The 72,089-nt window shown below is 31.3% G+C and overlaps 6 protein-coding genes, 2 long non-coding RNA genes and 1 pseudogene across 13 annotated transcripts in view; 3 read left to right on the top strand and 6 right to left on the bottom strand.

Annotated features, from left to right (window-relative positions):
• LOC108460872 (probable polygalacturonase) overlaps positions 1–617 on the top strand; it is a 4,194-nt gene extending 3,577 nt beyond the window's left edge. Inside the window, exon 5 of the mRNA XM_017760564.2 lies at positions 1–617. This exon is cut by the window's left edge and continues 407 nt beyond it. Within this exon, the coding sequence (XP_017616053.1) occupies positions 1–222 (222 nt within the window). The 3' untranslated portion in view covers positions 223–617.
• Positions 618–735: 118 nt separating this feature from the next.
• LOC108460874 (photosystem I reaction center subunit N, chloroplastic-like) lies at positions 736–1,595 on the bottom strand. Its single transcript, XM_053026935.1, has 4 exons — positions 1,296–1,595; positions 1,066–1,191; positions 870–971; positions 736–788 (listed from the first exon to the last, which is right to left on the bottom strand). The coding sequence occupies exons 1-3, from the start codon at positions 1,593–1,595 to the stop codon at positions 882–884; spliced, it is 516 nt and encodes a 171-aa protein (XP_052882895.1). The 3' UTR covers positions 736–788; positions 870–881.
• LOC108460408 (probable gamma-secretase subunit PEN-2) lies at positions 1,066–5,556 on the bottom strand. Its single transcript, XM_017759894.2, has 3 exons — positions 5,170–5,556; positions 1,296–2,843; positions 1,066–1,211 (listed from the first exon to the last, which is right to left on the bottom strand). Exons 1-2 carry the CDS (start codon positions 5,447–5,449, stop codon positions 2,683–2,685), a joined length of 441 nt encoding a protein of 146 aa, XP_017615383.1. The 5' UTR covers positions 5,450–5,556; the 3' UTR covers positions 1,066–1,211; positions 1,296–2,682.
• A 3,683-nt stretch (positions 5,557–9,239) lies between these two features.
• On the bottom strand, positions 9,240–18,156 carry LOC108460407 (GDP-mannose transporter GONST1). 4 transcript variants are annotated; one of them, XM_017759893.2, is made up of 10 exons: positions 17,651–18,156; positions 16,184–16,328; positions 15,227–15,458; positions 14,943–15,082; positions 13,476–13,605; positions 12,852–12,950; positions 11,784–11,938; positions 10,317–10,433; positions 9,880–9,977; positions 9,240–9,766 (listed from the first exon to the last, which is right to left on the bottom strand). In XM_017759893.2, exons 2-10 carry the CDS (start codon positions 16,267–16,269, stop codon positions 9,708–9,710), a joined length of 1,116 nt encoding a protein of 371 aa, XP_017615382.1. In that variant the 5' UTR covers positions 16,270–16,328; positions 17,651–18,156; the 3' UTR covers positions 9,240–9,707. The 4 variants fall into 4 exon arrangements, with proteins under 4 accessions (XP_017615382.1, XP_017615381.1, XP_052882894.1 ...); XM_017759892.2 differs by having other exon boundaries at positions 16,184–16,342; positions 17,651–18,154; XM_053026934.1 differs by lacking the exon at positions 17,651–18,156 and adding an exon at positions 17,221–17,620.
• Positions 18,157–20,690: 2,534 nt separating this feature from the next.
• LOC108457612 (ABC transporter I family member 10) lies at positions 20,691–26,172 on the bottom strand. 3 transcript variants are annotated; one of them, XM_053027185.1, is made up of 8 exons: positions 25,973–26,067; positions 25,189–25,836; positions 24,349–24,621; positions 24,036–24,207; positions 23,614–23,700; positions 21,756–21,881; positions 21,540–21,662; positions 20,691–21,059 (listed from the first exon to the last, which is right to left on the bottom strand). In XM_053027185.1, exons 3-8 carry the CDS (start codon positions 24,417–24,419, stop codon positions 20,850–20,852), a joined length of 789 nt encoding a protein of 262 aa, XP_052883145.1. In that variant the 5' UTR covers positions 24,420–24,621; positions 25,189–25,836; positions 25,973–26,067; the 3' UTR covers positions 20,691–20,849. The 3 variants fall into 3 exon arrangements, with proteins under 3 accessions (XP_052883145.1, XP_017612141.1, XP_017612140.1); XM_017756652.2 differs by lacking the exon at positions 24,349–24,621; XM_017756651.2 differs by lacking the exons at positions 24,349–24,621; positions 25,189–25,836 and having other exon boundaries at positions 25,973–26,172.
• Positions 26,173–43,426: 17,254 nt separating this feature from the next.
• LOC128291846 (uncharacterized) lies at positions 43,427–43,985 on the top strand. Its single transcript, XR_008281781.1, has 2 exons — positions 43,427–43,624; positions 43,889–43,985. It is a non-coding gene; the product is annotated as an uncharacterized LOC128291846 (long non-coding RNA).
• Positions 43,986–44,260: 275 nt separating this feature from the next.
• LOC108459795 (uncharacterized) lies at positions 44,261–46,335 on the bottom strand. Its single transcript, XR_001867410.2, has 3 exons — positions 46,067–46,335; positions 45,333–45,704; positions 44,261–44,591 (listed from the first exon to the last, which is right to left on the bottom strand). It is a non-coding gene; the product is annotated as an uncharacterized LOC108459795 (long non-coding RNA).
• Positions 46,336–49,330: 2,995 nt separating this feature from the next.
• Positions 49,331–68,612, bottom strand: LOC108457670 (ABC transporter I family member 10-like). The gene is made up of 5 exons (XM_053026724.1): positions 68,517–68,612; positions 68,194–68,385; positions 67,781–67,871; positions 49,481–49,626; positions 49,331–49,387 (listed from the first exon to the last, which is right to left on the bottom strand). The coding sequence occupies exons 1-5, from the start codon at positions 68,610–68,612 to the stop codon at positions 49,331–49,333; spliced, it is 582 nt and encodes a 193-aa protein (XP_052882684.1).
• Positions 53,696–56,225, top strand: LOC108457669 (ABC transporter I family member 10-like; annotated as a pseudogene).
• Positions 68,613–72,089: the final 3,477 nt, after the last annotated feature.

Genomic DNA, 72,089 nt, shown 5'->3' with positions numbered 1-72,089 from the left:
TTCATTAGTAACATTGTTAGTTTGAATTCAACAAAGGCACCAGTACTGGCTGGTATTCGCGGGGCATCATTTGAAGGGTTATGCTTTAAGAATGTTACTTTACTTGGGCTTTCCCCGGACGCGGCATGGCACTGTGAGTTTGTTTCAGGTTGTACAAATGCTGTGTTTCCATTGCCATGTCCTCACTTGCAGAGCAATGGCTCCTCAACATGTTGCTCATAGGCTCAAGTTCGAGGTGAGTTCGTTCCTGACTGCATACGGAAATTTCACTTCCACCCACAGCGATGGATGCTCTGAGCAAACTGGATTCTAAAGGTGAATCATTTCACAAGTATCATTAGTCTGAGCTTCATTTGCTCTTGAAAGTGGGGTTGTGGATGGAGGGGAGACTGCAATTTTCTCAGATTAGAAATGAAGATTCCATGCATACTGCAATTTTGTCAAAACACATAATATTCATTTGAGCAGTTGTGATTGCTAGGGTTGCCAGATTTGTCTGGCTATAACTGTATTGCAATATGGTTTAGGGTTGATTTAAATTTATCACTTGTGTAACAAATGTATCTCATATATGGTGGTATATAATATTTATGGATGTCTGTTAATTTATATTAAAAGCAATGACTATGATATTTGCTTAGTTAATATACATACACATATATAGGGACCAAATGGGGATACACATACATATACTACATATGAAAATAAGCATCATGGTGAACCAATACTGCAAAATTAAGCAAGTTCCATCTGGAAAGTGTTTGACTAGTTTATTCAGCACCATACTTCTGTTTAACAACAAACACCACAACATTTTCAGGGTGTTTCACTAAATAGCACAACAATACAGAGAAAATTGAGAAAATTACATTGGGATGTCTTCACCATTTCCAGAAAACATTGGAACCGCACTTGTATTTGTCCTTCCCTTCACACTCCAAGGCCAAGTCATCAGAGATGAATGGTACTTTCTGCATCAACAAAACGAACAATATATATATGCTCAAATATCATCGTTATCAACCCTAAACCTGTAAAAAAAACAAAGAAAAAGCGAGTTGGAACCTTTTGTTTTGCAAGATCCTGGCATCCTGTAAAGTTCTCAGGGAACTTGCAGGTGCCAAATTGAACAGTGTATGCTCTTGCAAAGTTTGCTCCACTTGTGGCCAACCTCTTCTTGTCATTCAACTCCTGCATTTTCTCACCTCAATCTATGTTAACACAACAATAATGAATCCCCTACCATGTTTGACTGATTTTTTTTTTTCAGTTTACAGTTTTCATAGCAAACATACCTTGTTAGCTTTGCTCTTTTCAAGGTAATCATCAATGACCCCAGCATTTGCAGAAGAAGCAGCCGCTGTGGTGAAAAGGGTAGCTGCCAAATACAGCATAGCAGCTCTTCTTCCTTCATTGCCACTTGATTCTTTGGAACCCGAGACTTTACCCTGTTGTTGAGCTCTGATCACTGGCAACTTGTGACCACCAGGCAAAATTGGGGAAGCAACTGAAGGCACTGAGGGGATCTTGGCATTTAGCCCACTGCCTGAGATAGCATAGTTGCATGCCAAAACGCTGGAGTTCATGGCTGCCATTGCGACAAATGGGAGTAATTGTTTACCACAGAAAATGAAGTTTAATTGGCGTTTTAATTTTAATCTTCTACAAAGTCATTCAGTATAATAGATTTGTGATTGGGGATATTTGATAAGTTAGTGATGTGGAAAGAAGAGATCATGAATTGGATAAATGATTGTGGGTGGAGTGTGGATAAGGTGAGATTGCCTCACTCCTATTGGCAAACCTTAGTCTTCATGTTGTGTTTTTCGGTGTAACTAAAGTTTGTGTGGCAAGCTTTAATTTTGGGTCCACTTTGGAATCTAAAATTTGTGGTTTATATATCTCTACCTCGCAGGGTAGTCAGGGCAGATAAGGGTTGAAAACTTGAAATTGGGACTTTTGCCTTTTGCCTTTTGCCTTTTGCATATAGTGTTTTGCTGTACTTAAATTGTTTATCACGTAAAAAGTTATTAGCTTATACAGACCCTTTATTTCAAATTGTCTCTCTTGCAAATGTTGCATGAAAATCTTCTACACAAGGATCCAAGTTTCCATGGGAGAACTTGTACGTGAATTAAGATAGGTGACACTAGAGTGTGGAACAGCCATTTTGTCCATTATTTGACAATTTGTATATAAGAGTTCCTCCATCATGAATATGAAAGTTTGATGATGGAATTGGTGCAAAGTGACACATGGTAATCTAAAACCATGACTCAAATCAGATTAAACCCCATATTTTAACGTACACTACTAATAATACAACCCCAAATCTAATTTATCAAATAAGACTAAACCAAGAGTAAGTGTCACGCCAAGCGCTTTAAGAAAGTAATTAGGATGCATTAATCCCAAATCAACAAGAAAAAGAGAAGTCTTTCGGCATATAAGCACAAAGGAAAAGAAAAAAAGGATTTTATGTTTAATTGCATTCCTTCTACATATTAAGCTCATAAGCCTCAAAACAATTTGACAATTTTGATTACAAAAGCATAATTGGTTCAACAATCAGAATATACACATGTTGACTTCAAATGAGATTCTTTTTTCTTCATTCAAAATATAGTTTGGGGATTGATAATGCAAAAGCTAGCAGCCATAAAATTTTGAAAGGGAAGAAAACTAGCTCCAACCTGTCAAACCTAACCGGTCTGCAACGTTATACATTACCAGTTGATCCCAGGTAGAACCAAAGAGATGTTCTCCTCCTATGGCAAATGTCAATGCCCATGAAGACAAAATAACTGAAAACACTGAAAACCCAATTGCTGATGACACAACATCTGCAAAAACAAATATTTATTAGAACAAATAAATAATAAATCCCAAACTTCACAAGAAAAAAAGTATAGAGCCTGGAAGAAGAACATGGGAAATTTAAAGGATTGATTTTGTTCAAACAACAGAATCATGAATATTGATATTTTTCTCAACATCATCCCCATTCCCTGAAAAGAAGAGGTGCGTCATGCCATCTTACTAAAAGAGCCCCCCTTTCTTTAATGTCTCAAGAGTATAACTTAAAACAATATAGGCAATTTGTTTGGACTTGCATATATAACACATGTATATGCATATGATTGGTTCTCGGCAACAAGATGTATACAGTCAATTTTTGTATATAATGAAAATAGACCACAAAAATGCATACATGCCATGAGAAAAAGTATATGAACTTTTGATGAAGAACAAAAACATTCAAGAGCACAGGGCGAACTCTTAGGTGCTAAAAGCCTTCTATCGCCTAATGCACAGAAAATAAAACACTCAGTGCGTGAAGGAGCATATTATAGATATATATCCATCTTCTATAGAGGTTAGATATTGTCCTTTTACTAAGATAAAAAAGAGATCAAAGAGACACTTGAGTTAGTTGAGCTTTCCCTGTGTTTGACCAAAACAGAAACTGCACCCAAGTACAGAAGTCATGCGCCTGATCAAAAGCAACTCTTCTTGATAGGTCCATGATGCTTATTCTATTTAGTGCTGCACCTAGCATCAAGGTATATGCCTTTAACAATTTACTCTGGCCGACTAAAGCATTTCCCAACTTACATTCAAGGAAAACCCTTATGTACACAAAAAAAAACTAGTTATTCTTGTACTGATCAAAATAAAACAAAACAAAAAATTTTAAGCAATTCATATGCATCAATACCTCATGATTCTTAGCTAAACATTTATGATTCACTGTTTATAAATGTATACTCCATAAAGATGGTCTTTCCAGTTTCTTTTACCAACAAAACCACCAAAGTGACCACAAGACTGCATACTAAGTCAACCCAACAATCCAACAATACATATCAGAATTTTAGAAAAAGGACAAAAAAGATTTTGTTAAAGAACCTTTAACCTTCCCAAAGACTAAATTGTTTGGTAAGACAACTTTAAATTGTAGAATCTGTGTTTTAACTGCACTACAAAGGGCTCAGGCACATGGCTAGACAATGTCAAGGTGCAGTACTAAACAGCAAATGCACCTTCTAAACCTCAAGGTGGGGTGCCTCTGATAACGTCAAGACTGGTGGTACCACAATTCTTAGTAGCATTCCAAATAAGCCTATCTCTTTTTATCACATATTAACCGGATGATGTAACTCATTCCCATAACGTGCCACAAATTGGAACATACCAAGTTCCTTGAAACTATGGTCAATGCAGTATAAAACTAGTTTACTTCTCCACAGCATAAGCCAAGAGAAAGGATAGAGAAATCAGTTGTCAGGAAACACTAAACAGTTTACCTTTCCATCTCAGTAATGTCAATATGGAGCAGAATAAGTTAAATGGTATGGCTTTTAACTTTGCCTATTAATCATTTTAATTGGGAAACCAAATTCTGAGCAACATTCCAGGCTGTAATGTTGGACTTCAAATAAGGCTATTGGGTTCCAATGAAACAATGTACAAGCTCCTATTTACTTGGTTCCAAATAGATTCTATAAAGAGCCAATAGCTACTAACTTGCAATTATGTAGGCCAAACCAACTTAGTTTAAATGCAAATGATTATTACAATATCAACGCGATCAAATTCAACTCCAAAGAGGTTGTCTTAGACAATGATAACTTCTTTTTTTGCCTTTCACTAACCAAACTGTGAACTTTAAATAAATAGACTAAAGTTTTATTAGTCTAAATATTCATTGCAATACTTCTAGCGTTTGCATGTTGATTTCTCAAAATTTCCTTAATAATAATAATAATAATAATAATAATAATAATAACAAATAACTAAATATAACTTACATTCAATCATATAATTGTTCAATAGACAAGTAAAATCACGTAATTTAGTTATTCAAAATACTAAATTTTCAATTTTAATTATTTAAAAATTTAAATATTCCTTACAATTTTTCATCCATATGATTTCTTAAGTCAAAAGCTAAAAAAAAAGAAGGTAAAAGGCAACAACAGCCATTTAATCCTATGATTTCCATAGATTGATCTACTATATAGAAACTTAAATTGAAAATCTTAATCAATTCGCTAAAGACAAAAACATCAAAGCAGCAACAAGAATTTGGAAAAGAAATCGAAAAATTCTAGATTAAATAAACAAATAAAGGAAATATTAAATAATGTGAGAAGAAAGTGTAATTACAGGGGCGAAGGCGAGGGAAGGAGCGAGAGTGACGGAGAACAGGCCAGAAGTAGAAGCAATTGACAGCCCAAAGAAAAGGCAGAAGCGCGTAGCCGAACTTGTAGAACCTCCGAGCGTAAGATAACGATTCTTCCTCCGACAGGCCCAACGGACCGTCGATTGTGGGCCACACCGGCGTCGATGACAGTATAGAATTGCTATTGTTTGTGTAATTGCTGTTAGGGTTAGGGTGAGGGTTCAGGGCTGCGTTCGCTGATGCCTGCGACTGTGAGGCTTCCATTTCGGATCTACTACTCCGAAACGATGTCGTTGGAGCTGAAATCTTGTGCTTTGCTCTTGGGAGAAGACCCTTCCGGTTTTCTCTTTGGTAGTTAAATAACTAAAACAAAAGGTAAATTACAATAGTGACCCATACATTTCTTTTCTGATCATTCTAACTAGGTAAAATTATAAAATGATCATCCATCTATTAGTAAATTTCTTTTTTAGTCATTCAACTGTAAAAAATTACTAAATGATCATCCAATCATTCAATTTTATTTTTATCACCAATTTGCTAATGGAGGCAGCTTTTAAAATTATCATAATAGCAACTTTAACACTTAATATTTATACATTATATTTTTATTATAAAATCTAACCTTCAACATTTAAAATTTGTGTAATTTGATCTTTTTGCAATTTTATTTTTTTGTGATCCTTTCACTTAAAACCCCAAAAAACAAAATTATTAACTAAATTTGATTAACACTAAAAAATCCAAAATAATAATTTAAAATTCATCTTTTCTCATTCTTTTTGAAATTAACCCTCAATGTCATAAAGAAAAGCAAAATTGCAAAAAAAAAGGGTCAAATTACAAGTGTAAATGTTGAGGGTTAATTTTTTTAGAATCAAGATTAAATTGACATAAATTATAAATGTTAAGAGTTAATGTTACTATTATGCCAATTTTAAAAGATGTCAGCCTGCTGGTGACCAAAAAACACAATATTGAATAGTTGGGTTACCATTTGTAACTTTTCATTGTTGGGTGATGAAAAGATATATTTACTATTAATTGAGTGGCCATTTTATAACTTTTCATAGTAGTGACAAAAAATACTAATATTCGATGGCTATTAAAATAGTTTACTCAAAAAAGTCTACCTAACCAAACTTATTAATAAATATTAAATTTTAAAATATAAATATTACAAGTTTAATTATTAACATTGTTAAAATTTTTCTATTATATTAAGGCACATCCTACTATTAATAAAAATCAAAATGTAAATATTACTATATGTTTAAAATAGATTTAAAGTTTTTATATTTTTGTTCAATTCGATTAGGGGCGAAACTAGAACAATTTTTAAGAGGCGAATGAAATTTTAATTTTTATAATTTATATTTTTATAATTTTTAAAGGATTAAATCGAATTTTATAATTTTAGAAGGCAAAGTGTAGTTTTACCTCAATTTAAAATTTTAAAAAATTTAACGGCCTGAATAGTAATTTTTCATTTTAGGGGAGTAGGAGCTCCTACCAACCACCTTAGATTACCCTCTAATTTCGATATTAAATAAATTGATCTATTTCAAAAGGAATGAAGCAATTTAATTCTTATTAAATTGAAAGTAAGCAATTAAGCATAATTGTTTTCATCAATTTTGCATAATTTCAGTTGGTATAATAATTAATTTAACTCTCAAATTTATTTATTTAGTCAATTTAATCCTAATTTTAAAAATGTAATAAATTTAACCTTTAATATTTATAAATTTGTCAATTTGATTCTAATTATTAAAAATTATCTGCAAATTAAAAATATAAATAGAATTTTTGTATTTTTAATTTTAATTCCTTTGAATTTTTTTCTCTCATCTCGTCTTCATTTCTTCCTCAACCAAAGAAAGTAAACCCATTTCTCCCTCAACTGCAGAAAGCAAATTTAGAAATAATGTATCCCTCAAGTCCAAAACAAAAACCAAAATGATATTTTAAAAGATCAAAACCTTCTTTGTTTTCAAAATCCCAACTCAAAACAGCCGATTTTTTATTTTTGTGAGTGGATGTGGCTCCTTGCTTGTTTGTGAATCATTATGGTTATATTTGTATTGTGATGTTTTCAGAGTTAGGAATTATGTGCTTGTATGTTCATGTAAATCATGAATCCCTTGTGGGTTTTCTGGATTCTTGGCATGAACAGTGAAGTTCAAAGAATTATCTTTTGGGGGTTTTATGTTTGGAATGACTTTTGATTCATCTTTTATGTTTGGAATGACTTTTGATTCATCTCTAAGTTCCATCCATTGCAATAATAAATTACATTTGACTAATGAACAAGCCTATGAAGGTTCAACTTTGTGAAGCATGGTCTGATGCAAAAATGGTGATGGATGGCCGCATGAGTGAGGGTCATTGATTGGGTATTATTTTATTTTTAAGAATTAGGATGAAATTCAGAAGTGAAATTTTTAGAATTAGGAACAAATAAGCATAGTTGATAAATAATTTGGGCTAAATTTATTATTATGCTAAATAAAATATACAAAAATAAATTTAAATTGTCCTTAGATGTGAGTTGTGCTTAGCTTTGAAATAAATAGGGATTAAATTATTTCTATTTTTATAGAAATTAATTTGCTTAATTTTGAATTTGAGAGGTATTGGTGAGATTTTTACCTTAAGAATTTTTTTTATTTCTGGAAATATTTTTATAACATAACCTTTTGTTATATGACTATTAAGTAATTTTTTTATTTCAAAAGTCATATAAGTGGAGTTAACATTTATGATATAAAACACAAAAAACCCTATTTTTTTTTCAAGTCATTTATTTCTTATTTTTTATTTTTGTCTAGCGGCGGTATTAGCCTTCGGGCTAGCTATCGCCCCGGCCTTTTGCTCCTACCCATCAACCCTTTTTTTCTTTCTCCTTTTCATTCACTTTGTGGATATCTTTGTTATCTTTACAAGTGGTGATGGACAGATGATGGTGTCTATCATCATTGAAACATCACCAACCTTCGACAATTTCTTTTAGAAAGTGGGTAGCTCTTTGTTGACTTCTTAATCTGTTTTTGTTTTGAGAATATTTTAGAATGATAAATGATTTCATGAATCAGTTTGGACTCGTATTGTTGTAAGTTTTATATGTTTTTTTTGTTTGTTTTTCATTGTTTAATAAGTTTCACTTTTAGAAGTTTTTGTCTACTCTTATCGTACGCTTTTTAGTCTTACTTAAATATGTAGTCTTGCTTTTGCGAGTGATTTTAGCGTTGGTTTTGTCGTCGTCCTCTCTAATTTGATAGATGCTCAGTTCTTTTGCCAATTATGCCCCTGGTTTGGACCATCTGATTTTGATTTTCTTATTATATCAAGTGCTTGCAATCACTCTTGATATGTTGTGCTAGAGTTGTAACAGAGCTAATTGTCAACATGCCATAATGTTCTATTGATGTTAAACCTAAAATTTTAAATGATTAAATCCCTAATGATAAACAAGACTAAATTTTAAATATACACAAACTACAATTACTTAAAACATATTTTAACTTTTAATATATGAACCATAACAAAATATTTTTCTTTTGTCGAAAATAGATTGTCCACCGCAATGATTAATCCGTTCATTGTGAGTGTTTTCTAGAAATAAATAAATAATTGACCGTAAAATATTCTCCATTCCTATGAGTAACGATTGATCCCCTAATCTTATTATTAAAGAACAAAGTGAATAACCATTACACCACACCTTATAATTCAACAATAACAAAATGTTATTCTTACCTCACAACAAAAAAAAGTAAAAAAAAATTATTAGATTTAATTTCTGGGGGCAAATACTCTCCGGTAAAGTGATTAGGATATTAAAATGTTGACAACCCTCCCTCAACTCCAAGAACACCTTATTTATTTACTGTAAGTTCAAAATCAGATAATAAATAAAAAAAATTTCATATATTTTTAGCTCAACATCACATAATTTCATTTTTAGTTTGAGGGTTGACTAGTTTATTTGTCTATACTATTACTATAATTAAAATGAATCACTCTGTATATGCAAAATAATTGAGATATCATGTGAGTGAACCTTTTTTTTTTTTTTTTCTCATTTAAATTGAAGTTTGACTAAAGGATGCATTGATTACATTCAAGAATTAATAAAAATACAAAGGATAAAGAAAAACAATAAGGTCCCCGATACAGGTACAACATAGAAAACTTTGGTTTAGCATCAAAACCAGATGCTAAAAACTCAAAGTTAACCCCCCCCCCCCCCCCAAAATAAAAAAACTACACTTACATTGGGAACCAATTTTCCAACACTCCCACAATGCTCAAAAGTTGACAGGGTGCATGTTACACAATATGCAAACCTTCACTCAAGAGGATGCATCCACTGTATAAATATACTGGCTACTATAACTCTTCTTTTTTTGGTTTCCAAGGTATCCACGGAAGAAAGCCCAATGACTAATCATTCGCATTCTGTAGGCCCATTAAGAGGTAAACGCTGGCCACTAGTTTTAAAATTGACTATAACTGTCTTTTAAGATTGAGTTTTCTCCCGCATTTTGGCCCTTGCGAAAAAAACTCCGGCCAAAAGACCTGCAAAATGCAATGGCAATGGCATCTTATGAAAGGAACTTGGAAAGGAAGAGATCAGGGAAATGTTAAAGAGGGTCTGATGATGATAACATTTTTGGATTCCTGAGCCTTACCAAAGAAAATGCTGGCAGAGTTCTCCAAACTAGTAGGGACGTGGAAAAGAACAATCCCGGCAACAGAGAGAGGGATTTTATTCAATGATCCCACAAGGCTGCAGATAACAAATATAGATACATTTTAACCACTAATGAAACAAATCTAATGTAATTTCAGTGGATCTGGCATTCATTCCATAAACCAATCCACATTTTAAAGAACACAGGCTTAGTATTCAGCTGGCAGTAGTAGGTCAAATTGTAAACTACGGAAAACATGAGTAGTATTGGTCGTAACCTAACTTCTAAAGAAATTGCACTTTGCTAAACTAGAAATTATGCACTGTAACACTGTCAAAAACTAGAAATGTTTCTTAGGTACTTCAGTCTATTCGTACAAAGCTAAATGCTTATGTAACTATGTGCAGTGGCTTTTAAGCCCTTTTTCATCTCACCTGTATGTAGTAGCACCTGTTTGATGAAGAAACCACATTGAAGTGAAACTGATCGCCAGACCCAAAAATCCACTTAATGTCATTACCAACCAAAAGTCAGGCCTTCTTAGAAGCGGTCTGTCAAGTAAATTAAAGATAGTGAGCTTCCAAAGAACTCTAAAATAAGAAAAGTTACAAGAATTCATAGTTAAGTGAAAGTAAAAACTGGTTGTTGAGGGTTATTTCACTAGATGGCATGGGTTTTCATTCCAGTTCAACCAATAAAATCTAAGTCTGAAAATTAAGCTGCACTTGTTTGTTAAGCTCAAAAATTAAAACTGAGCTATTTAAATCCTAGCAAGGAAAGATTGGTCCTTGGAAAACAATCTTGCATGGTGAATGTGACTAAGAAGGTTTGAAATAAGAAAAGACTGCATCAATACCAACATCATCTACAAGTAAATAAGTTGTAGGAAGAGTTGGGTGAATTTGCTTGTTTTAGGAATATCAAAATTAGAGACAGGATTTGAAGAACTTGGATTTATGAATGACAATGAGATCCACAAAATTATATTTTCATGAATCGAACAATTTTGGCTGATGCAATCTTTGGTTTTAAAAAGAACAAAGTTAGAATAAAGAGGGCTGAGAATAAGTAAAGAAAATGAACAAAAATAAAGCAAATAACATGAGATAGCACCTTGATGGTCCAAAAAACTAATAGAAAAGCTTTGAAACGTCCAAGCAAAAAACTAACAGTAAACTTTTAGAATAGAAGAAGTTTAAAGTTCTAATGAAAAATTGAAGTGAATGACTATGGCCAGTGAACGCAAACCATAGAAGGAAAAGAAAAGGTACAGTATTATACGAAATGCAGGCCACAATTGAACAATTGATGAAATAATACTGTTTAGGAAAGAAGCCAATTCAAGTTTAGGATCTACACTTGACACAACCCATTAGCAACAAGCAATTGCCCTTTAATCGACAGACACCCCATGGTGCCGTTAACTAGTCATCTCTCAACTCTTCAAGCAGTATCTAAAGCAAGAATCAAAGGCAGCATCTGTAATTTATGTAGGACATGTTAAGACTTAAATTTGTTATATTTCTCAAATCAACAGCGACAAAGCAAATGTATCCTGTTACACACAGCAAGAAGTGGGGGACTCATGGACTTACTAAATTGTTAACACCCTGCCTGCCCCCAGCCCTCTCGGGTGGATCTCCCTTTAACTATTGATTGTATGATATTGAATTAAACAACTATCACTCGATTAAAAATTAGAAATGGAAGCATTTATGCTAAAAGCTATTTATATTTTGAACCAATCACAAAGATTGAAAAGTAACAGAATCCAACAAAGATCATGTGAATTAAAACATTAGACCATGAAAGAGTGGACATCTTTATTTGTTTGTTTACAATGCTAATATAGTGTTTTGAAGTTCTGACATGAATAAAGATAGGGGGATAAAAGCACTCACGTTGTGTAGAGATAATCAACCTCGTTGAAAACAAAAATAAGAAGAATCCCCAACGGCAGGGAAAGTGTGTTATTCAGCAAGACCATTGAAAATTCATTTAGGTTTCCAGATTTAGTGACCTGCTTTGCAGTATCCATGACCCTACGCAAAGTCAACTGCACCAGTAAAAAATAAATGAACAATCAATCATTGTGATTTTAGATTTAAAAGAAAATGAATGAACTAGAGATGAATAAACAATTTGCAATCCATAATTGTATAAGTGGGAGGAAAAATATCATGAATCCAATACTAAATATAGCAAGTACCATCAAACTGAACTCACAGCTATATCATAGTCCACTTTTGAGAGTTCAGGACTGAAAGTAGAAATTCAAGACACAACTGATTACATGTTTAGGATGCACAGGCAATTGACACTTCAGCAAAAACCCTAATGAATAAAAAAAGGGCATTAGATCCCCATAAATATGACATGTGGATGTCTTAAATATCTCAAGTCTCAACTATTAAATTAGCGTTACTGTATCTGCACATTCAGCCAAAAGAAGCTTCACCAAGAAATGTTCATTTACTCACTCTAACACAAACTACAGATCTTACCTACACTCTTAAGGTTTTTGGCACTTATCATATTGAAGATCACTAATGCACATGACATTTTGCACTATATAGGCAAAGACAATACCAGTACTGGTCTGTTAACATGATAGTTGCTTTATTACCAAATGATGTCTCTTTTTAATCTCATAGTACATTATTCTGAAATAGATAGCAAAGAAATTCAAGATCTATATAAAAAAATTCAAAAGCTGTAAATTGAGACAAAAAGGTTGATCCATTATTAACATATTGCATGTCTGCATGTAGATATTTAATCCTGTTGCTGCAAGTTGATACTTTAGCTTACCTTTCTTTGTACAACAAGTAGGCTTTTATTTTTCCAGACAGCAAATGAAGATTGAAACATTAGCAATAGATTTATGAACAGAAATTGGCTAAAGAATTTATTAAATTAAGTACAAAACATCCTTTTTCGTAATTCACACAATATCATTATATACTCACAGAATATGATGCAGTTAAGAAGCAGTTTACAATCTGCCATGAATATCCAATGGCATGAAATGACAGGTCTGTTATCCCTCCAGAAACTGCTGAAACAATCTGCACAATCCAGAAGCAAAATCTTGTTATGCTGATTACTCTTCAAAACTGAGTATGTAATACGACATTTCCTTTAGATACGACCAACTTCAAAGTAACCTGATTTCTTATGGAAACAACTTGATAAGTGCTCTAGAATTACACAAAGGTAAAATCAAGTTAAGCTGATTACTGTCCAGATTGATTATGTTTATTAAAATATATCTCTGTTAGATATGACCATCATAATAAAGAACCAGGTTTGCTATAGATGCTTCAATTCATGAGAAAATCTTTTGAAGTTTCCATAAAAGGAAAAAGGCAAAAAGCACCATGACATAGTATGCCTAGAAAGTAGTGGTAAGAGTTACTTAAAATTATTTCTTTATTTAACAAAAGTGTTTACAGAAAATGAAAGCAGTTAAAGGGAAATGATATAAACTATGATATCCAATATCAAGCTAATATAAGAAGAGCAACATGTTGATTAAATTATTCTCATTACTGTATTCTCTTTTCTCAAATTAACTAATCTAATAAACATACCATTAAGAACAAAGCAGCCCACACTCTGCTATCATGATGCTTCTTGAACAAGTACATTTCACCGACTGCCGTAATTACATTAGTAACATTCTTCAAGACTGTGACCATGGCTACATTAATATATTTCAAACTGCAGAAAGCAACAAAAATTGCAGTCAAGCTACAATAAATATGAATCCACTACTTTGAGCTTTCACCACCTTTATTCATGACAGCATGTCTTTCAAGGAAATAACCTTTAAGAAAAATGCAACCAACAGTGGCTAAGCACTAACAACTGAATGTTCCAACTACCTCCACCTAAGATAATCTCTGGAAAAGTAACAAGTACAAGCAAAAGCTATAGACCATGTTCAGGAGCTGTTTAAGAAACTATATAATCAACATATATCCGAATACTAGGTATATGAAGTGTATGTTTAGTAAAATAAGGAATAACAATCAAGAAGTGATCAAATTGATGGTCAAGTGATACCAATCACAGAGCACTTTAAGTACCTAGGGCCATAATTCAAAAAAGTCATGATGATTGATGGAGATGCGGAGATGCGGAGATGCATTGCTAACCATATAATGAAGGTTCGGTGACCTAATTGGAAAAGTGCAACAAGAGTTTTGCATGATTGCGATATCCTTTGAGTTTGAAGGGGGATTCTTTAGGACAACAGGCCTACTTTGTTATAAGGTATGAAATGTTTGGGCTACGAAGAAGCAACATATCAAAAGATGACTGTAGTTGAAATGCACATGCTAAGATGAATGTGTGGTAAGAGCAGGAATGACAGAATCAGAAATGGCAAAAGACTATCTCAAGAAACATGGTTCGTTTTCATATGTAAAGGTTTTATTGCAGACCATCAGCAAGTATCACAGAGTGAGACTCTTTGATATTATAGATTCAGTACATCCTCTGGACCATAAGGCTAGCAATAATGAAATTCATCAACTACTTAAAATCCCTTTCTCCCTCCCTTTTCTCTCTTTGTCTTTCCCCAACCCACAGCCTTCACCATCAAACTATCTGCAAAGTCCAGTTTATTTTAGTTGGAATTTATAAGGGAAATTAATGTAGGTAGAAGTCTTTTCATCTTTCTTTTTGGTTAATTAACAAGAGGTAAAAGTTCTTTCAAAATTCAAACAGAAACCTCAATACAAAAGTGGCAATACCTAAACAAGGTACTATTCAACTATTAAGATGGATGATTATCCTGGTAGTCCCGTCTTTTGAGATAAAAAAATATACAATAGATATAAAGCCTGAAAACTGCTCCGAAGACAAAAGCATGAAACAGCCTTGATGAGGTTATGCAAAAGGGGACTAATTTCTTCAAATGGTAACAGGTTACTGATTCACATGCATAGAATTACAAGGAAGAAATTTTAAACAATCTTTCAGCTGATGGATATATAAAAGAAAAATCAAACAAGGATTCACCTAGATGATGACACAAGAAATTAACTTCATACCTGAACATGCTTGTAAGAAGCATTCCGACAAATATGACATTTACAGGTAACCAGACTTTAATCAACCTCCATGTTAGCGGCTCTCTCGATATTAGGCCCATAGAACTCAGTATAGACACAATAACAACGGATATAAAGTTCTGCAGGCAGACAGAGTCAAGAGCTTGTAATGAGATTGGAAACACTTTTTAACTGGTTTATTGAATCACACATAAAAGTCAGCTGCTACGATAGAAAAACAAAAATCCTATCATAACAATTGAACATCAATGTCAGTATAATACCTGGTACAGCATCAAGGATATCCCAGCATTGAAATCATAGCCAGAGAGAACAAACTTGTTTACCAGTATCATACTGCAGGAGGATAAGCAATATGCAAGGCCAGATAATAATGCCTGATTTTGTATTTTAACGGCCTTGTTACTACGTCCTGTTTTATTCCTGTCCTTTTCCAACTTACCATCCTCCAAATCCAAATCATCATTTTCAAGAAACTTTACTCCAGATAATGACCTATATTAACAGAACACGTTGGTCAATAACCACTGTTAACTATCACACTTCATTTTATTTGCCAACAAGATATGCAAGCTAAAAACATGTTGAACCTACTGAAGCTCACATGCCACTTAAAAGAAGAGAAAAGGGACGGAGAAGGGGACTGGAACACTTGGGGAACAATAAGACCTATATCACTTTTAGAATTTCAGTAACTCTACCCCCACTTCACTCTTTTCTTTTTTTTTTTTTTTTTTGAAGGATACTCCCACTTTATTTTCAAGACACATAACAGTCAAGTTTCATTCCTTCAAAACTTAACATCATCAGGAAGCAGAATCCAGTTTGAAACTTAAGTGGCAATTAGAGTGAAGGTTATCATTCCAGGCACCTTCCTTCCACTCTCCATCCTCTCTTCTCCATACCTAAACACTACCATGCAAAATGAATGGGGAAAAGTTCAAGTAACAAAGCTGTAAAGTTCATTTTAAAAAAAAAAATCTTTGTTGTTTTTATGCATTAGAAGCATTTTTAGAGAAGCTGTATACAGGGTGTAATCAAATAAATGGCTGAGAAGGAGCAAGAATTTCTAATAAAACCATATATCATTCCAAATTCAGAAACTTAAATTAGGAGAACCGTAAAGTAGAAATTTATAATATGAGAAGCTTTCCCAGAAATGCAAAAGCAAAATAAATCACACAAGTGCATGAAAATTCAGTTAAATAACTAAATAATACCTGTTAACATCTCTTCTTACTGGACTAGAGACTTGATGGCCCTGATCTAGCACCCCATTTGGCTCATGAAACTTAAGGGAAACCATACTGCCGTTTTCTGTGTGATTCCTTTCAAAATGACCATCAGGAGAATCTAGAGATGCACCTATTGACAAAGTTCTTCCAAATAAAAGAAATATCCAAGACTCAGTCTTGAGATCCAAAAAGAAAACTGTCCATTACATGATCAAGGATAGACAGTAACAGTAGCAGAAACAATGCTTAAGTAGTCATATATCTATCTTTCATATTATACGAGCTCCAGCACCAATAGTTTGTTGCTGCTGGAAATAATGCCAACAACTTGAAGGCATAACGAATCAGAGAAAAATAAAGGACCTAGAAACCCAGAGAAGGAGCCATGAGTGTTTAAAGGATAAAAAGTACTCCAGCTTCCTATTATAAAAGATTCTGATGGAAAGCAAAGTAGCATATAAACAACAGTATTTGTTTAAGTAACAAGCACTACTAAACCTTCAGTTCAGTTTCCTAGTTGCTTTTGAAGTTGAAAATCATCTTCTAAGTTACATTCAGTTTCACTTTTGACTAAAATAACTCTAATTTATTGATAATACTTGCAACACTTTCTTTGCAACATTATGAGTTTCAACCCCAGCAGATTGGAGAAATTTGCATAACATGGATGCACACATAATGGTGATCCATTTGCTAAGCATGCAATGGAACTAAAAATTCCTTAAAACGCTTAAAAGTATACCAATAAGAACTTCCCTGCTGCCAAATGCATAACATAGTAAAATGGCCATTACTTTATAAACCTTATGTCTATCATCAAACAAGACCCTAAATAACATGCCCTAAACCCAATTAAGCTTAATCTTTGTTCTCCTTTTACACAATTACGAAAATTACCCACCGTAACAAAAGAATATATGCATAATCATACAAGCAACAGAATTTAAAAATAAAAAATAAAATTGTAGAACAAACTAAACTTATAACTACAAGCAACAAGATGTTTCGAATGAAATAATTACCACACCAAGTTTCCCGATACTTGACCTTCTGTGATTCAGTTCTGAGTTGATATTGCTCATAAACAAAAACCTATTCTTTATACTAAAGACACCTAGATCAGCCGGTTTAAATTAGTTATCAAGCAAAAAGGGTAACTTACCAAGTTAAGACTTATATATATTAATTAATACCAGCATTAAAAGTAACATACACTTGAAGTACTGATCGGCACCTTATTTTTATTTTAAAAAATACAGAAAAAATTATTATCCATATCTAAAACTTATACTTCAACAACAGCTGGATAAGACCCAAAGCTAGATAATTTACCCACTTGATCTTCACAAGCAAAGAATCAAACTTTATATGAAACAGAAAAAGAAAAAAAAAACCTAATTTCCAGATTAAAAAGGAAAACCCAAAAGGGGGAAAGAGAAAAATAGTAAATACCTTGAACCCATCAAACTCAGAAATTGATAGCTCCGGAATTTGAATGCATAAACAGCATTCAAATTCTATACTGTAACGATCAAAGAAAGAAACCCAACAGTGAGAATCCAAAGAAGAATAGATTTAAGAAACTTGGAGAGAAATAAAGAAAAGACCCTTTTGAGATTTGAGCGAGAAAAGCAAAGAACAAAAAGAATAATATAAAAAAAGGGAAGTTGAGAGGGCTAAGAGTTCAATGAGTTTATTTGATAACGTATACAAAAAAAAAAAAAGAAAATACAAACAACAGGCTCTACAATAAAAACCTCCCAGATTTCCTTTTTTATTTGACTTATTGGGATTTTTTTTATTTATGCTTTTGAAATTTCTTTGTTTTCGCGTTGGCTGCTGGGTTGTTGAATTTTTCTTGACACTGGTTCTTTTTCCGCATTGACTGGCCTTTATTGCCTCCTTTTTGCTTAGCTCAAAGTAAAGCCTCTTGCCTGATTAATTGCCTTTTTCGGATTAATTAAATGCTTATTTCATTGTTTGCAAAAAAAAGTATATTTTAGACATATTCAGACCAGCATTTTTCAAATTTAAAAATAAAAAAAATTAATATCCACCCAACAGACTATTTACGTGAGTTATTGATTAAATCTTTAATTTTATTAGTATTATATAATTGTTAGTATAAAAGAAAGTAAATTTGAATACACTAAAATATATTATTTTACTATTTAAGAGTTTGTGAGGGTTATATAATTTTAAACATTATATAAAAGAAAAAATATTATTACTATTATTATTAGCACAATAATTAAGAAAACGTAAATTTAAATAAGTTAATAGTAATCACAGTGCTGAATTCCTTACTACTGAATTTAATAAAGATTTAGTTAAACTTGATTATGTACGGAACTTGGACTTCACATTGAATGGTTTTGGGAATTGGGTAAGTGAGGCAAATAAAGTTGAAACGAGTGGGAAATGGCCTAAACTTTGGATATTCATTTTACTTGGTGAAATAATGAACACCCCCAACCATCCAATATTGACTCACCCACAAACAACAAATATCTAATTTCCTTTACAAAAATATCGCAATTTAAATAAAATTAAAATATATCTACGAATATTATAAGCTTTTTTTTAAGGGAATCAAATTATCCTCCACGTCATTACGATATTCTTCCTTATTCCCTTCTCCCAACTAGCTTTACCTTGCTTCTCCCCTAATTTTGGCACGCCAAATATGCTTAAAAGTTTTAGGAATTTTTTTTATTTTATAACTAAGTTAAAGATTTTATCACATATTTTTTATTTGTAACATTTCACTTGAAATAATTATTCAAATTATAGTCAATTGAGTTTTAGCTTAATTGATATAGACGTTATTAGAACATAGATTCGAATGTATTAAAGTGCATCATCCTTCTATTTGTAAGTTAGGAAGAATTATAGGTAATTATTTTAATGATTATAAATCATATGTTAATGATATATGTATACATTTCCTTCACAGTTCACACATTCCATGCTTAAAATGTTAGTGTTTAAAAAATAGACATTTAGTTTCTACAATATAATTTATATGTTATTTTAATATTTTTTATATAAATATAAACGAAATAATAACAAAGTCCAATGCTGAAATTGGTACCGTTAAGTTTATTGACGTATTGTTGACTCAGCTTGCTTTGACATTTTCCTCTCTATTTTTCTTGCCCATTTCCATATATATATATATGGAAGTGAAAATGACTTTTTTTTTTTTAAAGTTTTTGACAATGTAGCAGTCTCGTATGTTGGGCGGACCATTTTCCACCCCCCAAAAAAAATTGCCACCAAAGGGAATAAGTATCAAATCATTTATTTTTGGATAAATGAGATTTTACTTAATTCCAAAAGGGAAGCTTTTCTAAGGCACTCATAAGTTATAATGAGTATCAAATAATATACACACATTAAATTTGTAGATGGATTTTGTTTTGGACAATGAATTTTTTAAGTTTAATTTTTTAATAATTAACATAAAATATTTGCAATTTTCTTTTAATGATGAAATGAATCACCGAATTGAATTAAGGAAATTGGAAAAGAAAAAAAAAAAAAAAAAGTAGCTATGGATATCACTACATGTAATTTGGACTTTTGGTACGAAATTAAGTCTTAATTTAAACATGGGTTCCGCTGTAGAAGAGTATGAAAATCACATGGCACGGCACTCATGTAATTATTCATTTCTCAATCAAAATGAAGATTTTGCCTTTCTAGGTCACTTATACAGGGGGGAATCAAAATTTTCAATTTGGTTTGGTTGGGATAAAAAGAATTTTTTTAATTAAAATAAAATGAAGATAAAAAATAGTATCTTAAAAAATTCAGGATTGTGTAATAAATAATTTGAACAGTCAAAAAATGAAGATAAATATGTATAATCAGGATTATAGAGGAGAATCCAGTTGCCAGTTGCCAACTGTTGGCAAGAAAAGTGACTAAGCTCACCAAATCCAATATAATGTTTTCAGCTAAAATACAATAAGAATTCATAGGTCATAAATATATAATCATTTGGGATGTTGGGGGAAAGGTAAGTGGAAAATGACTAATATAGATGGGTTGCATTTGTGTTGAGTAAAAAGGTTGTCAAAACAAGTGCACTGTATATATATACGGTGACTGTGAAAGGTATGAATGCATGCAGTGTATGAGTTTGAAAAGATAAACTTGTCTAATATATTCTTTAAATTTCAGTCTTATCCTTTTGAAATCAATACTCAAAAGTTGGAATCAATTTCAGAATATCTGCAGGCTTACAGATGATTCCCTGCTTTTTTGAAAATGCACAAAAGTATAATATGAAATTCCTAACCTGAGAAAACTTTGCAATATTTTATATAATATAAAAACATGGAATTTATCCATTACCATTGTAGTGGTAGTCTCATAGATGACTCTACATAAAGCTAGCATCACTGTCCAAAAAATTTAAATTGAGAGAAGATTACAATAATAGTGAGATGGGAACAGCGAAATCAGATTACAGAAAAACAAAGCATGTTCAAACAGACTCCAAAATCATATTCATAAACATACATTTGCTTTACCAAAACACAGTAAGATGACATGGTAATCGTTGCTCAAACATTGTAAATTTATTATACAAAAGATAATCAACATATAGAGAGGAAGGGAAAAAAAAGAGGAGGCAATGGACTCAAGAATTTATACGGTCGATATATGAAGATTGCTTGCCTTTGATGAACTTACTTATGCTTGCTGCATCACCATGCATAATCACTCTTCCATCTTCCATGTATACTGCACCATCGGCATACTCGAGTTCTTCCAAACGATGGGTCACCCACAATGCTGTGACTTCTCCTGATATATCCAAAAGATTCTGAACCGCTTTTATCACCCCCATCTAATTAGATCATACCGAGAGCTTTGATTCAGACAAAAAGCTTGAACTATCGAGGAATAACTAACTGTTTGCTCATTTATATAATCAGTTATGTAGAAACATCCAACTGAAGAAATATCCAGGATCACATATAATACACACCACTCTTAAAACTTAAACTGCAACCGTATGGACCAGATGAAAACTATGGGTTCGTTGTTGTTTCCTTTTTATTCCCTCGTAGAATTATGAAGGTAGACCACTAAGTTACCTAAAAGCAAAAGAAATATGCTGTTTAATCTATACAATGCTTAATGGTGCATTCATAGGTAAGGCAATAATGCTATTTCAACCATTCCCATGCCAACAGTTGTTACTGTTACGAGGCTCGTCTTACTATATGTTTTTCTTTCTTGTGCATTTTAACATGTTCTACACTTATGCAAAACTTGCATCAGTAAATATTGATACACACTCTAACTTGTGTCTACTATTACTCACCTGATCACTTTCATCCAAAAAAGTCGTAAGCTCATCGAGAAGCAGAACTTTACATGCTTCAGCTAAAGCACCAGCAATGGCAACCCTTTGCTTTTGACCACCACTAAGTGTTTGAACTGGCCTCTGGAAGAAATTAAAGATGATAAACCTTGAGTGAGCATGCAATATTTAACATCATGTATTATTATCCAGAAGCTGTTGAATGCAAAATCTTACCTGTAGATATTCAGACATGCCAACAGCTTCCAAAGCTTTTGACACCCTGGATCTAACTTCAGAGTTAGTTAAGTTTAATCTCCCAAGGCCAAATGCAACATCTGCTTCAACTGTAGGCATCACAACCTGCATGGTGAGAGATGCCTCTGGTGTTTGTAAACTCAGGTTAGTTCCTTTTAGAAATCTACTACCACTATAAAAGATTGTTCATATCAGTATTGTTGCTCAGCAAAATCATTAAGAGACAATTTTTTGTCCAATATATTGACATGTCTGAAAAGCCAAAAGGGGTCATTAAACAAAATGCAGTCATTTAGATAGCACATACACATTATAAAGGCTGCAGAATAGAAGCATAACTTCAAGGAAAAGGCAGTAGCTGCTAATAAGATGACATACTTATTAAAAGTTATTTCTTCAAAAAAGGGAAAATGAACTACAATCATGATTTTACATTTTGTTTTAAAGATAAAAGACCCAGGACACAGCCATTGGCATATATAAAGCAGAAAACAAGTAGCAGCTCTAGAAGTAATAGTGCTGAAGCTGGTGTTGATAGCAGCAAAGAAAATCAATGCAGGCCCGAGAATGGCTCCTTTAGGGTTGAAGGAAAAAAGGAGGAAAAAAAAGTCATAATTCTTGTAAAAACAGCAGAAGGCTTTCAAAACAATCATATCTAGTTGAATTATGTACAAGAAACCAAATCAGACACATTCCTTTCAGTTAGTAGAGTGCATTGTGGGCCACTGCAACAATTAGAGAGAGGAAAAAGAAAATATAAAGCTAATATGAAGAAGAAACAAGTAATAAACCATTTCAAAAACTAAATCTATCACCATGTTGTAAAAATTCTTTTATAAACGTAAATAATCTTTAAGAAAGGCACTCTAGGGGATCCACAGTTTTCTTAATTCTCAAGTTCTACTTTAATATGGACATTCAATACCTTTAAGGTACACGTCAGATCCACAAAAAAAGTGGGATTGGGAGGAGGGGGGATGATCATTCATCATTTCTTAAGCTTTGGTTTTCTGCAAAAGAACTGTAACAGATGGTGCAGAGGTACAATGTTTTCAAGGTAACTTGATACCCTTATCTTATGCCTAGGATAAGAGAACATAGGCACCTTCAAATGGCACAATAATTATTTCATGCTCTTCCTATGTGGCTTGGAAATGTTAAAACAAACTGGCATTGAAGAAGGCATTAGCATTAGAGACTAAGCAGAAATTCAGTTCAACTACAAGACTACGATGTATGACCTGAGAGCTGAAGTGGAAAAGAAGGCTGACTATGTAAACCGGACAATAAATCAGACAATAGTCAGTGAAAAAACTTCAGGAAGGCAGTCCTCTTGAGCAAACAGCTTCTGTAAGAACAGAAGAAACGAATAAAAATATATCTTCCTGGTCCTTCGATTTTACAAAACATATAGACCCTTTTAATATTTACAAGTAAATGCATCCTCAGCCACATAAGCTTCATACAAGTGAAATCAAGTAATCCTTAGAAGTCTAAAACCACTTCAAGCTTCAACTATAATTCCTAAATAGTTCACATATGTCATAAGCTTAGCACGACTATTTCTTCTTCTTTTGATCACCCAATATGAACGGCGATAGTTATGATTAACCATCTAACAGCACCAAAATGATTTTTGCAAACTCATGGTCAAATCTAGTTGGAATACATGACTATATAGTTCTAGAAACCATAACATCTCCATCATAAGCACCCTCAAACAAAAACCATTAGCTGGGAAACATAACTCATTGGTCTGATGGTAACAAAAGCCAAGAACAGAATCCAAAACACATATAGTTTTATAAAAGAGTATTTCCCAAGGAAAAGAACCAACCTGATGGTCTGGATTTTGGAATACATAACTCTTTGGCCTCCTAACGTATAAAGCCCCGTTTGTAGGGGTCAAAAGACCTGCCAAGATCTGCATGACTCACAATATAGCCAACTCTTTTAATCCAGGCCATATTTTCAAAATTAAAAGAGAACCAACAGTTTATCAAACTCATAATGGCAGCCTAATTTTTCTGATATGACCAATGCTACTTGCCCATTATAAAAGCCATTTTTTCCCCAGATATTTGCACTCCCTAAACATGGCACATATGGTAATCTGAAAACCCAATGCTGAAAGTTGGCAAATTCATAAGGAAATTGAAGTTGAACCATTATCCGCGCCAGTTGAGGCAAGTAGCATTCTCCTTTAGATTATCGGTGTTTATACTGATATAGGGTAAAAAATAAAATTTGAGGGCGTACCTTTAAAAGGGTAGATTTACCGCAACCATTAGGTCCAAGAAGCATCCACAACTGTCCGGAAGGAATCCGAATTGAACAATCCTTGAGAATTGGCACCATTTTGCCTTGCCTCGTATTAACCGAGAAGTTAATATTACGACCCTCGATGGCAACACTTTCAGCTGCATTATCCCTGCAACCAAACAACACAATCTGAAACACCCACGAGAAGAAAAAGGCCAAAAAAGGGGAAAAAGCATGAACTGTTTGAGAAAATGCGTAGCTGAAAATAATTTGATGGATAAGGGAGACAATGGGGGGGGGGGGTTTGAACCTCGTAGAAGAAGTTGAGCGAAGAGGAGATAAATGAAGCAGAGAGGTGCGAGCAAGAGTAGACAGATTCATGCTAGTCTTTGCTATGGTTATGTTGAACGGGATTTTATGGATTATCTATTCTCTATGCTGTGGGGGGAATGTTACAGTTGGCGGCAGCTGCACCAAGCATCCACTCTCAGCACTTTGAGACCTTGAAATCTTCGGTAGCCATACCATACGGAAAAGGGTCGTATGAAACAGGCGGGTCATGTCATGTCATGTCGTATCTCATCTTAATTGTTTAATGAAATTTCATTAATTTTTAAATAAAAAATTAAGATCACGGTTAAAATTCAAAATTATCTTGAAAATAAAAATAATAATAAAATAAATAGAATTAAAATTAAAATTAAGATAAAACATATAATAATAATAAAAGTATGAAGTTACCCAATTAAGCTCTCCTTTTTCACGATTACGAAAATTACCCAACGTAACAAAAGAATATATGCATAATCGTAAAAGCAACAGCATTTAAAAATAAAAAATAAAATTGTAGAACAAACTAAACTTATACCCACAAGCAACAAGATGTTTCGAATGAAATAAATTACCACACCAAGTTTCCTGATACTTGACCTTCTATGATTCAGTTCTGAGTTGATATTACTCAAACAAAAACCTCCATATCTAAAACTCATACTTCAACAACAGCTGTATAAGACCTAAAGCTAGATAATTTACCCACTTGATCTTCACAAGCAAAGAATCAAACTTTATATGAAACCGAAAAAAAAACCCTAATTTCCAGATTAAAAAAGGAAAACCCAAAAGGGGGAAAGAGAAAAATAGTAAATACCTTGAACCCATCAAACTCAGAAATTGATAGCTCCGGAATTTGAATGCATAAGCAGCATTCAAATTCTATACTGTAACGATCAGAGAAAGAAACCCAACAGTGAGAATCCAAAGAAGAATAGATTTAAGAAACTTGGAGAGAAATAAAGAAAAGACGCTTTTGAGATTTGAGCGAGAAAAGCAAAGAACAAAAAGAAGAATATTAAAAAAAAGGGAAGTTGAGAGGGCTGAGAGTTCTCAATGAGTTTGTTTGATAACGTATACAAAAAAAATAAAATACAAACAACAGGCTCTTCAATGAAAACCTCCCAGATTTCCTTTTTTATTAGACTTGTTGGGATTTTTTTTATTTATGCTTTTGAAATTTCTTTGTTTTCGCGTTGGCTGCTGAGTGGTTGAATGATAGAGCTTGTGTTTTCCTTGACACTGGTTCTTTTTCCGTATTGACTGGCCTTTATTGCCCACCTTTTTGCTTAGCTCAAAGTAAAGCCCCTTGCTTGATTAACTGCCTTTTTTGGATTAATTAAATGCTTAATTCATTGTTTGCAAAAAAAGTTTATTTTAGATATATTCAGACCAAATTTTGTTCAAATTAACCGAGTAGTTTATATTACAACCCTCGATGGCAACACTTTCAGTTGCATTATCCCTGCAGCCAAACAACACAAACTGAAACACCCACGAGAAGAAAAAGGCCAAAACGGGGGAAAAAGCATGAAGTGTTCGAGAAAATGCGTAGCTGAAAAGAATTTGATGGATAAGGGAGCCAATGGGGGGATTTGTACCTCGTAGAAGAAGTTGAGCGAAGAGGAGATAGATGAAGCAGAGAGGTACGAGCAAAAGTAGACAGATTCATGCTACTCTTTGCTATGGTTATGTTGAACGGGTTTTTATGAATTATCTATTCTTTATGCCGTGGGGGGAATGTCACAGTTAGCGGCAGCTGCACCAAGCATCCACTCTCAACACTTAGAAACAATCTTGAATAGCCATACCATACGGAAAAGGGTCGTATGAAACAGGCGGGTCATGTCATGTCATGTCGTATCTCATCTTAATCATCTAATGAAATTTCATTAAATTTTAAATTAAAATTTTTAAAATATAAAATAAATAGAATTAAAATTAAGATAAAAACATATAAAATAACTTTTTATGTTTTAAATAAATTTTTATTAGAAATATAAAAGACTATAAAAAATACAAAACGATTTAAATGTAAAGATGCAAATAAAAAAAAACCGATGTGACAAAAAATTCCTAAAATAAAATCAATTAAATGAAATAATGACTTGAACATAACCATGCAAAATATAGCATGACCTAAATTGAAATTAATCCCAAATCAAACTTTCAATATTAACTCTTCAAGCTTCATTTTTTTTTATTGAGATTTTAATCGCCTTTCTTTTCTTTTTCTCTTTCACGTTTCCTCTTTATAATAATAAAAAAAAAGCTTCATTTTCTCTATGACTCTTCTTCCCTCTCAATGAGATCATCTACTGCTAACTATGTACCATTCATCATCATTTTCGGCTTTTGTATCCTATTCTCTTAATGAGATCATTTATCAATTCCAAGAAAAATCATAAGGCCATTTAATTTTGATGTCTTGTTGGAAAAAAAAAAAGGTCTTGCAGGAAATTGACAACGTCGACATCATCTTTTAATTTTGAAGGAACTTATTATATTTATAAATTTTATAATTAATTATATGAAAGAATATAAAATAAAAAATATATAAAAGCAATAACACATATATCTATTATAGTTTATTTATTTGATGAAAATTTATAAAATTTTATGGTAAATTTGTAATGATTCTCTCTATAAAAACATGATGTTATAAGAGTATAACACTCACTTTTCTATAACAGATAAAATTTAGATAGACAAATAAGATTGTTATAAAAGCGTGAATTATATTTAAGCCTTAAACTAGCCGTAGACCCAAAAAGATTAAGCCTCCATGGAATTTTTTTTTCGACAAAAGATTTATTATATCCCAATTATCATAGAATATATGATATTCCAAATAACGTAATATAGTATATAGCTTAATAAATAAAAAGTTATTTAATCTAAATTAATTGAAAAATAAAATTTTAATATAATTAAAATTTATTATAAAACCGAGAAATATATTAAAAAAAAGTAAAAATGAGATTGAGAGATTAAGAAGTTACCTATATATAAATTGCTTTAACTTTTAAATTTTAACATTTAATTGTTACAAAATCGAAAACAAATTATTATAGTTTTAAAATTATTATATAGTTTAATATATTATATTTTAATGTTATTTTATATAATATATTATAGTTTGATATGATTTGATATAATTTAAAATATTTTAATTAATATATTTATGTTAATAATTGTTAACCTTTAAAATTATATCTTAAAAAACCTTTAAAATTAACCTACACATAAATATAATTTATTTAGTAATTTATACTATTATGTCATATTTAATTAATTTTATATATGTTAATTTAAAATATATTAAAGCAAAATTAATATATTAAATTATACTAAACATTTTATTGAAACATTTTATTATTTAAAATAAAATCAATATTAGCAATTAAATTTTATAATCAAGACAAAAATCTAAATTAGACACTAAAAAGTTAACATTATTACATTTGGGTGCCAAAATTCATAACTTTTGTCAAATACAAATACTAGATTGAACCAACAAATAACACATGCACCACATTAAAAAAAGTGTGAAATTCAGATACTAAATAATATATTAAGCCTAAAAACAATCCAATTAACAATGATGTAAACACAAAAATTGATATGGTAATGGATATGGACTTAACAGAGAATTTTAAGGGTATTAAAAATTCACATCACAGAGAATTTTAAGGGTGTTAAAAATTCACATCAATCTTTTAATCATAATAAAATATTTAAACTAACTAATTATTATAAAAAAAATAAATGTTTATATACCCACATAGAGGTGATCATGGGCCGGGCCGGGCCGGGTTCGGGCCGAACCCAAATAAAAATTTTAGGCCCGTATACTAGGCCCGGGCCCGGCCCGGCCCGAAATATGGGCCTAAAATTTTGCCCAAGCCCACCAAAATAAAATTACTAAGCTCGGCCCGGCCCGCCCATATTAATTTTTTTCTTATTTCATTAAATAAAAAATTTAAAAATATAATAAATCAAATATATTTAAAAACATAAAAATAAATATTAAAACAAATAAAAATAATACTAAAATAATTCTTAAAACAATACACAAATTAACAATATAATAAAAATAGTTATATTAAAATTTTAAAATAATTAAAAATAAAATAAAAATATATATTAATATATAATTGAGCGGAGCGGGCAGGCAGGCAAAAACTCTTACCGAGGCCGGCCCGTTTTTAAGCAGGCCTCGTTTTTTTCCCAAGCCCATTTTTCGGGCCTATATTTTTACCCAAACCCTCCCATTTTTAGGCGGACCTTGGTAGGCAGAACCGCCGACCATGATCACTCTATACCCACATCATCAAACAATTTTTATTTATTTTCTAAACAATTATTTGGTTAAACCCATGGGCGATTTGGGCCCAACAAAAAATTAGGCCCATTTGCTAGGCTGGGCCTACTTGAAAAATGGGCCTAAAATTTTGTACATGTGCGGCCTAGATAAAAATACTAAAACCAGAGCTCAGCCCGCCCATATTTAATTTTTTTAATCTTAATATTTTATATAAATTTAAAAATATATATAATACATCAAAAATACTAAAAATATTAAAATAAATGTTTCCCAACAAATTGAAAAGAAATTAAAAATAGATGTATACTTAAATAATACTAAGATAAATGTAACTTAACAAGCAAATGTGAAAAATAGTAACAAAATTAACAACAAAACAAGAGTTATACAATATCCAAATAATAACATGTAACATAATTATAAAATTATAGCAAAATAGTGACAAAAAAAAGAAAATAGCATTAAAATAATTTAAGAAACAAGAGTTTTTGTTTGTTTTCATATTTGAGTTGGGCTCGGACCAAAAAAATCTTACCCAAAGCCCAACCCATTTTATAAATGAGTCATATTTTTAACTCAAACTCATTTTTTAGGCCTATATTTTTTTGTCCAAACACTCCCACTTTTCGAGCGAACTTTCATTTCAAGCCGATTGGCCCCAAACTATGAACAAGTCTAATTACATATAAAAATGTGACTCCCAAAATTTTACAAATAATCCATTAATTTTCTAAACATTAATTTTCTAATATTTTAATTAATGTTTTAAGATGCTAACCATAAAATTTCTAAATCAAAATTTGTTAATGTATTTTACTTCAAAACCATTTTCTCGAATAAATATCCAGCGTTTTTACATAAATGAAATGATAGAATTATTTTAAAATATGTTTTTTAAAGCTTGTAATAAAAAGTTTACATTTGGGATAAAGTAAAATGTTTTAAATAAAATAATTACCAAAAATGTTTATATATATATATATATATATATATATATTTTGGAAAACTAATGTTAATATATTTTGTGATTTGTCCATGGTCAATGTCAAAAACATTTTTATTTCAAAAAAACAGGAGATCGATTTTAAAAACGAATTATGGAGTCGCAACCGATCTTTTTTGAAATGTAATCGAATCATCTTGAAATTGATCATTTTAACAAAATATTTGATTTATTAAAACAATAATTTTAGGTCTACGAAAATCGAGAAAAAGAGTTCGGGAGTCGATTACACACGAGGAAGGATTAGCACCCTCGTGACGCCCAAAATTGGTACCGTCTTGATTAATTAATGTCCTAATGTTGAAGATTTGGAAAAAAAAATTTTAAATACAATTCCTTTGAAAACGTTTAGATAACTTGAATTGGATATCAAGATTCTCTCGTTCAAAAGTGATAAAATATCATATCCAGCACGATAGGATACAACATTTCAAACCCTCAATACAAAATCATCTCATGATTTCCAGAACTCATGTATTTGAAATTCCAAAAGGATATTTGGCTATCTAGTCAAACGGTAAATCGAAACCCAGCACGATTGGGCACGATTTCTCAAATTTCTAAACACAAAATATTGCCTCATTTTAATTTAAAAAAACATGGATGAAATTTCGAAAGGATATTCTGTATTTTAGTTGAATGAAAAATCGAAACCCAGCACGATAGAGCATGATTTCTCGAACTTCCAAACACGAAACATTACCTTGTTTTAAGAAAACTCAAGTAAATAGTTATAAAAACTGAGTCAAAATATACTTGTTTGGTTTATTTAGAGATAAAAGACAATCGATATTGGACGAAAATTTGGAATCTAAAATCATACAAGCTTAGTATTGAGCCTGAAATAAAAATACGTAGCAATAATATTACATAAATAATCAAAAATAATAAGAAAATTCAAAAGAACAAATTAGAGTACATACAATGGCAACATATCATATACTATATAAATTACACAAATAAAATGTAACAAGCTTTAAAATAAAATAGAACAAATAATAGGAAAGAAAGAAAATTTGGAAACATTGCCATACAAGCCATACAAAAACTTTAAACAGGGAATAGACATAAAAATTTAGAAATAAATAAAAAAATAAAAAAATATATATGTATATATTAAATACTAATATACAAATAAATTTTAAAATAAATATTATAAAATGGATAATTTACAGGAAAATTTGAAAGGTATTAAAAATAAAAACCAAAATAGATAATATATGTAATGTTGTAGGCCAATTTTAGCTCATTTACATCAAAACCCAATTTAGCCTTACCTAACCCACCAAAATTAAACACAAAACCCAAAATCTTAACTACCCAAAGGCCAATTTACATCAAAACCCCAATGGCCCAAACCCTAAGCCCAAATCAAAATAAAAAAACCTAGCCCACAACTTAAACTTTTCTCAACTAGCCACACCTTTTCCACCACCAACTCCACTAGCCATACCTTTTCCACCACCAACTCCACTAGCCACTCCTTTTCCACCACCAACTCCATTAGCCACACCTTCTCCACCACCAAATCCACTAACCACACTTGCTCCATTACCTACTCCACTAACCACACTTACTCCACCACCACTTGTGCCTACAAATGAAGACATAAACAATAAAAAAAAATATTTTGTAAATGGCTATATAAGCCTTCTCATATTTTGTATAGGGGGATTTTTTTTTTTGGAGAGTTTTTGGGAGAGAAAGTTATTGTAAAGGATTTTTGGAGAGGTTTCTTTTTAAAGTAATTAAGGAGAAGAGTTATTGTGAAGGCTAGTTTTGGAGAAGCTAGTTTTTTAAGATTAATCAAAGATCAAAGCAAAGAGGTTTCTTTGTCTATTCTTATTTTAAGTTCTTTGTTTACTTATTGTTTTCCTTTCAATCTTATTTTGTTTCTTTTATCTGAAAGTAAAAAAAAAATAAAAGGAGGAAGCTTACCCATTTTACCGAAAAAGTTTTTTTGAGGTCAAATTTAGATGTCTGTGGTGGTGGCGTGATCCGTGACCGGACGATGGCCGACCTTATGGTGAAAATCATCCACCCTCTCCTTCTCTCTCATTTTTGTTATTATTATATTTCTTAATATTATATTATATATATTCTTTTAATATATTAGGTATATTTTAAATTCTATATTACGTATATATATATATTTTATACTATTTTATGTATATATCATTAATATTATATTATTTATATATATATATTTTTTTTACATGTTATCTTATGTATATATCTTAACTATATTATGTATGTATTTTTAACACTATATTATGTACATATTTTTAATATTATCACGTATTTATTTTTTATATATGTACATATTGATGTAGTATTATTAATAGTATTGATTTTAAACATCATTATTATTTCTAATATATATATTATGTACATTTTTTATTTCTATTTTATTTTTATTTGTCAATATTAATTATTATTATTCTAATATTTTGATATTTTAATATTTTAATATTTTATATTTTATATATTTTGTTATTCACATCATTATTAGCATTTTTTGACAATAATATTCTTGGATTTTTTTAACTATCATTTTAAAAACTTTTTACATTTTAATTTTAAGAATAAGGCAATGTACCGATTTTAACATTAAGTCATCGATTTCATCGCTATGTTGGGTGAAATTAATCGGCTCGTGTTAAAAAGCAGGACGTCCTTCTAAAAAACAAAAAAACTTGCAACTTCTCATTTCCTTCAATCGGATCACACTTAAATGTCAAATTAAATTCGTATTTTTGAAAATCAAGACAACATGTGTTTAATAAAATACCAATTTTGGGTGTCGCGAGGGTGCTAATACCTTCCTCGCGTGTAACCGACTCCCGAACCCTAAATTTTCTCTGGATTTTAACGTAGACCTAAACTTAGCCTTTTATTTGTTTTAATAAGAGATCTAATAGGTGTCCGATCACACTTAGGAAAAAAGATCGGTGGCGACTCCTGTTTATTTCAAAATCAAGCGTCAAATTTCAAACTTTTTTCAATAAATCGCCACAATTAGCGACCAAGCTAAGCTAAAATTTTATGTCGCTACAATTTGGCGACTCCATTGGGGACCATTTTGAGAGTCGAGTTGAATTAAGCGAGCGTTGTCAAAATTTCAAAGTGCCTTGTTCAAATTAACATTTAGTCGTGATCCTCAATTTTTTGTTTTCAAAAATCATGCATTTGCATCGTGTTGTATATATTCTAACTTGTTTTATTAGGTTGTTTTTCACTTTAAATTTTTGTGATTTTAGTTTTGGTTTAGTTTTTAAATAAAACGTAAAGGTTTATGAGTTTCTCCTACACACCGTGCACATACATCTTTGCATAACATGAGCTCTATACCCGGGCTCTGTCTGTTTAAGTGAAAGTAAACGCTACGCCATTGAGTTAACTCGTCCCTCCGCACGAGCTAGTGAATACTTTGGGTTACATATGACTTATGCTTTCGTGAGTTAACTTGTCCCTCCGCATAGGCATAAGTAAATGTAATCCCTCGAATTGATCTCGTAAGCCTATGATAGGCAATGACCGAGGCTTCGTACTAATCTTAGCGAGATGATAGTACGGACAATTGAGTACTGCTAGAACCAAAACCGCATATAGTGAACCGTCACGAGCCACTTGACTAGTGCCATCTTGAACCTCCGTCCGTTTAGTAGTCACCAAAATAAGTACAGGAAAAACACTTCTCACATTCTTTTCTTTTACATTTATGCTGTTATGCAAAGGAATCGGTCCATTGGACCAAGTAGCTTAATTTGTTAGATTTTCCACAGTCTTTTTCTGGTCATTTTTGTTGTACTAACCAACGTTGTTTGTCTGTATTTCTATTTTTCACCATGCATCATAGGCATCTTGTTAGGAAGATGTTGATTAGAGATTGGTTGCCAAAAACGGGTTTCTGATGGAGGAGTCAATTACACAAGTGACCGAAACGTTTTGTAATAGACTCTTTTGATTAATGAAATACCTAAGTAGGGGATATCTTGGAATCAACACCAAATTTTTGCATATTCATTCATGACTAATATTCATTTGTCATTCATCCATTCATCTATTCATTGCATGTACATATCACCATAATTATTCACTGAGGCTAAAACCATATAATCCATGATTCACGACACTCCAAGTCTAGAATCACGCCATTCTTATAGGGCGCGCAAAAAGCTAGAATTATGGAAGCCGAGTTCAATGAGAGAATTGAAAGGATGGAAAGGACCCAAAGAGGATTGCAAGAGCCTTAGGCGAGAATTAGAATTGGAGCCCATAACGTACCCTCCTTTGTCAAAAACATTTACATCTGCGAGAATGATATACCCGAGCAAGATAATCCACGAAACCGCTGTTATTAATTGAAAGGGTTTTTCGAATGTCGATATAAATGTCATTGACAAAGGAAATGATCTGATTAAAGATGTTTCAACGATACGCTGGATTCGTTTTGAACAATTGAATTCTTGTTGATCTCCTTGTAGTTTCTAAGTCTTCTCTAGAGTAATGCTCAATGTTAACACTTTTCTTTTTGTGTGTCCCTAAGTAATAGAGGGATTCTTTTGTAAGAGCTTATGATTCGCTCTTTATCATTTAAATGAATATCAATGAAGATGCATTTTTTCACGATTTTTCGCATTATCACTAATTCCATAATCATTTCATAGCCTATCTTTACATTTGCCTCATGCCATACCATAACATTCAATTTGTTGATTTCAATACTTAGATGCCCCTCTATAGTTTCCTTTTCTATTCAACTTTCAGGTGCTCAGATATCAATGGCATGAACAAACCTGTTACGAGTCCTGAAATCGATTTTGAGAAGGCTGTTTGTTTAGGAGAATTCGAAGCCGAAGAAAATGCTGAAGACTATGTCTCGTCTCCTGACTTGCTAAGAATGGTGGAACAAGAGGATAAACAGATTTTACCTTATCAAGAATCTGTTGAAACAATAAACTTGGGAACTGAAGAAAGGAAGCAAGAAATGAAGATTGGGACCTCTATTTCAAGGGGCACCAGGCATAATTTGATTGCTTAGCTCTGTGAGTACAAAGATGTATTCGTATGGTCATATCAGAACATGCCAGGGCTGGATGAAGATTTAGTGGTCCATAAACTCCCATTAAGGCCAGAATGCAAACCCATTCAGCAAAAGCTGAGACGGATGAGACTTGAGATGCTATTGAAGATAAAAGAAGTGGTCACAAAGCAATTCGATGCGGGTTTCTTACAAGCTTCCAAATATCCAGAATGGGTGGCTAACATAGTCCCGGTACCAAAGAAAGACGGTAAAGTACGAGTGTGCGTGGATTATCGTGACCTGAATCGAACAAGTCCTAAAGATAATTTTCCCTCGTCACACATTGACACGTTGGTGGATAACACAACAAAACATTTATTGTTTTCTTTCATGGATGGATTCTTGGGGTATAATCAAATCAAGATGGCCCCTGAGGATATGGAGAAAACTACCTTCGTAACAATGTGGGGAACATTTTACTACAAGGTAATGCAGTTCGGATTAAAGAATGCTGGGGCAACATATCAGAGGACTATGGTGACGTTATTCTATGATATGATGCATAAAGAAATAGAGGTCTACGTCGACGATATGATTGCTAAATCTCGAGGGGAAGAAGAGCATGTAGTGAACCTGAATAAGTTGTTTGACAGACTGAGAAAGTTCCAGCTAAAGCTCAATCCGGCCAAATGTACGTTTGGGGCTACCTCGGGAAAATTGCTAGGCTTCATTGTCAGTGAAAGAGGTATCGAGGTTGATCCAGATAAAATAAAAGCCATTCAAGAGTTACCACCTCCGCACACGCAAAAGAAAGTCAGAGGATTTTTAGAGAGCTTAAACTACATCGCCCGATTTATCGCTCAACTTACCAACCAATTGGACCCAATCTTTCGACTCCTTCGAAAACATAATCCCGGAGAATGGAACGAGGAATGCCAAGAGGCTTTTGACAAGATAAAGCGATGTTGTCTAATCCTCGGTATTCGTACCACCAATTCGAGCAAACCATTAATTTTGTATCGGCGGTGTTCGAAAATTCAATGGGTTGCGTCTTTGAAACAACATGACGAGTCGGAAAGAAAGAAAAGGCGATCTACTACCTCAGTAAAAAGTTCACTGAATATGAGGCAAAGTATTAATCCATTGAAAAATACTGTTGCGCTCTGGTTTGGGTAGCTCAGAAACTCAGGCAATACATGTTGTATTTACGACATAGTTAATTTCAAAGCTGGATCCAATAAAGTACATGATGGAATCACCTGCACTCTCAAGAAGAATGGCACGGTGGTAGATCTTACTATCGGAATATGACATCGTCTATGTGAGTCAAAAGTCAATAAAAGGAAGCACAATAGCTGACTTCTTGGCAACCCGAACAATAGATGAATATGAGCCACTGAGATTTGATTTCCCGGATGAAGACTTGATGTGTATTACAGAAAAAAAATGTGAGTTATCAAAAGAAAAGTCATAGAAGATGAGCTTTGATGGTGCATCGAATGCATTGGGGCATGAGATTGGAGCAGTCTTAGTATCACCAGAAGGGAACCATTATCCGTTCACTGCCAGGCTGAATTTCTTCGATACCAATAACATAGCAGAATATGAAGCCTGTATCATGGGACTTCGTGCAGCAATTGAACGAAACATCCAAACTTTAGAGGTATACGGAAACTCAGCATTGGTGATTTATCAAATCTGTGGAGATTGGGAAGTGAGGGATTCAAAATTAGTCAAATACAGTGATTTGGTGGCAGGGTTGATTAAAGAATTCAAAGAGATAACTTTTAATTACTTCCCACGAGAAGAAAACCAGTTAGCTGATGCCCTGGCCACTTTGGCTTCAATGATCAAAGCAAACAGAGAAACAAAAAATAATGCCTCTTCAAATGAGCATATATGAAGTCCCTGCACATTGTTTCAGCATTGAAAAAGAGCCAGATGGACGGCCATGGTTTCATGATGTCTTAGAATATATCAAGAATCAAAAGTATCCCGAACAAGTAAATGACAACGACAAAAGAACAATCAGAAGAATGGCAACAGGATTCGTTCTTGATGGGGACATCCTGTATAAAAGAGGAAAAGATCAGGTGCTCTTGAGATGCTTAGATGCTGTTGAAGCGAGAAAAATACTTGAAGATGTCCATGAGGAATTTGCGGGACACATGCCAATGGTTTCACTATGGCCGGAAGATTATGAGACTTCGGTTATTCTTGGTGACGATGGAAAGCGATGCATTAATTTCATGAAAATGCCACAAATGTCAAATTTATGGTGATAAAATTCATGTAGCCCCTTTACCCCTTCACGTCATGACTTCTCCGTGGCTTTTTTCTATGTGGGGCATGGATGTTATAGGGCCAATTTCCCCAAAAGCTTCTAATGAACACCGATTCATTTTTGTGGTTGTTGATTACTTCACAAAATGGATAGAAGTCGCATCGTTTGCCAATGTAACGAAGATGCGGTTTGCGAGTTTTGAAAAAGGAAATCATTTGTCGATATGGTTTGCTGAAAGAATCATTTCGAGATAACGCCTCGAATTTGAACAACAAGATGATGAAAGAAGTGTGTGAGCGATTCCAAATAAAGCATCATAACTCCTCGCCCTATCGCCCGAAAATGAATGGAGCTGTTGAAGCGGCCAACAAGAATATTAAGAAGATTATTGGGAAAATAACCAAGACATATAAAGATTGGCACGAGAAGCTACCATTTGCTTTGTATGCATATCGTACATCTGAGCGGACATCTACGGGAGTAACTCCTTTCTCTCTGGTATTTGGAATGGAAGTTGTGCTACCTATCGAGGTTGAGATCCCCTCACTACGAGTCTTAATGGAATTAAAACTAGAAGAAGCAGAATGGGTTCGAGGTCGATATGATCAATTAAACTTCATCGAAGAAAAACGTCTAAAGGCAATTTGTCACGGACAGATGTACCAGAAGAGAATGATCGTGGCTCATGACAAGAAAGTATGGCTAAGAGAATTCCACGAAGGAGAACTTGTGCTGAGAAAGATTCTCCCAATACAAAAGGACTTCCGAGGAAAATGGGCCCCAAATTGGGAAAGACCATACGCCGTAAAGAAAGCATTCTCAAGTGGAGCTTTGATTCTTACTGAGATGGATAGGAAGGAGTTACCGAATCCAGTTAAATTCAGATGCTGTGAAGAAATATTATGCTTAAAAAAAAAGAAAATCAAGATGAAAACCCGAAAAGGGCATCTTAAAAAAAAAGGGGATCAAGGTGAAAACACGAAAATGGCGTCTTGATTAACACAAAAGATTAGGATGAAAACCCGAAAGGGCGTTCTAATGAAGCAAGCACTGGCTTAAAAAGCAAGGCATTTTGAACGGTGGGTCAAACAGAGAGACTACAGTATTTGAAGCATTTCGAAAACTCAAATCTCTTACGCAAGAAAGCCATGCTCGAAAAGATTCTTGATTGAGGAACGTGGAAGAGTTCATGCGTTGAATATCTAGAGCATTTGTATTTGTTGAAATCGATCCCTTTCTCTTTATGACACTTTTTTACTATCATTGATTAACTTTCTTTGTTTACTACATTTGAAATGAATAAATGTGAGGTATCCTTTGTCCCTACGACCATTTTCATGCATCTCATTATGTGGTTCATTTACATGATAAATAGTGAAATGACATACTCTAAACAAAAGAAGTGCTAAGCATTACCCGGATAAGAATTTGATAAGTACAAGAGCTTCAAAGCAAGGACAAAGTTCAACCAGGGGCAAAAGAGCGATATCTGAGAAACGCAGATTAGTCGTGAAGCTAGAGGATGGGTACAGGGCCTGAAGAGAAAGTCAAGAGTCAAAGCAATGAACGCAGATCATCAAAAATCATGACGAAAAGGGATATATGACAAGCAAGCCCAAGGCGCATAGCATGATCATGTAGGCATAAAGGCATTTAAGGCAAACATGTGCATATCATGATAACATCATCCATGACATATACATGTATTTCAGCAGAACAAGAGGTTTCGATGATAGCTATACTGAATCAAAGGAAAAGACACCTGAGTTCCACCAGATGACATCTTTTGGTATTTTGATGTTTTATTTCGATTTTCAAAAAATCAACTCATATTGCGAGAGGTGAGTTGAGCCTCAGGACACGCTGAGGTGGTTTTAATTTATGTTCATAAAAAATTAGCTTGTATTGCAAGAGGTGAGTTGAGCCTTGGCTCACACGCTGAGGTATTTTCAATTTCTGTTTTTAAAATCAACTCATATTGCGAGAGGTGAGTTGAGCCTCAGGACACGCTGAGGTATTTTTAAATTTCTGTTTTTCAAAAATCAATTCATATTGCGAGAGGTGAGTTGAGCCTCAGGGCACGCTGAGGTATTGTCAATTTTTGTGTTTCAATTTATGTTTTTCAAAAATCAACTCATATTGCGAGAGGTGAGTTGAGCCTCGGGACATGTTGAGGTAATTGCAATTTCTATTGTCAAAAAAATCAATTCATATTGCAAGAAGTGAGTTAAGCCTCGGCTCACGTGCTGAGGTATTTTCAATTTCTGTTTCTATTTGTCAAAATCAACTCATATTGCGAGAAGTGAGTTGAGCCTCAGGACATGCTGAGGTAATTTCAATTTCTGTTTTCCAAAAATCAACTCATATTGCAAGAGGTGAGTTGAGCCTCGAAACACTGTTGAGGAATTGTCAATTTTTGTGCTTTAATTTCAAAAAAATAAATCAACTCATATTGTGAGAGGTGAATTGAGCCTCAGGACACGCTGAGGTATTTTCAATTTCTGTTTTTTTCCAATTTCTGCTTTTCAAAATATCAACTTATATTGCGAGAGGTGAGTTGAGCCTCGAGTCACATGCCGAGGTATTTTCAAATTCTGTCTTTCAAACTCTGTTTTTAATTTTTACTTTTCAAAAATCAACTCATATTGAGAGAGGTGAGTTAAACTTTTTAATTTCTGTTTTTCAAAAATCAACTTATATTGCGAGAAGTGAGTTGAGCCTTTGCTCACGTGCTGAGCTATTTTCAATTTCTGCTTTTCAAAAGAATCAACTCATATTGTGAGAGGTGAGTTGAGCCTTTGCTCACGTGCTGAGCTATTTTTAATTTCTGCTTTTCAAAAGAATCAACTCATATTGCGAGAGGTGAGTTAAGCCTCAGGTCACACGCTGAGGCGTTTTCAATTTCTGCTTTTCAAAAATCAACTCATATTGTGAGAGGTGAGTTGAGTCTCGGGCCACACACTAAGGTCTTTTCAAATTCTGTTTTTAATTTCTAATTTCAATTTCTGTTTTTTCAATTTATATTTTTCAAAATCAACTCATATTGCGAGATGTGAGTTGAGCCTTGGGTTCACATGTCGAGGTATTTTCAAAATCTACTTTTGCGAGAGGTGAGTTGAGCCTTGGCTCACGTCTTTGAGCTATTTTCAATTTTGTTTTTAATGTCTAGTTTTACTGAGTCAATTCATATTAGAGAAATGAGTTGAGCTCGGGATCACATGCCGAGTAAAGAATCAATATTAGAGCGATTGAAGACACGATTTTGTCTCCACGAAGTTGCGAGTGGAGTTGATCGAGGATATCGAGATCTTGCCTTTCTAAAGTAGCGAAGAAGACCCAAAACCTTATCTCCTTGAGCGATAGAAGAGCATATTGAATTACATTGGAGCAGATTAAAGCTACAAGGCATATCTCCGAATTTGCGATGGATTGAACCAAAGCTACAAGATGCGATAGACGGAAAGAGACTACGGATGAGAAGAGCACCAAAGAAGTCCATACTTAGCAAGACCGGACAAAATTGGCCTTTCTTTATATTTTGCTCTATTCTCGTTACGATAATAAGCAAAGAGGGCATTGTTGTAGGCCAATTTTAGCCCATTTACATCAAAACCAATTTAGCCTTACCTAACCCACCAAAATTAAACCCAAAACCCAAAATCTTAACTACCCAAAGCCCAATTTACATCAAAACCCCAATGGCCCAAACCCTAAGCCCAAATCAAAATAAAAAAACCTAGCCCACAACTTAAACTTTTCTCAACTAGCCACACCTTTTCCACCACCAACTCCACTAGCCACACCTTTTCCACCACCAACTCCACTAGCCACTCCTTTTCCACCACCAACTCCATTAGCCACACCTTCTCTACCACCAAATCCACTAGCCACACTTGCTCCATTACCTACTCCACTAACCACACTTGCTCCACCACCACTTGTGCCTACAAATGAAGACATAAACAATAAAAAAAAATATTTTGTAAATGGCTATATAAGCCTTCTCATATTTTGTATAGGGGAATTTTTTTTTTTGGAGAGTTTTTGGGAGAAAGTTATTGTAAAGGATTTTGAGAGGTTTCTTTTAAAGTAATTAAGGAGAAGAGTTATTGTGAAGGCTAGTTTTTGGAGAAGCTAGTTTTTTAAGATTAATCAAAGATCAAAGCAAAAGAGGTTTCTTTGTCTATTCTTATTTTAAGTTCTTTGTTTACTTATTGTTTTCCTTTCAATCTTATTTTGTTTCTTTTATCTAAAGTAAAAAAAAATAAAAGGAGGAAGCTTACCCATTTTACCGAAAAAGTTTTTTGAGGTCCAATTGCACGATTTGGGTGGCCGCGTGATCCGGCGACCGGACGATGGCCGACCTTATGGTAAAAATCATCCACCCTCTCCTTCTCTCTCCTTTTTGTTATTATTATATTTCTTAATATTATATTATATATATTCTTTTAATATATTAGGTATATTTTAAATTCTATATTACGTATATATATATATATATTTTATACTATTTTATGTATATATCTTTAATATTATATTATTTATATATATATATATTTTTACATGTTATCTTATGTATATATCTTAACTATATTATGTATGTATTTTAACACTATATTATGTACATATTTTTAATATTATCACGTATTTATTTTTTTATATATGTACATATTGATGTAGTATTATTAATAGTATTGATTTTAAACATCATTATTATTTCTAATATATATATATTATGTACATTTTTTATTTCTATTTTATTTTTATTTGTCAATATTAATTATTATTATTCTAATATTTTGATATTTTAATATTTTAATATTTTAATATTTTATATATTTTATTATTCACATCATTATTCGCATTTTTTGACAATAATATTCTTGGATTTTTTAACTATCATTTTAAAACTTTTTACATTTTAATTTTAAGAATAAGGCAATGTACCGATTTTAACATTAAGTCATCGATTTCATCGCTATGTTGGGTGAAATTAATCGGCTCGTGTTAAAAAGCGGACGTCCTTCTAAAAAACAAAAAAACTTGCAACTTTTCATTTCCTTCAATTGGATCACACTTAAATGTCAAATTGAATTCGTATTTTTGAAAATCAAGACAACATGTGTTTAATAAAATACCAATTTTGGGCGTCGCGAGGGTGCTAATACCTTCCTCGCGCGTAACCGACTCCCGAACCCTAAATTTTCTCTGGATTTTAACGTAGACCTAAACTTAGCCTTTTATTTGTTTTAATAAGAGATCTAATAGGTGTCCGATCACACCTAGGAAAAAGGATCGGTGGCGACTCCTGTTTATTTCAAAAATCAAACGTCAAATTTCAAACTTTTTTCAATAAATACATACAATTAGCGACCAAGCTAAGCTAAAATTTTATGTCGCTACATGTAATAACAATGCATAAATGCAATCTCAAAATAAATAATATATATATATATATATATATATATATATAAAAGGTTTAAAATAAGTGGTATTCAAAGTAATATACATACGTTAACTTAAGTAAATAATATATGAAATGGAAAAACTTAATATAAATAATATATATAGTAGTAATAATACTTGAAAGTGTTTGAAATAAAGAAATATGTACATGAGAATAAAATAAGAAACATTGTGAAATCGACAAAATAATTCAAAGTAATGAGTTAAAATAACACGTTTATTTTTAAGAAAATTAATAACTAAAACTTGATTGAAAGAAAAAAGAAGTCAAAGGGATAATTTATAAATAAAACAAATCAGTAAAGTATAAAATTATATAAAAGAATTTTAAAACCAATAAATCATACAATAAATCAATGTAAAAATATGCAAAAAAAGAAATAAAAACCTTAATAATATGTATTTTATTAAAATAGTATATAGTAAAATAATATATGGAAAAATGAATAATAAAAATAAAATTTAAATTATGAATTAAAAACTTAATTTAAAAATTAAAATCGAAAGACAATTTGTAAATAACAAACTACCATAGGATCAAAATGTGAGGCGTATAAACTAACGAGGACTAAAAAACCAATAAACCAAACCCCCAAAATGAAACACTTAAGTGCGGACTAATTTGTAACAGCGCGCGAATTCCAAGGACAATTTAAAAGAATTTAAAAAAACTTAAACATGGCTCAATTGAATGTTAGCGCGAAGGGGGGGACTTAATGCGGAAATCCTCCATTTTGAGCCAAAATGCGTGGGTCCAGCACCAAAGGTGTTGTTTTATTTGCCATTTAAAAGATCAGCCTTTCTTGGAAGTCACCTCTCCAGATTTTTGAAGTTCCCCCTGATTTAGTTGCTACGTCTATTCAGCAAGATAGTGCTTTTAGAATCTTCTAAGAGGATTTAGTTGTATTTTTGTTTTTTCACCAAAAAAAAAAAAACCAAAAGCCATTGAATGGCATTCTGCCCTTTTTCTTTAGTAAAACCCTAGATTTTAACCCACCTTTTATTTGTTCTGCCGTTTTTTAGAAAAAGAAAGTAACGCCCCCCAAATCTCTGCTAGGGTTTCAACCCAGCTTTGGGGAAGCCGCAATGGAGGGTCATCGGCACTTCTATTCCTCCGTCACCGACACCGATCACGGCGTGAACCCAGGTAAGTCTCTTTCCCTTCAGTTTTTATTCTAAATCAATTTGTAAAAAATACGAAAAAAATAAAAGAATCTCATATTCGAAAAGAAAATTCTCGGAAAATAGTGAAAAACAACCTCTTAAACTTGGATCTAATAGTTGATTGCTATTGGTTTTCTCTTTGTATTGTTTTTCTCTCGTATTTGAAATAAAAAAAACCCATCCTCTACAATGAATTTTCGAAGGCTTTTTATAACCATTTTACAACTCGTTTTCAACATTTTTGCAGGTACATGGGCATGCACGCCTCTAACGTGGAGTGGTGGAGCAGCGCACGACGCGGAGGGGCGCGCGACGTGCGGTGCCTGGAGACCGACTTGGTTGTGGCGGCTGAAGCACTTAGGGTTTCCTATTTTGGGGTTTAGGTAGTTGAGTTAAGTTGGGTCTAATGGGTTTAAGGTTTGGGTAGTGATTTGGATTTTTATTTTTTTGTATTTTGGGTTTAAAAATTGGACTGTTTTGGTCTCTCTTTTTTTGTTTATTGTTTGTGGGTCTTGGGCCGGGCAATTTTGGCCCATTACAGTCAGGTCACTCGATACAACTTGAAAGTTCACTTAAAAAGTGAGAGGGTTTAAACAAAAATATAAATTTAAAAAATAGATTTAGACAAAAAAATAAGTCTCGTTTGAAAAACGGTCAAGCTTTGGGGTAAGAATTTTTTGCCTCTGCTGCATTTGGTCAAGTCTCAGCTTTAACGGTTTTTTCTTCTTTGACATAACAATAGTTATTCAAGAGTTTTAAGATCAGAAACTGAACTTAACTAACTACATAATAATTACCTGTTTGAACCATCATTCACATTTGAAACACTGAATGACTCCAGGGTTTTGTTCGGCAAATTAGAGAAATCAATGGTTAATTGGTCGCCCGAAAAATTAACTGGCAGAAGAACAAAGATTCCGACGACACAGGCAAAGGCAAACACTCTAACACTGCATTTGAAAAGAAAAAAAAAAACTAGAAATTAATTGAAGATTACATGCAGAAAGATAGATCCAGAAGAAACGTTGTAGTACAATAATGCACTTTTATATGCCACAAAAATATCAAGTTCATCCTGTTGAAAAAATCAACGAAAAAGAAAAGGTTTCCTTTGCTTGGGAAAAATAGACGCTATAATTTTGAACATGAAGCAGTGTGTCGAAATGATCCTACAAGTAGAAATATCAGTCTAGCAGAACACTCACCAAAAGAAACTTCACATGGCTCGATTATAACCAAACCAAGCAGGACAAAGTTAAGACTATGGTCCATTAAAACAAGTTTAAAAGAGTAGCTGAACTCATACAGAAGTCTTGCTATCAAAAGGAATTTTGTAATCTCACCAGTATAAGTTTATACTAAATGGACTCCAGCAAGATCACAACTTATATTGCAGCTTTTTTGCTTAGCCAAAACTGGCGTATTTGTAATATCGGCCTTGCAGACCTATGTTACTCGGACTCAAGTGTGTTGGTTTAGGGAGATGTGTATGTGGGTGTTCCAGAAAATAAAGTTGCATATCATAATTTGGTCAATCTTGCACTAAAGATTGCCTTGATAAATGGCTAGAATCTATAGCATCAAAGCTACAAATCTCCCAAAAGAAATGGATCACTATATGTTACAACCCATAGAAGTGAACTGCAGGTTCTATTCCTATTTTTGAAACTAAAGAAACATTTAATAATTACCAGAAGATAAAAATGCGCATAAACACGACAGCATCCAAGCCTGTAATTGACAATAATTCATCCTCAGATGGTTGCCATGCCCTTTTCAACCAACCAGGTGATGGTAGCAATCATTCCAAGTTGAACTCATCCTCTTCCTGAGCTTTTCTTTCACTGAACAACCGAGGCGAATATAGGGGGATATTACCTGGCTGGTTCCTCAATATCGAGTATAGAGCAAAAAACAAAAAGCAAAGACCAAGATTGATCCCAACAGAAGTTTAAAGGGCTGAAAGTATCATCTCTAAAAAGGCAGCTCTTATATATCAGCCCCTGTAAAATCACCAAATACAACAACTCAACTGCAGTCATTGACTGCCCAAACTGAATTCCCTGATTCAAAATTAGAAAGATTGTGTCAAAAATCGAAAATCCCAACACGGGAATGAACTTAGAACATATAAACTCATCAGCTGAGGAAACATAGCACACAGAATTTTGTTATCAGAACTTCAAAAACACAGCACCTTATGAACAAACTCTTAAACACTTACCCTCCATGATTCTACACAGTTCTCACTTGTCAGACAATTCAAAAACTCATATCAAGCTTAAGCTATAAAAAATGCTAATAATTGGCATTGGATTAAAACAAAACAACTGAAACCAGAAAAGAAATCTATGTTTCAATTAATATCTTTAATTCGATTTAGTGATAAAATAAAACTCAGAAAAAAAATTCAAAAAATAATCACCTTTACAAAGAGAGTGAGAAAGAACACCTGGTCAAAGACTTTGCAGAATGAACTGAAAGGTAAATAAATGAAGCAAGAACACAAAGCTTGGGTTGCTCGTGGTTACCAAGTAAAGAAAGACAAAGTCAAAGAAGGGAACTTTCGTACTCGATAAACATTCATAAGATCACTTGTAAAGAAGATAAACATATACATGTATAAAGTGCCGGTTTCTGTAGGGTTAATTTCACCGTATTTCCCCATTCACATTCTTAATTTTATCCATAAACTTCAAAGTATATATTTTTTTAACATTCTCAAACTATCAAGATTCTCTCTCTCCATCTGGTGTAACCATTGTCCTTTTTTTTGTTTTTTTTTTCTTTCTATTTTCTTATTTTTCATAGATAAATAATTAAAATAAAAATTTATGTTATAATTAAAAACAAAATTTTAATTTTAATTAGTTATAAAATATTTAATTTAATTTTATTTTTAATTTTTTGTAAATTTCTCTTTTTATTCTATATAAATAAATGAAAAATAAATAAATAATGATTTAGATTACAATGTAAATTAATATTTTAATAAAAATAAATTATTGAACTAATTTATATTTTCTATTTTAGTAACATTTTTTCCTTCTTTATTTTCTTGGCAAAATTTCTTCCTTAACTAAAAAAAAAAAATTGGCTCACCGCTCATAAAGATAAATATGTATTATTTAATTGTCTTAAATATATTTCTAATCTTAATTTTTTATTTATCATTTCATACGTAAATATGAATAAAAATAAGTAATATTTTATATTAGTTAATACAAATTTATTTGCACTAACTTAATTTATAAAAGTAAAAATAAATGATGAACAGATATATATATGAACTATGAAGTCTTGTATATATATGAACAATGAAGTCTTGTTTTCTGTCGGGTTAATTTCACCGTATGTAATCACATTCTTTATTAGTTAATATATTTTGTGATGTCATCAGGTTTGACAATTTATTTGAACGAAAAGAAAAAGGACTTGACAATTTATTTTATATATTTTGCTAGCCTTGGCGCCTTGCGGGGATGGCCATGTTTACGAGTGAAACAACTATCATTATATATAAAACTGCTACCACCATAACCTAAAAAGCTCTAAAAAAAACAATGGGATTTTCTCAGAATTCTTCATCATCAAGATTTTCGTTGGGTTTTTCCGGGGATATTAATATGGAGGGGGATACAAAAATCATGGCATTGATCCAGCTTACCGGCATCTCTGTTATTTTTCTGTTTAACCTCGTTTTAGTTTGCACAAAACGACGTGCTTCTGTTGCTTCAAGTCGTCTTGAAAGTATCTCTGGGGAGGCCGACGTTGACGTAGAACTTCCCTAGATATGATGGTAAAACGTTCATTTCTCTTCCCCTTCTAGCTTTTTTTATAAAGCATATAATGTTGGAATTTTTATTTTTATAAAGCAAACGAATTTCTCAAACATGTTCAGCATCGGTTTTTTCACTTTGATAAGAGCCCTTGAATTCGCCTGAAGAGGATCATGGGACAATGGTGCCACATGTGGGAGGCAATACTTGTAGTATAATAAAAAGAATTATCACTATATTTGTTATAATTTAATCGGTCAAAATTTATTTTATTATAAATAATTAACTTTTTTCAATAATGTATTTTATTTGCAGATCACTCCCTTTCCGGCGGTTGGTACGGTAGCTCCGGTGGGAGGAGTTTTATGGTGTTAAAGAGAATAAAGTTGCTTTTGGTGATAGAGTGTTATCTGTAACTGGATTTTATGTAAGGCTTTGTGCTTCCTTCTATTATGCAATAAAAGTGGATTGAACTTATTTTATTTCTTTGGCTTTAAAGATGATTTCGGTGTTTTTGGGTTTAATTGCGTTGTGCTCCTTAATTTTGTTTACTGTTTTTTAATAAAATTATTGATTATTGTCACGGTAATTAAGTAAAAATTCTGCCACCTAGCAAGTGGAGGGAAATGGACCAATTGATTAGCTTCATCCACTACACATGTTGTGAATCTAATATTTTCAATCTATTTAATACTTGGGTGCTTAGTGTTAAGAGGTTAGAAAGATCTTTGATAAAACACTATATTAAATTTTTAATTTATTTGTTTAATTATTCTCTTTTTATAACTTTGACAGTTTAATTGATTTGATACGATAAATAAAAACGACAACAAACAAAGAGATTTAAAATTTTGTGATGAGTATAGAAATCAAAATGGAATATAAAGTAGCAATTGTCAATAAAACTATAAATTTTTTAATATAGGTATTAGTATTAAAATTAATTTAGTAAATAATATAATTTTTAGTCCCAATATTAAATTTTCTTTCTTGAACTTATTGTTTATTGTTATTCGTAGTCAAATTTTTTAAACATCTATTTTTTAAAGGCTAATTCGTTATAAGTTTTTTTTTTGCCAATTTTGACAATTGAAATCTGTTTAATCCAATTTGGGAAGAAGCTGATTAAGTAGTAAGCATGAGTGTATGGCTAGCCATTTTGCAGGCTGGATGGTTGGTACATGGCAATGGTATCCCACATTTTAACAAGATCTTTCACACTCAATGAACCCAAGTAATATATATAAAAAGCTTATTTGTATGAAATTTTATTTCAGAAACTAAAAGGCAAGTTTTCTATTAATTTCTGCATCCTTGGGTGCAAAAACAAGCTCCTACAACGAGAGTTCAAACAATTGTGGAGTAAGTAATAATGGTTCAAAACCATAGACAATTCTTCTTCCCATAAGCTTTGATGCCTTGCTTGTTCCTAATGAGCTTAGCAAAGTTCAGCCCAGATCATGTTATTGCTATTGATAGTCGCAAGTAACAAAACTTAGCAAATTGCTTCACATTTTTTTGTTTTAATTGGAAGCATTTATAGCAACCATGGTTGCGTGTTCCTGTTCTTGCTTTTCAGTCAGAGAAGCTCAACTATGAGAGATTGTGAACCTGTCCTCAAAGGTGGAATCCCACCATTAAAATGATCTCAAGATACCATTCATTTTCCATTTCCATGGTATCATTTGGTTCTGACTCACAGTGAGTTACAAATACTGTATCAGCCAAGCAGATTTTTGGTCACTGAATGACTGGTCATGATACCGCAGCTATTGACATCGACTGAAGCATTGGCAAATCATAAACTTCCCACCTTCAGCAAGCTTTGCACCAATTTGGACATATTAGTACTAACCAACAAAGCTAAGCTTACAAGTTTCAAATATATTTTTTAACAACATCCTGTATTATTATCCAACAATGGCAACCCTTTGCTTTTGACCATCGCTAAGAGTTTGAACTGGCCTCTGGAAGAAATTAAAGATGATAAACCTTGAATAAGCATACAATATTCAACATCCTGTATTATTATCCAAAAGCTGTTGAATACAAAATCTTACATGTAGGTATTCAGACATGCCAACAGCATCCAAAGCTTTTGACACCCTGGATCTAACTTTAGAGTTCGTTAAGTTTAATCTCCCAAGGCAAAATGCAACATCTGCTTCAACTATAGGCATCGCAACCTGCTTGGTGAGAGATGCCTCTGGTGTTTATGAACTCAGGTTAGTTCATTTTATAAATCCATTACTAGTATAAAAGATTGTTCATATTAGTATTGTTGCTCAACAAAATCATTAAGACACAGTTTTTTGTCCAATATATTGACATGTCTGAAAAGCCAAAAGGGGTCATTAAACAAAATGCGGTCATTAAGATAGCAAATACACATTATAAAGGCTGCAGCATAGAAGCATAACTTCAAGGAAAAGGCAGTAGCAGCTAAGAAGATGACATACCTATTAAAAGTTATTTCTTCTAAAACGGAAAAATGACCCAGGACATAACCATTGGCATGTATACAACAGAGCACAAGCAGCAGCACTGGAAGTAATAGTGCTGAAGCTGGTGTTGATTGCAGCAAAGAAAATCCATGCAGGCCCGAGAATGGCTCCTTTAGGGATGGGGGGAAAAAGGAGGAAAAAAAGGTCATAATTCTTGTAAAAACAGCAGAAGGCTTTCAAACCAATCATATCTTGTCGTATTATGTACAAGAAACCAAATCAGACACATTCCTTTCAGTTAGTAGAGTATATTGTGGGTCACTGCAACAATGAGAGAGGAAAAAGAAAATATAAAGCTAACACGAAGGAGAAACAAGTACTATACCATTTCAAAAACTGAATCTATCACTATGTTCTAAAAATTCTTTTATAAACGTAAATAAACTTTAAGAAAGGCACTCTAGGGTATCCACAATTTTCTTCCTCAATTCTCGAGTTCTACTTTTATATAGACATTCAATACCTTTAAGGTACATGTCAGATCCACAAAAAAGTAGAATTTGGGGGGGGGGGGGATGATCATTCATCATTTCTTAAGCTTTGGTTTTCTGCGAAAAAACTGTCACAGATGGTGCAGAGGTACCATGTTTTCAAAGTTACTTGGTGTCCTTATCCTATGCCTAGGATAAGAGAACCTAGGCACCTTCAACTGGCAAAATAATTAGTTCATGCTCTTCATATGGAAATTGAAGTTGAACCATTATCCGCGCCAGTTGAGGCAAGTAGCATTCTCTTTTAGATTATCGGTGCTTATACTGATATAGGGTAAAACATAAATTTTGAGGGCGTATCTTTAAAAGGGTAGATTTACCGCAACCATTAGGTCCAAGAAGCATCCACAACTGTCCGGAAGGAATCCGAATTGAACAATCCTTGAGAATTGGCACCATTTTGCCTTGCCTCGTATTAACCGAGAAGTTAATATTATGACCCTCGATGGCAACACTTTCAGTTGCATTATCCCTGCAACCAAACAACGCAAACTGAAACACCCACGAGAAGAAAAAGGCCAAAAAAGGGTGACAAGCATGAAGTCACTATACACTTGGCCATATGATCAATTACTGTATTTTGCGACCTCAGAATATGACGAATAATAGCCTTCCAATTTCGACATAATAAATTATGAATAAAAGACATTTCAATCAAATGACTATCTACAACTCCGTCAACTAAAACTAGTTAAAGTAAGTTCAAGTAAAAGAGTATTATCACGTTCTATTTCCATCTATCGATAGTAAATTTTATTGAGTTTATTCTTTTAGCATAATAATGGTCAAACTTACTAGCAAATTAAAACATGGTTTATAGTTACACAGCCTCCGAGGAAATGGTTTCAACCATCCACTAAACAACACAATCTAAAAGGCTTCCATTGAAAATATATTATGATTAAAATAAAAGTTTATACTAACATGAAAGATGTACATGATTAATTTGTTTTTAAAGTATATAAGATATTTGTTGAGTTTAAATTAAAATTATAATATTAAAAATCATATATTTCACATATCGCAATTAAAAATAAAAATTGCCAATCATTCAAAATATAATTAAATTAACAAAATGATACAATGAATAGAATATTTCCTAAATTAAAAATAAAATAACATCATAGTTAAAATCTAAATTTAAAAATTAAAATTAAAATTAAAAATTAAATTATTTTAAAATAAAAAGATTAAAATTAACCCCAAATCAAACTTTGAATATTAACTCTTCAAGTTTCATTTTTCTTTGAGCTTTTAATTGCATTCTTTTCTCACATATGCTGTTTATATTTTTTCAAAATAAAAAATAAAAAACCTTCCTTCATTTTCTCTATGACTCTTCTTCTCTCTCGATGAGATGAGATCGTCTATTGCCAAATATGTACCGTTCATCTCCATTTTCAACCCTTCATCTTCTAATGTATCCTACGATCTCTTCATGAGATCATCTATCAATCTCAATTAAGCTCTTTCCTTGACGTGCACCACGATATGGCTACTCTTAAACACTTTGATGATGCTTACTAGTGGCACCTCTTTAACTCTTGTGTTAGAAAAATCACAAAACCATTCATTTATGATGTTTGGTATGAAAAAAGAATGAATCCTACTCGAAATCAACAATGACGATATCATTTTTTATGTTGAAGAGAATTCTAACATCTTCTATGTTAAAAGGTGCGGTAAAGATTTCCTAAACTCGACTATTTTAATTAGTCAAACATGTTAAGAAAAATGATATACGAGTTGTGCTATTTACTTATTGTATTTATAACTTATGATTTTCATATAGCAACTTCACTTGCAACAAAAAACATAGTATTTTCATATAAGCATGACTAGTAATTATCATTTATTAAATGAAAATGATCTTAACGAAAATATTATTTCAATAAAATGATTAATTTTCACATGAAGAAATCCATCTATCATCTTTTACTAAATAAAAATACTGGAATTAAAATATCAATTCAAGAAACTATTAACTTCCCTAATTAAATAGTTTACTATGAATTTAGAACAGCATGAATTTAGAAATTTGATTACTTGAATTTAGTAACTTATGATAAATTAATTAATTTAATCGATAACTCATATTGATTAAATAAACTTGTTATATTTATGAATTTTATAATTAATCATGTAAAAGAATGTAAAATGAAATATGTATAAAAGTAATAACACATGCATCTGCCTACTTTATTTATTTGATGGGAATTTATAAAATTTTATGATAAATTTACAACTATTGTCTCTTTATAACAGTATATTATTATAAGTATATAACAATCACTTTTCTATAATAGACAAAATTTAAACAGACAAATGGAGTTAAGACATGATTAATTGTAATTAAACCTTAAATTGTTACAAAAGCGAAAACAAATTATCATAATTTTAAAATTAAAATATAGTTTAATATATTAAAATTTAATATTATTTGATACAATATATTATAGTTTGATATGATTTGATATAAGTAATATATTTATGTTAATAATTATTAACCTTTAAAATTATTTCTTAAAAAAACCCTTTAAAATTTGTTGTTGTATATTTACTTAAAACCAATTTCTCAAATAAATATAGAGCCTTTTTACATAAATAAAATCATAGAATTATTTTAAAAACATGTTTTTAAAACTTGTAATAAGAAGTTTAGAGGTGTTAGGTAAAAAGTAAAATGTTTTAAATAAAAACAAATTATTATAACTTTTTGTAATAAATTTTATTTATATTCATTTTAGAATTGTTAATATATTTTGGGTTTAATAATAAATTTGGTCACTAACGTTTATATATTTTGTTAAAATGACTCTAATTGTATTTTGAGTCTTTTTTACCATCAACTTTTAATTTTTTTCAAACAACTTTTACTAACATATTTAATGAATAAATTCAAGGTTTCAATTTTTCATACGATTATTTACTAAAATTTTTTAATGAGTTAAATTTTTTAAATATTGTATTTATATGGTAATTCTCCTTGAGTATATGCTTGGTAAAAGAAATATTAATTTAGATTTAACTTGTCATTTTCTTCATTTTATATAGTAATTTGTTAGTTTTAAATCTTAATATTTTAATTGGTCCCAAAATCCCTGATAATGAGCATAACACAATAAATTTCATGGCTATTATAAACTTCGAGTTTATAGTTTTTATTATCTTAATTTTATTTATTTAATTACATTTATTTGTAAAGGATTGGATACCATACCATATCTCATTTGATATTTTATCAATTTTATTATTATTAACAAGTCAAAATTTTAATATTTTTAAGCTTAAAATTTGATGAAATATTATTAAATAATTGGGATGAGATTCGGGATGATATGGTCTGCTTGATTCATTCGATCGATACCCGTTCAACATAACCATAGCAAAGAGTAGCATGAATCTGTCTACTCTTGCTCGTACCTCTCTGCTCCATCTATCTCCTCTTCGCTCAACTTCTTTGACGAGGCTCAAAATCCCCCATTGGCTCCCTTATCCATCAAATTCTTTTCAGCTAAGCGTTTTCTCGAACAATTCATGCTTTTTCCCCTTTTTTGGCCTTTTTCTTCTCGTGGGTGTTTCAGTTTGTGTTGTTTGGTTGCAGAGATAATGCAACTGAAAGTGTTGCCATCGAGGGTCGTAATATTAACTTCTCAGTTAATACGAGGCAAGGCAAAATGGTGCCAATTCTCAAGGATTGTTCAATTCGGATTCCTTCCGGACAGTTGTGGATGCTTCTTGGACCTAATGGTTGTGGTAAATCTACCCCTTTAAAGGTACGTCCCCAAAATTTATTTTTTTTACCCTATATCAGTATAAGCATTGATAATCTAAAAGAGAATGCTACTTGCCTCAACTGGCGCGGATAATGGTTCAACTTCAATTTCCTTATGAAGAGCATGAACTAATTATTTTGCCAGTTTAAGGTGCCTATGTTCTCTTATCCTAGGCATAGGATAAGGACACAAAGTAACCTTGAAAACATGGTACCTCTGCACCATCTGTTACAGTTCGTTTTGCAGAAAACCAAAGCTTAAGAAATGATGAATAATCATCCCCCCCTCTTCCAATTCTACTTTTTTGTGGATCTGACATGTACCTTAAAGGTATTGAATGTCTATATAAAAGTAGAACTCGAGAATTGAGGAAGAAAATTGTGGATCCCCTAGAGTTCCTTTCTTAAAATTTGTTTACGTTTATAAAAGAATTTTTAGAACATGGTGATTGATTTAGTTTTTGAAATGGTATATTCCTTGTTTCTTCTTCATGTTAGCTTTATATTTTCTTTTTCCTCTCTCATTGTTGCAGTCGCCCACAATGTATTTTGCTAACTGAAAGGAATGTGTCTAATTTGGTTTTTTGTACATAATACGACAAGATATAATTGGTTTGAAAGCCCTCTGCTGTTTTTACAAGAATTATGACTTTTTTTCCTCCTTTTTCCCCCATTCCTAAAGGAGCCATTCTCTCGCCTGCATTGATTTTCTTTGCTGCCATCAGCACCAGCTTCAGCACTATTACTTCTAGTATTGCTACTAGTGCTCTGTTGTATACATGCCAATGGTTATGTCCTGGGTCATTTTCCCTTTTTAGAAGAAATAACTTTTAATAAGTATGTCATCTTAGTAGCTGCTACTGCCTTTCCCTTGAAGTTATTCTTCGATGCTGCAGCCTTTATAATGTGTATGTGCTATCTTAATGACTGCATTTTGTTTAATGACCCCTTTTGGCTTTTCAGGTATGTCAATATTGGAAAATTTGTCTCTTAATGATTTTGCTGAGCAACAATACGGATATGAACAATCTTTTATACTAGTAGTGGATTCCTAAACGGAACTAACCTGAGTTTACAAGCACCAGAGGCATCTCTCACCATGCAGGTTGTGATGCCGACAGTTGAAACAGATATTGCATTTGGCCTTGGGAGATTAAAACTTGACTAATTCTGAAGTTAGATCCAGGGTGTCCAAAGCTTTGGATGCTGTTGGCATGTCTGAATACCTACAGGTAAAATTTTGTATGCCACAGCTTTTGGAGAGTAATACAGGATGTTGAATATTGTATGCTTACTCAAGGTTTATCATCTTTAATTTCTTCCAGAGGCCAGTTCAAACACTTAGCGGTGGTCAAGAGCAAAGGGTTGCCATTGCTGGTGCTTTAGCTGAAGCATGTAAAGCTCTGCTTCTGGATGAGTTTACGACTTTTTTGGATGAAAGTGATCAGGTGAGTAATAGTAGACACAAGGTAAAGTGTGTACCAATATTTACTGAAGCAAGTTTTGCATAAGTGTACAACATGTTAAAATGCCCAAGAAAAACATATAGTAAGACAAGCTTAGTAACAGTTACAACTGTTGGCATGGCAATTGTTGAAATAGCATTATTGTCTTACCTATGAACGCACCATTACCATTAAGCACCGTATAGATTAAACAGCATATTTCTTTTACTTTTAAGTAACTTAGTGGTCTATTTTCATAATTCTACAAGGGAATAAAAGGGAAACAACAATGAACCCGTAGTCTTCATCTGGTCCGTACAGTTGAAGTTTAAGTTTTAAGAGTGGTGTGTATTATATGTGATCCTGGATATTCCTTCGATTGGATGTTTCTACATAACTGATTATATAAATGAGCAAACAGTTACTTATTCCTCGATAGTTCAAGCTTTTTGTCTGAATCAAAGCGATTGGTATGATCTGATTAGATGGGTTTTATGTAAGACTTTGAGCTACGTTGTATGGTGCAAAAATGGATTGAACTTATTTGATTTATTTGACTTTAAATATGATTTGGGTGTTTTTGGTTTTAATTGTGTTGTACTCCTTAATTTTGTTTACTTTTTTTTTTTATTAAATTATTGATTATTGTCTTAATAAAGAAGGTAATTAAGTAAAAACTATGCCACATAGCCAGTGGAGGGAAATGGACCAATTGGTTAGCTTCATCCACTACACCTGATGTGAATCTAACATTTTCAATCTATTCCAAACTTGGGGTGCTTAGTGTTAAGAGATTAGTAAGACAAGTGAAAACTTGATTTCAGCTTTGATAAGAGATTTCAGTCTTGTTTAGAAAATGGGTTGAGCCTTGGTTAAGAATTTTTTATCTTGGCTTGACTCAAATTTATATAAAAAAAACATTTTGTTATTTTGATGATGTTTTCACTATTTTACTATTATTTTATTGTTATTATTTAGATATTATATAACTATTATTTTATTATTAATTTTGTTACTATTTTAAAGACATTTACTTGTTAAGTTACACTATATCTTAATGTAATTTAAGTATAAATTATTTTAATTTATTTTAATTTGCTGAAAAAATATTTTTAAAATTAATTCCTATATTTTTATATTTTTAAACAATTTAATTTTTCCTCTTTTTTTTCCTCCCTTTATTTTTCTCTTTCGCATATTCTTCACCAAATGATAATTGCGTTTTTTTGGAGTGGGTTAATCGAATTGACTGGGTGCTGTTGGCCTACAACTTTTACCACACCAACAAAATGAGAGAAACTAGAAGCAAATGTCAACGCAAGTTATCCTTCTGAGTACTTCCAGGTTTTCATGGTCCTTACTCCTTTTTCCCAATCTGGAACTAGACTTTTGTAGTAAAAAAATAGTCTAAACCAGCTTTGACTTTAACTAGGTAGGTAGGTTGGGGTATCTCATTTGCAAATTAGATACCCTTATCCAGCTTTCATCTTTCGATTTTAATTTCATATTGATCAAGTATAAATAGAACTATTTATAGGTTGGATTAGTTGTTCAAGCTTGAAGGCTTGTTTGAAATTTGGAAGGGTTTAAGAAAAAATAATAGACTTACAAAAGAGTTTGGATAAAAAAATCAGGAATGCTTATAATATGAGCCGGGCATGGGTTTAAACCTTCAAGACTTGAATCCGATTTCATCTTAACCATTTTTAAGTTTATAATATTTTATATTATATAATTTAGAATACCTTAAAAAATAAACATATATTAAATATATAATATTATTTCAAAATAAACATTAAAATAATATTAAGATACTATATAAAAAATTTCAATAAATAAAAATGTATAAAATTATTAAATATTAAAATAAAATAAATATTTTTAAAAATAATGAATTGACAAATATAGATGAATTTTTAAAAAATTTAGGTTGAAAGGGTAGATGCGTAGTATGGTACAATGTTATTTAAAACTAATTTTTATTTATGTTCTTTATAGGACACTTTTGTTAATATTTCTTGGGATCTGGCCTCAACTTCTTGGAAAAGAAGAAAAACGATCCCAACCAATCATTCCCATTTCCATCTTTGGGTATTGGTGGAAAACATAGACTTTCATACCTTGCTTTTCTCTTTTTTTTTTTTTTTTTTTGGGCGGTTGCGTGCGGGGGTAGGCACCCATTTGTTTGAAATTGCTTTAAATTTTAAAATTTAACCTTGAATTGTTACAAAAACGAAAACAAATTATTATAGTTTTTAAAATTAATATTATTTGATATAATATATTATAGTTTGATATAATTAATATATTTATGTTAATAATTGTTAACCTTTAAAATTATTTCTTCAAAAAACCTTTAAATTAACTTATATATAAATATAATTTATTTAGCAATTTATATTATTATATGATATTTAATTAATTTTAAGCTTAAAGATGTAAAAAAATCTTTAATTTTTTAAAAAAAAGTAATTAAGTTTTTGTTTTATTTTTACATTCAATTGGATACTTGAACCTTTAAAATGTATAAAAAATCACCAAACTTTTTCAAAAAAAGCCTCTAATTTTTTTACACTTAATTGATCTTTCGAATGTCAAAATATATCAAAAAGACTTTTTGATCAATAACTTTAACAGTTGATTGTTAAAGTTAATTGTTTTAATTTTTTAGTTAAAGTCACCATGTACCTATCACAATCATGTGGAAAAATGATAAAAAAAACTAAATAAAAATTATAAAAGTTATTAAATTATAATAAAAATATTTAAATTTTATTAAAAATAGAAAAATATATAAAAATCATAAAATATATAGAAATATATAGAAATATAAAAATTTTAAAATTTTAAGAAAATTATAGAAAAATATAAAGAAATATAAAATTTGTAAAAGAAATTATAAAATTATCACATCAAAAAATATTTTATAATTTTTTATAATATTTTATAATTTTTAATATTTATTATTTTTGGAATGATATTGCCAGTGAAAAGCAGAGGATTGTCATCAACATATTCCAGTTAACGCTGAAATTGAAAATGACAATCATTTATGAGACTATTGTGTCAGAAAAATAACGAAGACATTCATTTATGATTGCCATTCCAAATCAAATCAAAGAATATAAAAGTAATGATATATGCATTTACCGTATTTTATTTATTTGATGAAAATTTATAAAATTTTATGATAAATTTATAACGATTATTTTTTATAATAACATATTGTTAGAACTATATAATAATTATTTTTTATAACAGATAAAATTTAAACAGATAAATGGAATTAAGACAGGATTAATTGTAATTAAACCTTAAATTGTTACAAAATTAAAAAGAAACTATCATAGTTTTAAAATTAAGATATAGTTTAATATATTAAAATTTAATATTATTTGATATAAGTAATATATTTATGTTAATAATTGTTAACCTTTAAAATTATTTCTTAAAAAAACCTTTAAAATTTGTTATTGTATATTTACTTAAAAACTATTTTCTCAAATAAATATAGAGCCTTTTTACATAAATAAAATCATAGAATTATTTTAAAATATGTTTTAAAAACTTGTAATAAGAAGTTTAGAGGTGTTAGGAAAAAAGTAAAATGTTTTAAATAAAAACAAATTATTATAACTCTTTTGTAATAATTTTATTTATATTCATTTTAGAATTGTTAATATATTTTGAGCTTAATAATAAATTTGGTTATTAACGTTTACATGTTTTGTTAAAATGACTCTAATTGTATTTTTAGTCTTTTTGGCCATCAACTTTTAATTTTTTTCAAACAACTTTTACTAACATATTTAATGAATAAATTCAAAGTTTCAATTTTTCATATGATTGTTTATTAAAAAATTCTATTGAGTTAATTTTTTAAAATGTTATATTTATATGGTAATTCTCTTAAATATGTATTTGGTGAAAGAATATAAATAAAATAAATTTAAAAAAATAATAAAATCTCATATCAAAGCTGGAATCAAGTTTTCCCTTCTTTCAGATCTTACTAATCTCTTAACACTAAGCACCCAACTTTGAAATAGATTGAAAATATTAGACATCAGGTGTAGTGGATGAAGCTAACCAATTGGTTAATTTCCCTCCACTGGCTATGTGGCATAGTTTACCTTTTTTTTTTTTTGGTGAACTTAAACAAAAGATTCCATAGAGTGGATCATAAGGGAATTATCATCCTGCAGGGATCCTCGAATATATGTTAAAAAAAAAAAAAGAGTAAATAAAATTAAGGAGTACAACACAATTAAAGCCAAAAACACCCAAATCATATTTAAATCCAAAGAAATCAAATAAGTTCAATCCATTTTTGCACCATACAACGTAGCTCAAATTAAGTTTTACATAAAACTCAGTTGCCATTCACCAAAAGCAAAAAGAAAGGAAATCAATAAAGAAGCAGCCAGAATAAGCACACAACTTTATTCCAAACACCATCAAACTCTCCCGACCGGAGCTACCGTACCACCCGGCCGACGGCGAGAAATCTACAGATAAATACAGTATTGAAAAAACTGAATAAATTATTATAAATATAGTGGTCATGATTTAACCATCTTAAAATATATTTGATTAAACAGCAACAACTATTGCCTCCCGCGCAGGCTGCTTCATTGTCCCATATCCCATCAAAGTAAAAAAAAAAAAAAAAAAACAATGCTAAACATGTTTGAGAAATTTGTTTGTTTTATAAAAATAAAAATTCCAAGATTATATGCTTTATACAAAAGCTAGAAAGGGAAGAGAAATGAACGTTTTACCATGATACCTAGGGAACTTCTACATCAACCTCGGCTTCCCCAGAGATGCTAGCAAGATGAGTTGAAGCGGTAGTGGCATGTCTTCGTCGTTTGATGCAAACAAACACGAGCTTGAACAGAAAAACAACAGAGATGCTGGTAAGCTGGATCAGTGCCATGATTTTCGTATCACCCTTCATGTTAATGTCCCCGGAGAAACCCAACGAAAATGTTGATGATGAAGAGTTGTCAGAAAATTCCATTGTTTTTCAGAGATTATTAGGCTAAGAAGAAGTATGTGAAGGAAAGATGAATTCACAAGGTAGCTTTATAGAAAAGGTATGTGCCCGGTAGTTTGTAGTTTAGTTACGCTGAATAAAATTTCATGTTGCAACCCTTTATTTACATAAAAAACCAAAGTCATCATGTTCCAACCCTTTATTTACATAAAAACCAAAGTAATATTTCATGTTCCAAGTCCAACCCACAACCTTTATTTACATGAAATCCAAAGTTGCAACTTGTAACCAATAATTTTATTGACCAAAGTTAGTTAATAAGATTGTTTACCAAATTTGTAACTCAATAATGTTATGGGTTACAACCTTGTCAACAAAATAGAGAATTTTTTTAATACAGGATAAATATTGAAATTAATTTATCAAATAATTTATTTATAAAGTAATATAAAATTTTTAGTCCCAATACTAAATTTTCTTTCTTGAACTTATTGTTTAGTGTTACAGGTAGTCAAATTTCTTAAACATCTATTTTTTAAAGGCTAATTCATTATAAATTTTTGTCAATTGAAATCAGTTTAATTTTTTGAACGATAAATAGATATATAAAATCTGTTTAATCCAATTTGGGAAGAAGAATAAGCATGAGCATGGGTAGCCATTTTACAGGTTGGATGATTGGCACTCGGCAATGATATCCCACATCTTAACAAGATATTTCACAGTCAATGAACCCAAGTGTATGTATATATATATATATATATATATAAAGCTTCTTTGTTTGAAAATTTTATTTCGAATACTGAAAGGTAAGTTTTCTATTAATTTCTGCATCCTTCAGTGCAAAAAGAAGCTCCTACGATGAGAATTCAAACACTGGTGGAGTAACTAAGATGGTACAAAACCATAGACAATTCTTCTTCCCATAAGCTTTGATGCCTTGCTTGTTCCTAATGAGCTTAGCAAAGTTCAGCTCAGATCATGTTATTGCTATCGATAGTCGCAAGTACAAAACTTAGCAAATTGCTTCACATTTTTTTGTTTTAATTTCTGCATGGTCCTTTTCCCAATCTGGAATTTTTACTTCACATCTAAAACCAGATTTTTGTAGTAAAAAAAAAAATAGTCTAAACCATCTCTGTCTTTAACTAGGTAGGTAGGTAGGTTGTGGTATTTCATTTGCCTTATCCAGCTTTCATCTTTTGATTTTAATTTCATACTGCAAAAATCAGAATTTAAACTTAAAGATCAAGTATAAATAGACCTATTCATAGGTTGGATTATTTGTTTAAGTTTGAAAGTCCGTTTAAAATTTGGAAGGGTTTGAGGAAAAATAATAAACTTGAAAAAAATGATTTGGATAAAAAAATTAGGACCGTTTAAAATATGAGCCGGGCATGGGTTTAAACCTTCAAGGCTTGATCCCGACCGATCCTACCTATCCATTTCTAAATTTATAATACTTTATATTATGTAATTTAGAACACCTTAATAAAATAAACCTATATTAAGTATATAATATTATTTCAATATAAACATTAAAATAACGTTAACATACTATATAAAAATTACAATAAATAAAAATATATAAAATTATTAAATATTAAAATATTTTTAAAAATTTTAAAATAATATATAAATTTAAAATGAATTTAAATTAATATTTTATAAATATGGATAAATTTTAAATAAAATTTAGGTTAAAAGGGTGGATGTGTTATTCTTTATAGGACAATGTTTTATAAAACTAATTTTTATTTATATTTTTATAGGACACCTTTGTTAATATTTATTGGGATGTGGCCTCAACTTCTTGGAAAACTATATTAAAATGATCCCAACCAATCATTTCCCATTTCAATCTTTGGGTAAATAATTTGGGGAAGTAAGGACAAATTGAAATAAATTCCTTTTGAATCTAAATCTTCTTTTAACGTACATCCATTTCCCCGAAATTGCTTTAAAATTTAACCTTTAATTGTAACAAAACGAAAACAAATTATTATAGTTTTTAAAATTAATATTATTTTATATAATATATTATAGTTTGATATAATTAATATATTTATGTTAATATTTGTTAGCCTTTAAAATTATTTCTTAAAAAAACTTTAAAATTAACTTACATATAAATATAATTTATTTAGCAATTTATATTATTATATCATGTTTAATTAATTTTAAAAATTCAAAAAAATTATAGAAAAATGAAAAAATATAAAATTCATAAAAAATTATAAAATTATTATATCAAAAAATATTTTATAATTTTTCTATAATATTTATTAATTATTAATTATTATTATTTTTTATCACATATCAGACCGTATTTTCACACATGATAGATTTGGGAGAGAGAAAAAAGGGATTCTGGAAGTTGTAGATTTGGTGTGCTTTTCAGGGCGGGCCCATATGCGACAAATATTCCTCCTCATATTTAACAAAAAGAACAATTGACTTCAATAAAAATGACACATGTTCACGCTAGTCTCAAATGGCAATTGGCATGTACGGGTACGTTCAGCTTCAGCTCCAGCGTGGGGCTCTAAACTTGGGTTGATCAGAAATTGTATATAAAACTCCCTATTAGTTTACCACTATAACCTAATAAGCTCTAAAAAAAAAAACAATGGGATTTAAAATCAGAATTTAAACTTAAAAAGATCAAGTATAAATAGAGTTATTCATAAGTAGAATTATTTGTTTAGTCTTGAAGGCTCATTTAAAATTTGGAAGGATTTGAAAAAAAATAATAAACTTAAAAAATAAGGTTTGGATAAAAAAATTAAAACCGTTTAAAATATGAACCGGGCATAGGTTTAAACATTTAAAGCTTGAGCCTGGTCGGTTCTTACGCATTTCTAAATTTCTAATACTTTATATTATGTAATTTAGAACATCTTAATAAAATAAATATAATATTATTTCAGTATGAACATTAAAATAACGTTAACATACTATATAAAAAAATTAATAAATAAAAAATATATAAAATTATTAAATATTAAAATATTTTTAAAAATTAAAAAATTATATAGATCTAAAATAAATTTAAATTAGTATTTTATAAATATGGATGAATTTTAAATAAAATATGGACGAAAATGTCGATGATGAAGAGTTGTTAGAAAATTCCATTATTTTTCAGAGATTATTAGGCTAAGAAGAAGTAAGGGAATCAAACATGGATTGGCACGGTAGCTTTAAAAGGTATGTGCAGGTCCTGAGTCCTCTCTCATTGTGGGCCACGGCAAACTAATTGCAAAGGTTAATATGGGAACTTTGATTGCAAAGTTTAATATGTCAACTTGGATTGGAAAGGTTAATATGGGAGCTTTGATTGCAAAGTTTAATATGTCAACTTGGATTGGAAAGGTTAATATGGGAGCTTTGATTGCAAAGTTTAATATCTCAACTTTGATTGCAAAGGTTAATATGGGAACTTTTTATTTATTTATTTATTTATATTCTTTATGACTTTGTCTACAGATAAAAACAATAAGAAATAAAGAGATTTAAAATTTTATGATGCACGTGTGGAATTGAAATAGAGTATAAAGTAATCATTGTTAATAAAATATAGAAAATTTTTAATATAGGTATAAATATTGAAATTAATTTATCAAATAATTTATTTATAAAGTAATATAAAATTTTTAGTCCCAATACTAATTTTTCATTCTTGAACTTATTGTTTAGTGTTACAAGTAGTCAAATTTCTTAAACATCTATTTTTTAAAGGCTAATTCGTTATAAATTTTTGCCAATTGAAATCAGTTTAATTCTTTGAACGATAAATAGATATATAAAATCTGTTTAATCCAATTTGGGAAGAGGCTGGTTAAGTAGTAAGCATGAAAATGGGTAGCCATTTTACAGGTTGGATGATTGGCACTCGGCAATAGTATCCCACATGTTAACAAGATATTTCACAGTCAATGAACCCAAGTGTATGTATATATATATATATATATATATATATATAAAGCTTATTTGTTTGAAATTTTATTTCAAATACTGAAAGGTAAGTTTCCTATTAATTTCTGCATCCTTCAATGCAAAAACAAGCTCCTACGATGACAATTCAAACACTTGTGGAGTAACTAAGATGGTTCAAAACCATAGACAATTCTTCTTCCCATAAGCTTTGATGCCTTGCTTGTTCCTAATGAGCTTGGCAAAGCTCAGCTCAGATCATGTTATTGCTATTGATAGTCGCAAGTAACAAAACTTAGCAAGTTGCTTGCTTTCAGTCAGAGAAGCTCAACTCTGAGAGATTGTGAAACTGTCCTCAAATACTGTATTAGCCAATCAGATTTTTGATCACTGGATGGCTGGTCATGATACCGCAGCTATTGACATCGACTGAAGCATTGACAAATCATAAACTTCCCACCTTCAGCAAGGTTTGCACCAACTTGGACACATTAACACTAACCAACAATGCTAAGCTTACAAGTTTCTAATATATTTTTTAACAAGGGAGACAAGTTGAAGAAGGAACTTACAGGATGGCTGATGCTTGATGGAGAGCTCTCTTCTGGTTGATATGCTCATTGCTAAAGAATATGACACAATTCGAGAATTCCCACCGAGTTATCATGATGGATTGATGCTACTATGGTTCTTGTGCATGCTGCACAGAAAAAATGTGGATTCACCGTCTCGAAATACGTCCATTCTTCATCCCAATTGATACTCCATCATAGTCAAATAGTAAATCAATTGAAATAGAAATAGCTTTCTTGTGATGAAGAGATGAAATTAAAAAAAAAAAAATTGAATGACAATACGGGTTAGTTTCCCCTACCCCTTGTTTGTATTTCTTGCAGTATAAGATTTTAAGTGTATCATCATAAATAATACATCCTTATTATTCTGAAGAGAAAGAACATCTGTACAACAACAATAATGATGACCCCATGGTACCATGAGAGAAGATTACAATAATATTGAGATGGGAACAGTGAAATTAGATTACAGAAAAACAAAGCATGTTCAAAAAGGCTCCAAAATCATATTCATAAACATACATCTGCTTTACCAAAACACAGTAAGTTGACATGGAAATCGTTGCTCAAGCATAGTAAATTTATTATACAAAAGATGATCAACATAGAGAAAGGAGGAACAAAAAGAGGAATGGATTCAAGAATTTAGACGCTCAATATGAGAAGATTGCTTGGCTTTGATGAACTTACTTATGCTTGCTGTATCACCATGCATAGTCACTCTTCCATCTTCCATGTATACTGCACCATCGGCATACTCGAGTTCTTCCAAATGATGGGTCACCCATCTAATCAGATCATACCAAGAGCTTTGATTCGGACAAAAAGCTCAAACTATAGAGGAATAAGTAACTGTTTGCTCATTTATATAATCAGTTATGTAGAAACATCCAATTGAAGGAATATCCAGGATCACATATAATACACACCACTATTAAAACTTAAACTGCAACTGTACGGACCAGATGAAGACTATGGGTTCATTGTTGTTTCCAATATATTGACATGCCTGAAAAGCCAAAAGGTCCAAAAGAGTAATTAAACAAAATGCAGTCGTTAAGATAGCACATACACATTATAAAGGCTGCAGCATAGAAGCATAACTTCAAGGGAAAGGCAGTAGCAGCTAATAAGGTGACATACTTATTAAAAGTTATTTCTTCTAAAAAGAGAAAATGACCCAGGACATAACCATTGGCATGTATACAACAGAACACAAGTAGCAGCACTAGAAGGAATAGTGCTGAAGCTGGTGTTGATGGCAGCAAAGAAAATCAATGCAGGCCAGAGAATGCCTCCTTTAGGGATGGGGGGAAAAAGGAGGAAAAAAAAGTCATAATTCTTGTAAAAACAGCAGAAGGCTTTCAAACAAATCATTTATTGTCGTATTATGTACAAGAAACCAAATCAGACACATTCCTTTCAGTTAGCAAAGTACATTGTGGGGCACTGCAACAATGAGAGAGGAAAAAGAAAATATGAAGCTAACATGAAGAAGAAACAAGGAATATACCATTTCAAAAACTAAATCTATCACCAAGTTCTAAAAATTCTTTTATAAACGTAAATAAACTTTAAGAAAGGCACTCTAGGGTATCCACAATTTTCTTCCTTAATTCTTGAGTTCTACTTTTATATAGACATTCAATACCTTTAAGGTACATGTCAGATCCACAAAAAAGTAGAATCGGGAGAGGAGGGATGATCATTCATCATTTCTTAAGCTTTGGTTTTCTGCAAAAAAACTGTAACAGATGGTGCAGAGGTACCATGTTTTCAAGGTTACCTGGTGTCCTTATCCTGTGCCTAGGATAAGAGAACATAGGCACCTTCAACTGGCAAAATAATAAGTTCATGCTCTTCCTATGTGGCTTGGAAATGTTAAAATGAACTGGCAATAAAGAAGGCATTAGCATTAGAGACTACACAGAAAATCAGTTCAACTATAAGACTACGAGATATGACCCGAGAGCTGAAGTGGAAAAGAAGGTTGACTATGTAGACCTGACATGAAAGTCAGGAAATATCAGAGAAGAAACTTTTTTAAAAAGAAATCCATGACCAACTGAAGCTATGAATTTAATAAATCAGACAATAGTCAGTGCAAAAACTTCAGGAAGGCAGTCCTCTTGAACAAATAGCTTCTGTAAGAACAGAAGAAACGTATAAAAATATATCTTCCTAGTCCTTCAATTTTACAAAACACATAGACCCCTTTAACAATGTTTACAAGTAAATGCATCCTCAGCCACAGAAGCTTCACACAAGTGAAATCAAGTAATCCTCAGAAGTATAAAACCACTTCAAGCTTCAACTATAATTCCTAAATAGTTCACATACGTCATAAGCTTAGCAGGACCATTTCTTCTTCTTTTGATCACCAAATATGAATGGCAATAGTTATGTTAACCATCTAACAGCACCAATATGGTTTTTGCAAACTCATGGTCAAGTCTAGTTGGAATACATAACTATATAGTTATAGAAACCATAACACCTTCATCATAAGCACCCCCAAACAAAAACCATTAGCTGGGAGACATAACTCATTGGTTTGATGGTAACAAAAGGAAGCCAAGAACAGAATCCAAAACATATATAGTTTTATAAAAGAGTATTTCCCAAGGAAAAGAACCAATAAGATGGTCTGGATTTTGGAATACATAACTCTTTGGCCTTCTAACGTATAAAACCCCGTTTGTAGGGGTCAAAAGACCTGCCAAGATCTGCATGACTCACAATATAGCCAACTCTTTTAATCCAGGCCATATTTTCAAAATTAGAAGAGAACCAACAGTTTATCAAACTCATAATGGCAGCCTAATTTTTCTGATATGACCAGTGCTACTTACCCATTAAAAAAGCCATTTTTTCCCCTGATATTTGCACTCGCTAAACATAGCATATATGGTAATCTGAAAACCCCAATGCCGAAAGTTGGCAAATTCATAAGGAAATTGAAGTTGAACCATTATTCGCGCCAGTTGAGGCAAGTAGCATTCTCTTTTAGATTATCGATGCTTATACTGATAAATTTTGAGGACGTACCTTTAAAATGGTAGATTTACCACAACCATTAGGTCCAAGAAGCATCCACAACCGTACGGAAGGAATCCGAATTGAACAATCCTTGAGAATTGGCAACATTTTGCCTTGCCTCGTATTAACCGAGAAGTTAATATTACGACCCTCGGTGGCAACACTTTCAGTTGCGTTATCCCTGCAACCAAACAACACAAACTGAAACACACACGAGAAGAAAAAGGCCAAAAAGGGGGAAAATGCATGAACTGTTCGAGAAAATGCGTAGCTAAAAAGAATTCGATGGATAAGAGAGCCAATGGGGGTTTTGACTCTTGTGTTAGACTCACAAGGCTATTCAGTTCTGATGTCTGATCGGGAAAAAGAAATGTGTCGTGTCGAAAATCAACAACATCATCTTTGATTTTGAAGGAAACTCTCAACATCTTCTAGGTTGAAAAGTACTATAAAAAGTAGTATAAAGATTTCCTAGGCTTCACTATTTTAATTAGTCAAACTAATAAAGGAAACTAATACTTGCACTATTATTTGCTTATTGTATTTATAGGTTATGATTTTCGTAATAGTAATATTAGTATTGTTATATAAGCATGATTATTAATTATTATTTATTAAATAAAAATATTATTTTAATAAAATGATTAAATTTCATCTGAAGAAAACTATTAATCATATTTTACTAAATAAAATAATCTTCAATCAATAGGATTAAAAACATCAATTTAAGAAACTATTAAATTCCTAATTAAATATTCTACGATAAATTTAGAATATCATAAACTTAGAAAATTGATTCCTTGAAAATTAATTTAATTTGAGAACTCATAATGATTAATTGAACTTATTATATTTATGAATTTTATAATTAATAATGTGAAATAAAAGATGTATAAAACTATAAAAGTAATAATACATGTATATGTTATACTTTATTTATTTGATGGAAATTCATGAAATTTTATGATAAATTTACAACGATTATCTCTTTATAATATCATGTTACTATAGGTGTATAACAAGCACTTCTCTATAATAGACAAAATTTAAATAGATAAATAGGGTTGTTATAAAAGAGTTTATTGTAATTAAATCTTTAGAAAAATTGGACCGACAAATAACACATGCATCATATTAGAAAATTTGTCAAACTCAAATACTAAATAATATATTGATCCTAAAAAGTACCCACATAAAAATGATGTAAAAATAATATTATAATGAATATGAATTTAACAAAGAATTTTAACTGACATTAAAAGTTCAGATCAATATTTTAATCATAATAAAATATTTAAATTAACTAATTATAATAAAATAAGTATTTATATACACCCATCATAAAATAGTCATTTATTTATTTATTTTCTAAACAATTTAGTTGGTTACATATAAAAATGTGGGTCACAAAATTTTAAAATAATCCATTATTTTCTAAACATGAATTTTCTAATATTTTAATTAATGCTTTTAAGATGCTAAGCATAAAATTTCTAAATCAAAATTTGTTAATGTGTTTTTACTTAAAAACTATTTTCTCAATTAAACTATTTATTTTCCCTTTTTATTTTTTCTCCTCCTTTGTTTTGCGCTCTCGTATTCTTCACCAGATGCTAATTGCCTTTTCTTCGGAGTGGGTTAATCGAATTGACTGGGTGCTGTTGGCCTACAACTTAAAATAGACCAACAAAATGAGAGAAACTAGAAGCAAATGTCAATGCAAGTTATCCTCCTGTGTACTCCCAGGTTTTCATGGTCCTTTTCCCAATCTGGAATTTTTACTTCACATCTAAAACCAGATTTTTGTAGTAAAAAATAGTCTAAACCATCTCTGGCTTTAACTAGGTAGGGAGGTTGTGGTCTCTCATTTGCCTAATCCAGCTTTCATCTTTTGATTTTAATTTCATATTGTGAAATTCAGAATTTAAACTTAAAAGATTAAGTATAAGTTGGTTTGAAATTTGGAAGCGTTTGAGAAAAAATAATAGACTTAAAAAAAAATTTTGGATAAAAAAATTAAGACCGTTTAAAATATGAGCCGTGAATAGGTTTAAACCTTCAAAACTTGAGCTCTGCCCAATCCTATTCATTTTTAAGTTTATAATACTTTATATTCTATAATTTAAAACACCTTAATAAAATAAATCTATATTAAGTATATAATATTATTTCAATATAAACATTAAAATAACGTTAACATACTATATAAAAAATTCAATAAATAAAAATATATAAAATTATTAAATATTAAATATTAAAATATTTTTAAAAATTAAAAAATAATATATAGATCAAAATGAATTTAAATTAATATTTTATAAATATGGAAGAATTTTAAATAAAATTTAGGTTAAAAGGGTGGATGTGTAGTATCCTACAATATTTTTTAAAACTAATTTTTATTTATATTCTTTATAGGACACCTTTGTTAATATTACTTGAGATCTGGCCTCAACTTTTGGAAAACTATATTAAAATGATCCCAACCATTCATTTCCCACTTTCATCTTTGGGTTTATAGAGTAAGGACAAATTGGAATTAAATTCCTTTTCGAATCTTAATCATTTTTTCAACGAACATCCATTTGACCCAAATTGCTTTAAAATTTAACCTTTAATTTTTACAAAAACGAAAACAAATTATTATAGTTTTTAAAATTAATATTATTTTATATAATATATTGTAGTTTAATTTATAACTTTTGTGAAATACAAATATTTGATTGAATCAACAAATAACACATGCACCACATTAAAAAATATTAAACTCGAATACTAAATAATATATTAAGCTTAAACAAATACTTTGTTAACAATGATGTAACAAAAAATTAATATTATAATAGATATAAATTTAACAAAAATTTTAATGGCGTTAAAATTTATATCAATATTTTAATCATATTAAAATATTGACACTACCTAATAAACAATTTAGAAAGACTTTGGTAACAGGAACGAAGCTAGAATAAATCTTTTAGGGAGGCCAAAAGAAATTTTAATTTTTTATAGTCTATACCTTTATAATTTTTTTAAGATTAAATTAAATTTTTGTAATTTTAAAAGAGTCAAAATATAAATTTATTTTTAAAAGAATTTAAAGGTTTGAATAGTAATTTTAAAAGATTCACCTGACAATTTATTGAAAACACGAGGAAAAAGAAAATGACAAAGTGGCATTGATGAGAAGTGCTGACGTTGACATATAAATGGATGGATTCCACATTAAGAAATACTTGTTACTGTTTAATAAAACAAATTTTTAGATGGTTAAATCATGAAGACCATACTATATTTATTATAATTTAATCAAATAAATTTTATTTTATAAAAAAAATATTTTTTTTCAATAATGTATTTATCTGCAGATCACTCGGGCAGAGCGGGTGGTACGGTAGCTGCGGTCGGAGGAGTTTGATGGTGTTTTGAATAAACTTGGGTGCTTATGCTACTACCAAGATTTTTCTTTTTTTTGGTGAATTGTAACAGGGTTTTATGTAAGACTTTGTGCTTCGTTCTATGATACAATAAATGGATTCAACTTATTTTATTTCTTTGGTTTTAAATAGAGCTGATCATGGGCCGGGCGGCCTGGACCGGCCGAAGGCCCGTCTGAAAAATGAGAGGGTTTGGGTAAAAATATAGGCCCGAAAAATAGGTTTGGGCAAAAAATGAAGCCGGTTTAGAAAACGGGCCGGGCCTCGGGTAAGAGTTTTTTGGCCCGGGCTCGGCCCAGCCCGGCCCGAATTATATATTAATATATATTTTTATTTTTTTAATTATTTTAAATTTTTAATATAACTATTTTTATTATATTGTTAATTTGTGTATTGTTTTAAAAATTGTTTTAGTATTATTTTTATTTGTTTTAATATTTGCTTTTATGTTTTTAAATATATTTGATT

This window comes from Gossypium arboreum, chromosome 4 (assembly GCF_025698485.1).
Source record: "Gossypium arboreum isolate Shixiya-1 chromosome 4, ASM2569848v2, whole genome shotgun sequence".
NCBI classification, from domain to species: domain Eukaryota; kingdom Viridiplantae; phylum Streptophyta; class Magnoliopsida; order Malvales; family Malvaceae; genus Gossypium; species Gossypium arboreum.
Note: the sequence above shows the minus strand (reverse complement) of the source record. Positions and strands in the feature narration are given on the sequence as shown.

Bases quoted from the DNA above. Each gene is read 5' to 3' on its own strand.
- LOC108460874 (XM_053026935.1), bottom strand. From the start codon at position 1,595: ATGGCAGCCATGAACTCCAGCGTTTTGGCATGCAACTATGCTATCTCA. The intron at 1,192-1,295 runs GTATGTTTGCTA...GAGAAAATGCAG, and splicing joins AAAAGAGCAAAGCTAACAAG to GAGTTGAATGACAAGAAGAG. The intron at 972-1,065 runs GTTCCAACTCGC...TTGTTGATGCAG, and splicing joins AGGATCTTGCAAAACAAAAG to AAAGTACCATTCATCTCTGA.
- LOC108460408 (XM_017759894.2), bottom strand. From the start codon at position 5,449: ATGGAAGCCTCACAGTCGCAGGCATCAGCGAACGCAGCCCTGAACCCT. The intron at 2,844-5,169 runs GTAATTACACTT...TTGTTTTTGCAG, and splicing joins CTTCCCTCGCCTTCGCCCCT to ATGTTGTGTCATCAGCAATT.
- LOC108460407 (XM_017759892.2), bottom strand. The intron at 13,606-14,942 runs GTATGAAGTTAA...TGCTTTCTGCAG, and splicing joins CTTCTTACAAGCATGTTCAG to TTTGAAATATATTAATGTAG. The intron at 9,978-10,316 runs GTGAGATGAAAA...TGTTATCTGCAG, and splicing joins ACAGGTGCTACTACATACAG to CCTTGTGGGATCATTGAATA.
- LOC108457612 (XM_017756651.2), bottom strand. From the start codon at position 26,043: ATGAATCTGTCTACTTTTGCTCGTACCTCTCTGCTTCATCTATCTCCT. The intron at 24,208-25,972 runs GTACAAATCCCC...GTTTGGTTGCAG, and splicing joins CGCTCAACTTCTTCTACGAG to GGATAATGCAGCTGAAAGTG. The intron at 21,663-21,755 runs GTAAGATTTTGC...AATTTCTTCCAG, and splicing joins GCATGTCTGAATATCTACAG to AGGCCAGTTCAAACACTTAG.
- LOC108457670 (XM_053026724.1), bottom strand. From the start codon at position 68,612: ATGTTGAGAGTTTCCTTCAAAATCAAAGATGATGTTGTTGATTTTCGA. The intron at 68,386-68,516 runs GTGAGTCTAACA...TGTGTGTTTCAG, and splicing joins CATCAGAACTGAATAGCCTT to TTTGTGTTGTTTGGTTGCAG. The intron at 49,388-49,480 runs GTAAGATTTTGT...AATTTCTTCCAG, and splicing joins GCATGTCTGAATACCTACAT to AGGCCAGTTCAAACTCTTAG.